This window comes from Oncorhynchus kisutch, linkage group LG11, assembly GCF_002021735.2.
Source record: "Oncorhynchus kisutch isolate 150728-3 linkage group LG11, Okis_V2, whole genome shotgun sequence".
Taxonomy (NCBI): domain Eukaryota; kingdom Metazoa; phylum Chordata; class Actinopteri; order Salmoniformes; family Salmonidae; genus Oncorhynchus; species Oncorhynchus kisutch.
The window spans coordinates 52,422,756-52,488,037 of record NC_034184.2 but is presented as its reverse complement, the minus strand read 5'-3'; the positions used below and the strand labels follow the sequence as shown (position 1 = coordinate 52,488,037).

General features: G+C 39.4%; 1 protein-coding gene across 1 annotated transcript; it reads left to right on the top strand.

Moving 5' to 3' along the window:
- The first annotated feature begins 29,805 nt into the window (after positions 1–29,805).
- Positions 29,806–61,619, top strand: LOC109899557 (zinc finger CCCH domain-containing protein 15). Its single transcript, XM_031835939.1, has 10 exons — positions 29,806–30,010; positions 30,649–30,744; positions 44,306–44,411; positions 51,104–51,256; positions 51,355–51,455; positions 52,617–52,799; positions 53,078–53,224; positions 53,352–53,453; positions 53,616–53,748; positions 61,178–61,619. Exons 1-10 carry the CDS (start codon positions 29,933–29,935, stop codon positions 61,348–61,350), a joined length of 1,272 nt encoding a protein of 423 aa, XP_031691799.1. The 5' UTR covers positions 29,806–29,932; the 3' UTR covers positions 61,351–61,619.
- The last annotated feature ends 3,663 nt before the right edge of the window (positions 61,620–65,282 follow it).

Genomic DNA, 65,282 nt, shown 5'->3' with positions numbered 1-65,282 from the left:
GGACAGTTTCAGCAAGTTTGCAACATTGAAATTGCAGAAATAAGCACTTTTCCATAAACAGCTCTAAATCATGTTTGATGCACTCTGGATATCCAATTTTTGCTGTGCTGTGTCTAGTTTGAGATGAAATGAACGCCGTGGACAGTTTTCAGCAAGTTGACAACATTGAAATGCAGAAATAAGCACTTTTCCATAAACAAGCTCTAAATCATGTTTGAAGCACTCTGATAAAAAAATGTTTTTGTGTTATGTTTATTCGAGATGTTTATGAAAACACTGTAGACTGTTTTCAGCAAGTTACAACATTGAAAACAGAAGAGAAGCACTTTTCCATAAACAAGCTCTAAATCATGTTTGATGCACTCTGGATATCCAATTTTGCTGTGCTGTGTCTAGTTGAGATGAAATGAACGCCGTGGACAGTTTTCAGCAAGTTGCAACATTGAAATGCAGAAATAAGCACTTTTCCATAAACAAGCTCTAAATCATGTTTGAAGCACTCTGGATAAAAAAATGTTTTTGTTATGTTTATTCGAGATGTTATGAAAACACTGTAGACTGTTTTCAGCAAGTTACAACATTGAAATGCAGAAATAAGCACTTTTCCATAAACAAGCTCTAAATCATGTTTGATGCACTCTGGATGTCCAATTTTTGCTGTGCTGTGTCTAGGTTGAGATGAAATGAACGCCGTGGACAGTTTTCAGCAAGTTGCAACATTGAAATGCAGAAATAAGCACTTTTCCATAAACAAGCTCTAAATCATGTTTGAAGCACTCTGGATAAAAAAATGTTTTGTTATGTTTATTCGAGATGTTATGAAAACACTGTAGACTGTTTTCAGCAAGTTACAACATTGAAATGCAGAAATAAGCACTTTTCCATAAACAAGCTCTAAATCATGTTTGATGCACTCTGGATGTCCAATTTTTGCTGTGCTGTGTCTAGGTTGAGATGAAATGAACGCCGTGGACAGTTTTCAGCAAGTTGCAACATTGAAATGCAGAAATAAGCACTTTTCCATAACAAGCTCTAAATCATGTTTGGATGCACTCTGGATATCCAATTTTTTGCTGTTCTGTGTCTAGGTTGAGATGAATGAACACCGTGGACAGTTTTCAAGCAAGTTGCAACATTGAAATGCAGAAATAAGCACTTTTCCAATAAACAAGCTCTAAATCATGTTTGATGCACTCTGGATATTCCAATTTTTGCTGTGCTGTGTCTAGGTTGAGATGAAATGAACGCCGTGGACAGTTTTCAGCAAGTTGCAACATTGAAATGCAGAAATAAGCACTTTTCCATAAACAAGCTCTAAATCATGTTTGAAGCACTCTGGATAAAAAATGTTTTTGTTATGTTTATTCGAGATGTTATGAAAACACTGTAGACTGTTTTCAGCAAGTTACAACATTGAAATGCAGAAATAAGCACTTTTCCATAAACAAGCTCTAAATCATGTTTGATGCACTCGGATATCCAATTTTGCTGTGCTGTGTCTAGGTTGAGATGAAATGAACGCCGTGGACAGTTTTCAGCAAGTTGCAACATTGAAATGCAGAAATAAGCACTTTTCCATAAACAAGCTCTAAATCATGTTTGAAGCACTCTGGATAAAAAAATGTTTTTGTTATGTTTATTCGAGATGTTATGAAAACACTGTAGACTGTTTTCAGCAAGTTACAACATTGAAATGCAGAAATAAGCACTTTTCCATAAACAAGCTCTAAATCATGTTTGATGCACTCTGGATATCCAATTTTTGCTGTGCTGTGTCTAGGTTGAGATGAAATGAACGCCGTGGACAGTTTTCAGCAAGTTGCAACATTGAAATGCAGAAATAAGCACTTTTCCATAAACAAGCTCTAAATCATGTTTGAAGCACTCTGGATAAAAAAATGTTTTTGTTATGTTTATTCGAGATGTTATGAAAACACTGTAGACTGTTTTCAGCAAGTTACAACATTGAAATGCAGAAATAAGCACTTTTCCATAAACAAGCTCTAAATCATGTTTGATGCACTCTGGATATCCAATTTTTGCTGTGCTGTGTCTAGGTTGAGATGAAATGAACGCCGTGGACAGTTTTCAGCAAGTTGCAACATTGAAATGCAGAAATAAGCACTTTTCCATAAACAAGCTCTAATCATGTTTGAAGCACTCTGGCTAAAAAAATGTTTTTGTTATGTTTATTCGAGATGTTATGAAAACACTGTAGACTGTTTCAGCAAGTTACAACATTGAAATGCAGAAATAAGCACTTTTCCATAAACAAGCTCTAAATCATGTTTGAAGCACTCTGGATATCCAATTTTTGCTGTGCTGTGTCTAGGTTGAGATGAAATGAACTCCGTGACAGTTTTCAGCAAGTTGCAACTTTGAAATGCAGAAATAAGCACTTTTCCATAAAACAAGCTCTAAATCATGTTTGATGCACTCAGGATATCCAATTTTTGCTGTGGCTGTGTCTAGTTGAGATGAAATGAACGCCGTGGACAGTTTTCAGCAAGTTGCAACATTGAAATGCAGAAATAAGCACTTTTCCATAAACAAGCTCTAAATCATGTTTGAAGCACTCTGGATAAAAAAATGTTTTTGTTATGTTTATTCGAGATGTTATGAAAACACTGTAGACTGTTTTCAGCAAGTTACAACATTGAAATGCAGAAATAAGCACTTTTCCATAAACAGCGCTTAAATCATGTTTGATGCACTCTGGATATCCAATTTTTGCTGTGCTGTGTCTAGGTTGAGATGAAATGAACTCCCAATGGACAGTTTTCTAAGCAAGTTGCAACTTGAAATGCAGAAATAAGCACTTGTTCCAGAAACAAGCCTCTAAATCATGTTTGATGCACTCAGGATATCCAATTTTTGCTGTGCTGTGTTCTAGGTTGAGATGAAATGAACGCCGTGGACAGTTTTCAGCAAGTTGCAACATTGAAATGCAGAAATAAGCACTTTTCCATAAACAAGCTCTAAATCATGTTTGAAGCACTCTGGAAAAAAAAATGTTTTTGTTATGTTTATTCGAGATGTTATGAAAACACTGTAGACTGTTTTCAGCAAGTTACAACATTGAAATGCAGAAATAAGCACTTTTCCATAAACAAGCTCTAAATCATGTTTGAAGCACTCTGGATAAAAAAATGTTTTTGTTATGTTTATTCGAGATGTTATGAAAACACTGTAGACTGTTTTCAGCAAGTTACAACATTGAAATGCAGAAATAAGCACTTTTCCATAAACAAGCTCTAAATCATGTTTGAAGCACTCTGGATATCCAATTTTTTGCTGTGCTGTGTCTAGGTTGAGATGAAATGAACGCCGTGGACAGTTTTCAGCAAGTTGCAACATTGAAATGCAGAAATAAGCACTTTTCCATAAACAAGCTCTAAATCATGTTTGAAGCACTCTGGATAAAAAAAATGTTTTTGTTATGTTTATTCGAGATGTTATGAAAACACTGTAGACTGTTTTCAGCAAGTTACAACATTGAAATGCAGAAATAAGCACTTTTCCATAAACAAGCTCTAAATCATGTTTGATGCACTCTGGATATCCAATTTTTACTGTGCTGTGTCTAGGTTGAGATGAAATGAACGCCGTGGACAGTTTTCAGCAAGTTGCAACATTGAAATGCAGAAATAAGCACTTTTCCATAAACAAGCTCTAAATCATGTTTGATGCACTCTGGATATCCAATTTTTGCTGTGCTGTGTCTAGGTTGAGATGAAATGAACGCCGTGGACAGTTTTCAGCAAGTTGCAACATCGAAATGCAGAAATAAGCACTTTTCCATAAACAAGCTCTAAATCATGTTTGAAGCACTCTGGATAAAAAAAATGTTTTTGTTATGTTTATTCGAGATGTTATGAAAACACTGTAGACTGTTTTCAGCAAGTTACAACATTGAAATGCAGAAATAAGCACTTTTCCATAAACAAGTTCTAAATCATGTTTGAAGCACTCTGGATAAAAAAAATGTTTTTGTTATGTTTATTCGAGATGTTATGAAAACACTGTTTTCAGCAAGTTACAACATTGAAATGCAGAAATAAGCACTTTTCCATAAACAAGCTCTAAATCATGTTTGATGCACTCTGGATATCCAATTTTTACTGTGCTGTGTCTAGGTTGAGATGAAATGAACGCCGTGGACAGTTTTCAGCAAGTTGCAACATTGAAATGCAGAAATAAGCACTTTTCCATAAACAAGCTCTAAATCATGTTTGAAGCACTCTGGATAAAAAAAATGTTTTTGTTATGTTTATTCGAGATGTTATGAAAACACTGTAGACTGTTTTCAGCAAGTTACAACATTGAAATGCAGAAATAAGCACTTTTCCATAAACAAGCTCTAAATCATGTTTGAAGCACTCTGGATATCCAATTTTTGCTGTGCTGTGTCTAGGTTGAGATGAAATGAACTCCGTGGACAGTTTTCAGCAAGTTGCAACTTGAAATGCAGAAATAAGCACTTTTCCATAAACAAGCTCTAAATCATGTTTGAAGCACTCTGGATAAAAAAAATGTTTTTGTTATGTTTATTCGAGATGTTATGAAAACACTGTTTTCAGCAAGTTACAACATTGAAATGCAGAAATAAGCACTTTTCCATAAACAAGCTCTAAATCATGTTTGATGCACTCTGGATATCCAATTTTTACTGTGCTGTGTCTAGGTTGAGATGAAATGAACGCCGTGGACAGTTTTCAGCAAGTTGCAACATTGAAATGCAGAAATAAGCACTTTTCCATAAACAAGCTCTAAATCATGTTTGAAGCACTCTGGATAAAAAAAATGTTTTTGTTATGTTTATTCGAGATGTTATGAAAACACTGTAGACTGTTTTCAGCAAGTTACAACATTGAAATGCAGAAATAAGCACTTTTCCATAAACAAGCTCTAAATCATGTTTGAAGCACTCTGGATATCCAATTTTTGCTGTGCTGTGTCTAGGTTGAGATGAAATGAACTCCGTGGACAGTTTTCAGCAAGTTGCAACTTGAAATGCAGAAATAAGCACTTTTCCATAAACAAGCTCTAAATCATGTTTGATGCACTCAGGATATCCAATTTTTGCTGTGCTGTGTCTAGGTTGAGATGAAATGAACGCCGTGGACAGTTTTCAGCAAGTTGCAACATTGAAATGCAGAAATAAGCACTTTTCCATAAACAAGCTCTAAATCATGTTTGAAGCACTCTGGATAAAAACATGTTTTTGTTATGTTTATTCGAGATGTTATGAAACACTGTAGACTGTTTTCAGCAAGTTACAACATTGAAATGCAGAAATAAGCACTTTTCCATTAACAAGCTCTAATCATGTTTTGATGCACTCTGGATATCCAATTTTTGCTGTGCTGTGTCTAGGTTGAGATGAAATGAACTCCGTGGACAGTTTTCAGCAAGTTTGCAACTTGAAATGCAGAATAAGCACTTTTCCATAAACAAGCTCTAAATCATGTTGATGCACTCAGGATATCCAATTTTTGCTGTGCTGTGTCTAGGTGAGATGAAATGAACGCCGTGGACAGTTTTCAGCAAGTTGCAACATTGAAATGCAGAAATAAGCACTTTTCCATAAACAAGCTCTAAATCATGTTTGAAGCACTCTGGAAAAAAATATGTTTTTTTAACTGTGCTGGTGGATCCTAGGTTGAGATGAAATGAAGCGCCGTGACGACAGTTTCAGCAAGTGTGCAACATTGAAATGGCAGAAAGGAAGCACTTTTCCATAAACGAAGCGTCCCCCTAAATGCATGTTGTGATGCACTCTGGATATCCAATTTTTGCTGGTGCTGTGTCTAGGTTGAGATTAGAAATGGGAACGCCGTGTGAACAGAGTGTTCAGCGAGTTGCAAACTTGAAATGCAGAAATAAGCACTTTTCCATAAACAAGCTCTAAAAGTCAGGTTTGAAGCACTCTGGATAAAAAAATGTTTTGGTTATGTTGATTCGAGATGTTATGAAAACACTGTAGACTGTTTTGCAGCCAGTTACAACATTGAAAATGCAGAAATAAGCACTTTCATTAACAAGCTCTAAATCATGTTGAAGCACTCTGGATATCCAATTTTTGCTGTGCTGTGTCTAGGTTGAGATGAAATGCACGCCGTGGACAGTTTTCAGCAAGTTGTAACTTGAAATGCAGAAATAGCACTTTTCCATAAACAAGCTCTAAATCATGTTTGATGCACTCAGGATATCCAATTTTTGCTGTGCTGTGTCTAGGTTGAGATGAAATGAACGCCGTGGACAGTTTTCAGCAAGTTGCAACATTGAAATGCAGAAATAAGCACTTTTCCATAAACAAGCTCTAAATCATGTTTGAAGCACTCTGGATAAAAAAATGTTTTTGTTATGTTTATTCGAGATGTTATGAAAACACTGTAGACTGTTTTCAGCAAGTTACAACATTGAAATGCAGAAATAAGCACTTTTCCATAAACAAGCTCTAAATCATGTTTGATGCACTCAGGATATCCAATTTTTGCTGTGCTGTGTCTAGGTTGAGATGAAATGAACGCCGTGGACAGTTTTCAGCAAGTTGCAACATTGAAATGCAGAAATAAGCACTTTTCCATAAACAAGCTCTAAATCATGTTTGAAGCACTCTGGAAAAAAAAAATGTTTTGTTATGTTTATTCGAGATGTTATGAAAACACTGTAGACTGTTTTCAGCAAGTTACAACATTGAAATGCAGAAATAAGCACTTTTCCATAAACAAGCTCTAAATCATGTTTGATGCACTCTGGATATCCAATTTTTACTGTGCTGTGTCTAGGTTGAGATGAAATGAACGCCGTGGACAGTTTTCAGCAAGTTGCAACATTGAAATGCAGAAATAAGCACTTTTCCATAAACAAGCTCTAAATCATGTTTGATGCACTCTGGATATCCAATTTTTGCTGTGCTGTGTCTAGGTTGAGATGAAATGAACGCCGTGGACAGTTTTCAGCAAGTTGCAACATTGAAATGCAGAAATAAGCACTTTTCCATAAACAAGCTCTAAATCATGTTTGAAGCACTCTGGATAAAAAAATGTTTTTGTTATGTTTATTCGAGATGTTATGAAAACACTGTAGACTGTTTTCAGCAAGTTACAACATTGAAATGCAGAAATAAGCACTTTTCCATTAACAAGCTCTAAATCATGTTTGAAGCACTCTGGATATCCAATTTTTGCTGTGCTGTGTCTAGGTTGAGATGAAATGAACGCCGTGGACAGTTTTCAGCAAGTTGTAACTTGAAATGCAGAAATAAGCACTTTTCCATAAACAAGCTCTAAATCATGTTTGATGCACTCAGGATATCCAATTTTTGCTGTGCTGTGTCTAGGTTGAGATGAAATGAATGCCGTGGACAGTTTTCAGCAAGTTGCAACATTGAAATGCAGAAATAAGCACTTTTCCATAAACAAGCTCTAAATCATGTTTGAAGCACTCTGGATAAAAAAATGTTTTTGTTATGTTTATTCGAGATGTTATGAAAACACTGTAGACTGTTTTCAGCAAGTTACAACATTGAAATGCAGAAATAAGCACTTTTCCATAAACAAGCTCTAAATCATGTTTGAAGCACTCTGGATATCCAATTTTTGCTGTGCTGTGTCTAGGTTGAGATGAAATGAACACCGTGGACAGTTTTCAGCAAGTTGCAACATTGAAATGCAGAAATAAACAGTTTTCAAAAAACAAGCTCTAAATCATGTTTGATACCCTCTAGATGTACAATGTCTGCTGTGCTGTCTATTTGAGATTAAATGAAAACTGTAAGACAGTTTTCAGCAAGTTGCAACATTGAAATGCAGAAAGAAACACTTTTCAACAAACAAGCTCTAAATCATGTTTGATGCACTCTTAGATGTACAATTTTTGCTGTGCTGTCTATTTGAGATGAAATGAACACTGTAGACAGTTTTCATCAAGTTGCAACATTGAAATGCAGAAATAAACACTTTTCAACAAACAAGCTCTAAATCATGTTTGATGCACTCTAGATGTACACTTTTTGCTGTGCTGTCTATTTGAGATGAAATGAACGCTGTAGACAGTTTTCAGCAAGTTGCAACATTGAAAAGCAGAAAAAAACCCTTTTCCATAAACAAGCTCTAAATCATGTTTGATGCACTCTAGATGTACCATTTGTTGCTGTGCTGTCTATTTGAGATGAAATGAACACTGTAGACAGTTTTCAGCAAGTTGCAACATTGAAATGCAGAAAGAAACACTTTTCAACAACAAGCTCTAAATCATGTTTGAAGCACTCTGGATAAAAAAATGTTTTTGTTATGTTTATTCGAGATGTTATGAAAACACTGTAGACTGTTTTCAGCAAGTTACAACATTGAAATGCAGAAATAAGCACTTTTCCATAAACAAGCTCTAAAATCATGTTTGAAGCACTCTGGATATCCAATTTTTGCTGTGCTGTGTCTAGGTTGAGATGAAATGAACACCGTGGACAGTTTTCAGCAAGTTGCAACATTGAAATGCAGAAATAAACAGTTTTCAACAAACAAGCTCTAAATCATGTTTGATACCCTCTAGATGTACAATGTCTGCTGTGCTGTCTATTTGAGATTAAATGAAAACTGTAAGACAGTTTTCAGCAAGTTGCAACATTGAAATGCAGAAAGAAACACTTTTCAACAAACAAGCTCTAAATCATGTTTGATGCACTCTTAGATGTACAATTTTTGCTGTGCTGTCTATTTGAGATGAAATGAACACTGTAGACAGTTTTCATCAAGTTGCAACATTGAAATGCAGAAATAAACACTTTTCAACAAACAAGCTCTAAATCATGTTTGATGCACTCTAGATGTACAATTTTTGCTGTGCTGTCTATTTGAGATGAAATGAACACTGTAGACAGTTTTCATCAAGTTGCAACATTGAAATGCAGAAATAAACACTTTTCAACAAACAAGCTCTAAATCATGTTTGATACACACTAGATGTACAATGTTTGCTGTGCTGTCTATTTGAGATGAAATGAACACTGTAGACAGTTTTCAGCAAGTTGCAACATTGAAATGCAGAAAGAAACACTTTTCAACAAACAAGCTCTAAATCATGTTTGATACACACTAGATGTACAATTTTTGCTGTGCTGTCTATTTGAGATGAAACGAACACTGTAAGACAGTTTTCAGCAAGTTGCAACATTGAAATGCAGAAATAAACACTTTTCAACAAACAAGCTCTAAATCATGTTTGATGCACTCTAGATGTACACTTTTTGCTGTGCTGTCTATTTGAGATGAAATGAACGCTGTAGACAGTTTTCAGCAAGTTGCAACATTGAAAAGCAGAAAAAAACACTTTTCCATAAACAAGCTCTAAATCATGTTTGATGCACTCTAGATGTACCATTTGTTGCTGTGCTGTCTATTTGAGATGAAATGAACACTGTAGACAGTTTTCAGCAAGTTGCAACATTGAAATGCAGAAAGAAACACTTTTCAACAAACAAGCTCTAAATCATGTTTGATGCACTCTTAGATGTACAATTTTGCTGTGCTGTCTATTTGAGATGAAATGAACACTGTAGACAGTTTTCATCAAGTTGCAACATTGAAATGCAGAAATAAACACTTTTCAACAAACAAGCTTAAATCATGTTTGATGCACTCTAGATGTACAATTTTGCTGTGCTGTCCTATTTGAGATGAAATGAACACTGTAGACAGTTTTCAGCAAGTTGCATCATTGAAATGCAGAAATAAACACTTTTCCATAAACAAGCTCTAAATCATGTTTGATGCACTCTAGGTGTACAATGTTTGCTGTGCTGTCTATTTGAGATGAAATGAACACTGTAAGACAGTTTTCAGCAAGTTGCAACATTGAAATGCAGAAAGAAACACTTTTCAACAAACAAGCTCTAAATCCTGTTTGATGCACTCTAGGTGTACACTTTTTGCTGTGCTGTCTATTTGAGATGAAATGAACACCGTAGACAGTTTTCATCAAGTTGCAACATTGAAATGCAGAAATAAACAGTTTTCAACAAACAAGCTCTAAATCATGTTTGATACCCTCTAGATGTACAATGTCTGCTGTGCTGTCTATTTGAGATTAAATGAACACTGTAAGACAGTTTTCAGCAAGTTGCAACATTGAAATGCAGAAAGAAACACTTTTCAACAAACAAGCTCTAAATCATGTTTGATGCACTCTTAGATGTACAATTTTTGCTGTGCTGTCTATTTGAGATGAAATGAACACTGTAGACAGTTTTCATCAAGTTGCAACATTGAAATGCAGAAATAAACACTTTTCAACAAACAAGCTCTAAATCATGTTTGATGCACTCTAGATGTACAATTTTTGCTGTGCTGTCTATTTGAGATGAAATGAACACTGTAGACAGTTTTCATCAAGTTGCAACATTGAAATGCAGAAATAAACACTTTTCAACAAACAAGCTCTAAATCATGTTTGATACACACTAGATGTACAATGTTTGCTGTGCTGTCTATTTGAGATGAAATGAACACTGTAGACAGTTTTCAGCAAGTTGCAACATTGAAATGCAGAAAGAAACACTTTTCAACAAACAAGCTCTAAATCATGTTTGATACACACTAGATGTACAATTTTTGCTGTGCTGTCTATTTGAGATGAAATGAACACTGTAAGACAGTTTTCAGCAAGTTGCAACATTGAAATGCAGAAATAAACACTTTTCAACAAACAAGCTCTAAATCATGTTTGATGCACTCTAGATGTACACTTTTTGCTGTGCTGTCTATTTGAGATGAAATGAACGCTGTAGACAGTTTTCAGCAAGTTGCAACATTGAAAAGCAGAAAAAACCCTTTTCCATAAACAAGCTCTAAATCATGTTTGATGCACTCTAGATGTACAATTTGTTGCTGTGCTGTCTATTTGAGATGAAATGAACACTGTAGACAGTTTTCAGCAAGTTGCAACATTGAAATGCAGAAAGAAACACTTTTCAACAAACAAGCTCTAAATCATGTTTGATGCACTCTTAGATGTACAATTTTTGCTGTGCTGTCTATTTGAGATGAAATGAACACTGTAAGACAGTTTTCAGCAAGTTGCAACATTGAAATGCAGAAATAAACACTTTTCAACAAACAAGCTCTAAATCATGTTTGATACACTCTAGATGTACAATGTTTGCTGTGCTGTCTATTTGAGATGAAATGAACACTGTAGACAGTTTTCAGCAAGTTGCATCATTGAAATGCAGAAATAAACACTTTTCCATAAACAAGCTCTAAATCATGTTTGATGCACTCTAGGTGTACAATGTTTGCTGTGCTGTCTATTTGAGATGAAATGAACACCGTAGACAGTTTTCATCAAGTTGCAACATTGAAATGCAGAAATAAACACTTTTCAACAAACAAGCTCTAAATCATGTTTGATGCACTCTTAGATGTACAATTTTTGCTGTGCTGTCTATTTGAGATGAAATGAACACTGTAGACAGTTTTCATCAAGTTGCAACATTGAAATGCAGAAAGAAACACTTTTCAACAAACAAGCTCTAAATCATGTTTGATGCACTCTTAGATGTACAATTTTTGCTGTGCTGTCTATTTGAGATGAAATGAACACTGTAAGACAGTTTTCAGCAAGTTGCAACATTGAAATGCAGAAATAAACACTTTTCAACAAACAAGCTCTAAATCATGTTTGATACACTCTAGATGTACAATGTTTGCTGTGCTGTCTATTTGAGATGAAATGAACACTGTAGACAGTTTTCAGCAAGTTGCAACATTGAAATGCAGAAATACACACTTTTCAACAAACAAGCTCTAAATCATGTTTGATACACTCTAGATGTACAATGTTTGCTATGCTGTCTATTTGAGATGAAATGAACACTATAAGACAGTTTTCAGCAAGTTGCAACATTGAAATGCAGAAATAAACACTTTTCAACAAACAAGCTCTAAATCATGTTTGATACCCTCTAGATGTACAATGTCTGCTGTGCTGTCTATTTGAGATTAAATGAACACTGTAAGACAGTTTTCAGCAAGTTGCAACATTGAAATGCAGAAAGAAACACTTTTCAACAAACAAGCTCTAAATCATGTTTGATACACACTAGATGTACAATGTTTGCTGTGCTGTCTATTTGAGATGAAATGAACACTGTAGACAGTTTTCAGCAAGTTGCAACATTGAAATGCAGAAAGAAACACTTTTCAACAAACAAGCTCTAAATCATGTTTGATACACACTAGATGTACAATTTTTGCTGTGCTGTCTATTTGAGATGAAATGAACACTGTAAGACAGTTTTCAGCAAGTTGCAACATTGAAATGCAGAAATAAACACTTTTCAACAAACAAGCTCTAAATCATGTTTGATGCACTCTAGATGTACACTTTTTGCTGTGCTGTCTATTTGAGATGAAATGAACGCTGTAGACAGTTTTCAGCAAGTTGCAACATTGAAAAGCAGAAAAAAACACTTTTCCATAAACAAGCTCTAAATCATGTTTGATGCACTCTAGATGTACAATTTGTTGCTGTGCTGTCTATTTGAGATGAAATGAACACTGTAGACAGTTTTCAGCAAGTTGCAACATTGAAATGCAGAAAGAAACACTTTTCAACAAACAAGCTCTAAATCATGTTTGATGCACTCTTAGATGTACAATTTTTGCTGTGCTGTCTATTTGAGATGAAATGAACACTGTAAGACAGTTTTCAGCAAGTTGCAACATTGAAATGCAGAAATAAACACTTTTCAACAAACAAGCTCTAAATCATGTTTGATACACTCTAGATGTACAATGTTTGCTGTGCTGTCTATTTGAGATGAAATGAACACTGTAGACAGTTTTCAGCAAGTTGCAACATTGAAATGCAGAAATACACACTTTTCAACAAACAAGCTCTAAATCATGTTTGATACACTCTAGATGTACAATGTTTGCTGTGCTGTCTATTTGAGATGAAATGAACACTGTAAGACAGTTTTCAGCAAGTTGCAACATTGAAATGCAGAAATAAACACTTTTCAACAAACAAGCTCTAAATCATGTTTGATACACTCTAGATGTACAATGTTTGCTGTGCTGTCTATTTGAGATGAAATGAACACTGTAGACAGTTTTCAGCAAGTTGCATCATTGAAATGCAGAAATAAACACTTTTCAACAAACAAGCTCTAAATCATGTTTGATGCACTCTAGATGTACAATGTTTGCTGTGCTGTCTATTTGAGATGAAATGAACACTGTAGACAGTTTTCATCAAGTTGCAACATTGAAATGCAGAAATAAACACTTTTCAACAAACAAGCTCTAAATCATGTTTGATGCACTCTAGATGTACATTTTTTGCTGTGCTGTCTATTTGAGATGAAATGAACACTGTAGACAATTTTCAGCAAGTTGCAACATTGAAAAGCAGAAAGAAACACTTTTCAACAAACAAGCTCCAAATCATGTTTGATGCACTCTTAGATGTACACTTTTTGCTGTGCTGTCTATTTGAGATGAAATGAACGCTGTAGACAGTTTTCAGCAAGTTGCAACATTGAAAAGCATAAAAAAACACTTTTCCATAAACAAGCTCTAAATCATGTTTGATGCACTCTAGATGTACAATTTGTTGCTGTGCTGTCTATTTGAGATGAAATGAACACTGTAGACAGGTTTCAGCAAGTTGCAACATTGAAATGCAGAAAGAAACACTTTTCAACAAACAAGCTCCAAATCATGTTTGATGCACTCTTAGATGTACAATTTTTGCTGTGCTGTCTATTTGAGATGAAATGAACACTGTAAGACAGTTTTCAGCAAGTTGCAACATTGAAATGCAGAAATAAACACTTTTCAACAAACAAGCTCTAAATCATGTTTGATACACTCTAGATGTACAATGTTTGCTGTGCTGTCTATTTGAGATGAAATGAACACTGTAGACAGTTTTCAGCAAGTTGCAACATTGAAATGCAGAAATACACACTTTTCAACAAACAAGCTCTAAATCATGTTTGATGCACTCTGGGTGTACAATGTTTGCTGTGCTGTCTATTTGAGATGAAATGAACACTGTAGACAGTTTTCAGCAAGTTGCAACATTGAAATGCAGAAATACACACTTTTCAACAAACAAGCTCTAAATCATGTTTGATACACTCTAGATGTACAATGTTTGCTGTGCTGTCTATTTGAGATGAAATGAACACTGTAAGACAGTTTTCAGCAAGTTGCAACATTGAAATGCAGAAATAAACACTTTTCAACCAACAATCTCTAAATCATGTTTGATACACTCTAGATGTACAATGTTTGCTGTGCTGTCTATTTGAGATGAAATGAACACTGTAGACAGTTTTCAGCAAGTTGCATCATTGAAATGCAGAAATAAACACTTTTCCATAAACAAGCTCTAAATCATGTTTGATGCACTCTAGGTGTACAATGTTTGCTGTGCTGTCTATTTGAGATGAAATGAACACTGTAAGACAGTTTTCAGCAAGTTGCAACATTGAAATGCAGAAAGAAACACTTTTCAACAAACAAGCTCTAAATCATGTTTGATGCACTCTTAGATGTACAATTTTTGCTGTGCTGTCTATTTGAGATGAAATGAACGCTGTAGACAGTTTTCAGCAAGTTGCAACATTGAAAAGCAGAAAAAAACACTTTTCCATAAACAAGCTCTAAATCATGTTTGATGCACTCTAGATGTACAATTTGTTGCTGTGCTGTCTATTTGAGATGAAATGAACACTGTAGACAGTTTTCAGCAAGTTGCAACATTGAAAAGCAGAAAGAAACACTTTTCAACAAACAAGCTCCAAATCATGTTTGATGCACTCTTAGATGTACACTTTTTGCTGTGCTGTCTATTTGAGATGAAATGAATGCTGTAGACAGTTTTCAGCAAGTTGCAACATTGAAAAGCAGAAAAAAACACTTTTCCATAAACAAGCTCTAAATCATGTTTGATGCACTCTAGATGTACAATTTGTTGCTGTGCTGTCTATTTGAGATGAAATGAACACTGTAGACAGGTTTCAGCAAGTTGCAACATTGAAATGCAGAAAGAAACACTTTTCAACAAACAAGCTCCAAATCATGTTTGATGCACTCTTAGATGTACAATTTTTGCTGTTCTGTCTATTTGAGATGAAATGAACACTGTAAGACAGTTTTCAGCAAGTTGCAACATTGAAATGCAGAAATAAACACTTTTCAACAAACAAGCTCTAAATCATGTTTGATACACTCTAGATGTACAATGTTTGCTGTGCTGTCTATTTGAGATGAAATGAACACTGTAGACAGTTTTCAGCAAGTTGCAACATTGAAATGCAGAAATACACACTTTTCAATAAACAAGCTCTAAATCATGTTTGATGCACTCTGGGTGTACAATGTTTGCTGTGCTGTCTATTTGAGATGAAATGAACACTGTAGACAGTTTTCAGCAAGTTGCAACATTGAAATGCAGAAATACACACTTTTCAACAAACAAGCTCTAAATCATGTTTGATACACTCTAGATGTACAATGTTTGCTGTGCTGTCTATTTGAGATGAAATGAACACTGTAGACAGTTTTCAGCAAGTTGCAACATTGAAATGCAGAAATACACACTTTTCAACAAACAAGCTCTAAATCATGTTTGATACACTCTAGATGTACAATGTTTGCTGTGCTGTCTATTTGAGATGAAATGAACACTGTAAGACAGTTTTCAGCAAGTTGCAACATTGAAATGCAGAAATAAACACTTTTCAACAAACAAGCTCTAAATCATGTTTGATACACTCTAGATGTACAATGTTTGCTGTGCTGTCTATTTGAGATGAAATGAACACTGTAGACAGTTTTCAGCAAGTTGCATCATTGAAATGCAGAAATAAACACTTTTCCATAAACAAGCTCTAAATCATGTTTGATGCACTCTAGGTGTACAATGTTTGCTGTGCTGTCTATTTGAGATGAAATGAACACTGTAGACAGTTTTCAGCAAGTTGCAACATTGAAAAGCAGAAAAAAACACTTTTCCATAAACAAGCTCTAAATCATGTTTGATGCACTCTAGATGTACAATTTGTTGCTGTGCTGTCTATTTGAGATGAAATGAACACTGTAGACAGTTTTCAGCAAGTTGCAACATTGAAATGCAGAAAGAAACACTTTTCAACAAACAAGCTCTAAATCATGTTTGATGCACTCTTAGATGTACAATTTTTGCTGTGCTGTCTATTTGAGATGAAATGAACGCTGTAGACAGTTTTCAGCAAGTTGCAACATTGAAAAGCAGAAAAAAACACTTTTCCATAAACAAGCTCTAAATCATGTTTGATGCACTCTAGATGTACAATTTGTTGCTGTGCTGTCTATTTGAGATGAAATGAACACTGTAGACAGTTTTCAGCAAGTTGCAACATTGAAAAGCAGAAAGAAACACTTTTCAACAAACAAGCTCCAAATCATGTTTGATGCACTCTTAGATGTACACTTTTTGCTGTGCTGTCTATTTGAGATGAAATGAACGCTGTAGACAGTTTTCAGCAAGTTGCAACATTGAAAAGCAGAAAAAAACACTTTTCCATAAACAAGCTCTAAATCATGTTTGATGCACTCTAGATGTACAATTTGTTGCTGTGCTGTCTATTTGAGATGAAATGAACACTGTAGACAGGTTTCAGCAAGTTGCAACATTGAAAAGCAGAAAAAAACACTTTTCCATAAACAAGCTCTAAATCATGTTTGATGCACTCTAGATGTACAATTTGTTGCTGTGCTGTCTATTTGAGATGAAATGAACACTGTAGACAGTTTTCAGCAAGTTGCAACATTGAAAAGCAGAAAGAAACACTTTTCAACAAACAAGCTCCAAATCATGTTTGATGCACTCTTAGATGTACACTTTTTGCTGTGCTGTCTATTTGAGATGAAATGAACGCTGTAGACAGTTTTCAGCAAGTTGCAACATTGAAAAGCAGAAAAAAACACTTTTCCATAAACAAGCTCTAAATCATGTTTGATACACTCTAGATGTACAATGTTTGCTGTGCTGTCTATTTGAGATGAAATGAACACTGTAGACAGTTTTCAGCAAGTTGCAACATTGAAATGCAGAAATACACACTTTTCAACAAACAAGCTCTAAATCATGTTTGATACACTCTAGATGTACAATGTTTGCTGTGCTGTCTATTTGAGATGAAATGAACACTGTAAGACAGTTTTCAGCAAGTTGCAACATTGAAATGCAGAAATAAACACTTTTCAACAAACAAGCTCTAAATCATGTTTGATACACTCTAGATGTACAATGTTTGCTGTGCTGTCTATTTGAGATGAAATGAACACTGTAGACAGTTTTCAGCAAGTTGCATCATTGAAATGCAGAAATAAACACTTTTCCATAAACAAGCTCTAAATCATGTTTGATGCACTCTAGGTGTACAATGTTTGCTGTGCTGTCTATTTGAGATGAAATGAACACTGTAAGACAGTTTTCAGCAAGTTGCAACATTGAAATGCAGAAAGAAACACTTTTCAACAAACAAGCTCTAAATCATGTTTGATGCACTCTTAGATGTACAATTTTTGCTGTGCTGTCTATTTGAGATGAAATGAACGCTGTAGACAGTTTTCAGCAAGTTGCAACATTGAAAAGCAGAAAAAAACACTTTTCCATAAACAAGCTCTAAATCATGTTTGATGCACTCTAGATGTACAATTTGTTGCTGTGCTGTCTATTTGAGATGAAATGAACACTGTAGACAGTTTTCAGCAAGTTGCAACATTGAAATGCAGAAAGAAACACTTTTCAACAAACAAGCTCTAAATCATGTTTGATGCACTCTTAGATGTACAATTTTTGCTGTGCTGTCTATTTGAGATGAAATGAACGCTGTAGACAGTTTTCAGCAAGTTGCAACATTGAAAAGCAGAAAAAAACACTTTTCCATAAACAAGCTCTAAATCATGTTTGATGCACTCTAGATGTACAATTTGTTGCTGTGCTGTCTATTTGAGATGAAATGAACACTGTAGACAGTTTTCAGCAAGTTGCAACATTGAAAAGCAGAAAGAAACACTTTTCAACAAACAAGCTCCAAATCATGTTTGATGCACTCTTAGATGTACACTTTTTGCTGTGCTGTCTATTTGAGATGAAATGAACGCTGTAGACAGTTTTCAGCAAGTTGCAACATTGAAAAGCAGAAAAAAACACTTTTCCATAAACAAGCTCTAAATCATGTTTGATGCACTCTAGATGTACAATTTGTTGCTGTGCTGTCTATTTGAGATGAAATGAACACTGTAGACAGGTTTCAGCAAGTTGCAACATTGAAAAGCAGAAAAAAACACTTTTCCATAAACAAGCTCTAAATCATGTTTGATGCACTCTAGATGTACAATTTGTTGCTGTGCTGTCTATTTGAGATGAAATGAACGCTGTAGACAGTTTTCAGCAAGTTGCAACATTGAAAAGCAGAAAAAAACACTTTTCCATAAACAAGCTCTAAATCATGTTTGATGCACTCTAGATGTACAATTTGTTGCTGTGCTGTCTATTTGAGATGAAATGAACACTGTAGACAGGTTTCAGCAAGTTGCAACATTGAAATGCAGAAAGAAACACTTTTCAACAAACAAGCTCCAAATCATGTTTGATGCACTCTTAGATGTACAATTTTTGCTGTTCTGTCTATTTGAGATGAAATGAACACTGTAAGACAGTTTTCAGCAAGTTGCAACATTGAAATGCAGAAATACACACTTTTCAACAAACAAGCTCTAAATCATGTTTGATACACTCTAGATGTACAATGTTTGCTGTGCTGTCTATTTGAGATGAAATGAACACTGTAGACAGTTTTCAGCAAGTTGCAACATTGAAATGCAGAAATACACACTTTTCAACAAACAAGCTCTAAATCATGTTTGATACACTCTAGATGTACAATGTTTGCTGTGCTGTCTATTTGAGATGAAATGAACACTGTAAGACAGTTTTCAGCAAGTTGCAACATTGAAATGCAGAAATAAACACTTTTCAACAAACAAGCTCTAAATCATGTTTGATACACTCTAGATGTACAATGTTTGCTGTGCTGTCTATTTGAGATGAAATGAACACTGTAGACAGTTTTCAGCAAGTTGCATCATTGAAATGCAGAAATAAACACTTTTCCATAAACAAGCTCTAAATCATGTTTGATGCACTCTAGGTGTACAATGTTTGCTGTGCTGTCTATTTGAGATGAAATGAACACTGTAAGACAGTTTTCAGCAAGTTGCAACATTGAAATGCAGAAAGAAACACTTTTCAACAAACAAGCTCTAAATCATGTTTGATGCACTCTTAGATGTACAATTTTTGCTGTGCTGTCTATTTGAGATGAAATGAACGCTGTAGACAGTTTTCAGCAAGTTGCAACATTGAAAAGCAGAAAAAAACACTTTTCCATAAACAAGCTCTAAATCATGTTTGATGCACTCTAGATGTACAATTTGTTGCTGTGCTGTCTATTTGAGATGAAATGAACACTGTAGACAGTTTTCAGCAAGTTGCAACATTGAAATGCAGAAAGAAACACTTTTCAACAAACAAGCTCTAAATCATGTTTGATGCACTCTTAGATGTACAATTTTTGCTGTGCTGTCTATTTGAGATGAAATGAACACTGTAAGACAGTTTTCAGCAAGTTGCAACATTGAAATGCAGAAATAAACACTTTTCAACAAACAAGCTCTAAATCATGTTTGATACACTCTAGATGTACAATGTTTGCTGTGCTGTCTATTTGAGATGAAATGAACACTGTAGACAGTTTTCAGCAAGTTGCAACATTGAAATGCAGAAATACACACTTTTCAACAAACAAGCTCTAAATCATGTTTGATACACTCTAGATGTACAATGTTTGCTGTGCTGTCTATTTGAGATGAAATGAACACTGTAAGACAGTTTTCAGCAAGTTGCAACATTGAAATGCAGAAATAAACACTTTTCAACAAACAAGCTCTAAATCATGTTTGATGCACTCTAGATGTACAATGTTTGCTGTGCTGTCTATTTGAGATGAAATGAACACTGTAAGACAGTTTTCAGCAAGTTGCAACATTGAAATGCAGAAAGAAACACTTTTCAACAAACAAGCTCTAAATCATGTTTGATGCACTCTTAGATGTACAATTTTTGCTGTGCTGTCTATTTGAGATGAAATGAATGCTGTAGACAGTTTTCAGCAAGTTGCAACATTGAAAAGCAGAAAAAAACACTTTTCCATAAACAAGCTCTAAATCATGTTTGATGCACTCTAGATGTACAATTTGTTGCTGTGCTGTCTATTTGAGATGAAATGAACACTGTAGACAGTTTTCAGCAAGTTGCAACATTGAAATGCAGAAAGAAACACTTTTCAACAAACAAGCTCTAAATCATGTTTGATGCACTCTTAGATGTACAATTTTTGCTGTGCTGTCTATTTGAGATGAAATGAACACTGTAAGACAGTTTTCAGCAAGTTGCAACATTGAAATGCAGAAATAAACACTTTTCAACAAACAAGCTCTAAATCATGTTTGATACACTCTAGATGTACAATTTGTTGCTGTGCTGTCTATTTGAGATGAAATGAACACTGTAGACAGTTTTCAGCAAGTTGCAACATTGAAATGCAGAAAGAAACACTTTTCAACAAACAAGCTCTAAATCATGTTTGATGCACTCTTAGATGTACAATTTTTGCTGTGCTGTCTATTTGAGATGAAATGAACACTGTAAGACAGTTTTCAGCAAGTTGCAACATTGAAATGCAGAAATAAACACTTTTCAACAAACAAGCTCTAAATCATGTTTGATACACTCTAGATGTACAATGTTTGCTGTGCTGTCTATTTGAGATGAAATGAACACTGTAGACAGTTTTCAGCAAGTTGCAACATTGAAATGCAGAAATACACACTTTTCAACAAACAAGCTCTAAATCATGTTTGATACACTCTAGATGTACAATGTTTGCTGTGCTGTCTATTTGAGATGAAATGAACACTGTAGACAGTTTTCAGCAAGTTGCATCATTGAAATGCAGAAATAAACACTTTTCCATAAACAAGCTCTAAATCATGTTTGATGCACTCTAGGTGTACAATGTTTGCTGTGCTGTCTATTTGAGATGAAATGAACACTGTAAGACAGTTTTCAGCAAGTTGCAACATTGAAATGCAGAAAGAAACACTTTTCAACAAACAAGCTCTAAATCATGTTTGATGCACTCTAGATGTACAATGTTTGCTGTGCTGTCTATTTGAGATGAAATGAACACTGTAGACAGTTTTCATCAAGTTGCAACATTGAAATGCAGAAATAAACACTTTTCAACAAACAAGCTCTAAATCATGTTTGATGCACTCTAGATGTACATTTTTTGCTGTGCTGTCTATTTGAGATGAAATGAACACTGTAGACAATTTTCAGCAAGTTGCAACATTGAAAAGCAGAAAGAAACACTTTTCAACAAACAAGCTCCAAATCATGTTTGATGCACTCTTAGATGTACACTTTTTGCTGTGCTGTCTATTTGAGATGAAATGAACGCTGTAGACAGTTTTCAGCAAGTTGCAACATTGAAAAGCAGAAAAAAACACTTTTCCATAAACAAGCTCTAAATCATGTTTGATGCACTCTAGATGTACAATTTGTTGCTGTGCTGTCTATTTGAGATGAAATGAACACTGTAGACAGTTTTCAGCAAGTTGCAACATTGAAATGCAGAAAGAAACACTTTTCAACAAACAAGCTCTAAATCATGTTTGATGCACTCTTAGATGTACAATTTTTGCTGTGCTGTCTATTTGAGATGAAATGAACACTGTAAGACAGTTTTCAGCAAGTTGCAACATTGAAATGCAGAAATAAACACTTTTCAACAAACAAGCTCTAAATCATGTTTGATACACTTTAGATGTACAATGTTTGCTGTGCTGTCTATTTGAGATGAAATGAACACTGTAGACAGTTTTCAGCAAGTTGCAACATTGAAATGCAGAAATACACACTTTTCAACAAACAAGCTCTAAATCATGTTTGATGCACTCTAGATGTACAATTTTTGCTGTGCTGTCTATTTGAGATGAAATGAACACTGTAGACAGTTTTCAGCAAGTTGCAACATTGAAATGCAGAAATAAACACTTTTCAACAAACAAGCTCTAAATCATGTTTGATACACTCTAGATGTACAATTCTTGCTGTGCTGTCTATTTGAGATGAAATGAACACTGTTGACAGTTTTCAGCAAGTTGCAACATTGAAATGCAGAAAGAAACACTTTTCAACAAACAAGCTCTAAATCATGTTTGATACACACTAGATGTACAATGTCTGCTGTGCTGTCTATTTGAGATTAAATGAACACTGTAAGACAGTTTTCAGCAAGTTGCAACATTGAAATGCAGAAATAAACACTTTTCAACAAACAAGCTCTAAATCATGTTTGATACACTCTAGATGTACAATGTTTGCTGTGCTGTCTATTTGAGATGAAATGAACACTGTAGACAATTTTCAGCAAGTTGCAACATTGAAAAGCAGAAAGAAACAATTTTCAACAAACAAGCTCCAAATCATGTTTGATGCACTCTTAGATGTACACTTTTTGCTGTGCTGTCTATTTGAGATGAAATGAACGCTGTAGACAGTTTTCAGCAAGTTGCAACATTGAAAAGCAGAAAAAAACACTTTTCCATAAACAAGCTCTAAATCATGTTTGATGTACTCTAGATGTACAATTTGTTGCTGTGCTGTCTATTTGAGATGTAATGAACACTGTAGACAGTTTTCAGCAAGTTGCAACATTGAAATGCAGAAAGAAACACTTTTCAACAAACAAGCTCTAAATCATGTTTGATGCACTCTTAGATGTACAATTTTTGCTGTGCTGTCTATTTGAGATGAAATGAACACTGTAAGACAGTTTTCAGCAAGTTGCAACATTGAAATGCAGAAATACACACTTTTCAACAAACAAGCTCTAAATCATGTTTGATGCACTCTGGGTGTACAATGTTTGCTGTGCTGTCTATTTGAGATGAAATGAACACTGTAGACAGTTTTCATCAAGTTGCAACATTGAAATGCAGAAATACACACTTTTCAACAAACAAGCTCTAAATCATGTTTGATGCACTCTGGGTGTACAATGTTTGCTGTGCTGTCTATTTGAGATGAAATGAACACTGTAGACAGTTTTCAGCAAGTTGCAACATTGAAATGCAGAAATAAACACTTTTCAACAAACAAGCTCCAAATCATGTTTGATGCACTCTTAGATGTACAATTTTTGCTGTGCTGTCTATTTGAGATGAAATGAACACTGTAGACAGTTTTCAGCAAGTTGCAACATTGAAATGCAGAAAGAAACACTTTTCCATAAACAAGCTCTAAATCATGTTTGATGCACTCTAGATGTACAATTTTTGCTGTGCTGTCTATTTGAGATGAAATGAACACTGTAGACAGTTTTCATCAAGTTGCAACATTGAAATGCAGAAATAAACACTTTTCAACAAACAAGCTCTAAATCATGTTTGATACACACTAGATGTACAATGTTTGCTGTGCTGTCTATTTGAGATGAAATGAACACTGTAGACAGTTTTCAGCAAGTTGCAACATTGAAATGCAGAAATAAACACTTTCAACAAACAAGCTCTAAAAATCATGTTTGATGCACTCTTAGATGTACAATTTTTGCTGTGCTGTCTATTTGAGATGAAATGAACACTGTAAGACAGTTTTCAGCAAGTTGCAACATTGAAATGCAGAAATAAACACTTTTCAACAAGCAAGCTCTAAATCATGTTTGATACACTCTAGATGTACAATGTTTGCTGTGCTGTCTATTTGAGATGAAATGAACACTGTAGACAGTTTTCAGCAAGTTGCAACATTGAAATGCAGAAAGAAACACTTTTCCATAAACAAGCTCTAAATCATGTTTGATGCACTCTAGATGTACAATGTTTGCTGTGCTGTCTATTTGAGATGAAATGAACACTGTAAGACAGTTTTCAGCAAGTTGCAACATTGAAATGCAGAAATACACACTTTTCAACAAACAAGCTCTAAATCATGTTTGATGCACTCTGGGTGTACAATGTTTGCTGTGCTGTCTATTTGAGATGAAATGAACACTGTAGACAGTTTTCATCAAGTTGCAACATTGAAATGCAGAAATAAACACTTTTCAACAAACAAGCTCTAAATCATGTTTGATGCACTCTAAATGTAAAATTTTTGCTGTGCTGTCTATTTGAGATGAAATGAACACTGTAGACAGTTTTCAGCAAGTTGCAACATTGAAATGCAGAAATAAACACTTTTCAACAAACAAGCTCTAAATCATGTTTGATGCACTCTGGATGTGTCACACCCTGACCATAGTTTGCTTTGTATGTTTCTCTGTTTTGTTTGGTCAGGGTGTGATCTTAGTGGGCATTCTATGTTACATGTCTAGTTTGTCTATTTCTATGTTTGGCCTGATATGGTTCTCAATCAGAGGCAGGTGTTAGTCATTGTCTCTGATTGGGAACCATATTTCGGTAGCCTGTTTGGTGTTGGGTTTTGTGGGTGATTGTTCCTGTCTCTGTGTTAGCATCAGATAGGGCTGTTTTAGGGTTTCACGGTTCTTGTTAGTCTGTTCATGTATAGTTTTCTTCATTAAAGAACCATGAATAGAAACCACGCTGCATTTTGGTCCGCCTCTCCTTCAAGTCAAGAATACCGTTACAGAATCACCCACCACAGCAGGACCAAGCGACGTGGTAACCTGCAACAGCAACAGCGGCGCAAAGAGGAATGGACATTAGACGATGTATTGGATGGCAAGGGTTGCTTCACATGGGAGGAGATCCTGGCGAGAAAAGATCGCCTTCCATGGGAACAGGTGGAGGCAGCTAGGAGAGCAGAGGCAGCCGGAGAGAGGAACCGGCGATATGAGGGAACAAATCAAATCAAATCAAATGTATTTGTCACATACACATGGTTAGCAGATGTTAATGCGAGTGTAGCGAAATGCTTGTGCTTCTAGTTCCGACAATGCAGTAATAACTAACAAGTAATCTAACTAACAATTCCAAAAAAAACTACTGTCTTATACACAATGTAAGGGGATAAAGAATATGTACATAAGGATATATGAATGAGTGATGGTACAGAGCAGCATAGGCAAGATACAGTAGATGATATCGAGTACAGTATATACATATGAGATGAGTATGTAAACCAAGTGGCATAGTTAAAGTGGCTAGTGATACATGTATTACATAAGGATGCAGTCGATGATATAGAGTACAGTATCTACGTATGCATATGAGATGAATAATGTAGGGTAAGTAACATTATATAAGGTAGCATTGTTTAAAGTGGCTAGTGATATATTTACATCATTTCCCATCAATTCCCATGATTAAAGTGGCTGGAGTAGAGTCAGTGGCATTGACAGTGTGTTGGCAGTAGCCACTCAATGTTAGTGGTGGCTGTTTAACAGTCTGATGGCCTTGAGATAGAAGCTGTTTTTCAGTCTCTCGGTCCCAGCTTTGATGCACCTGTACTGACCTCGCCTTCTGGATGACAGCGGGGTGAACAGGCAGTGGCTCGGGTGGTTGATGTCCTTGATGATCTTTATGGCCTTCCTGTAGCATCGGGTGGTGTAGGTGTCCTGGAGGGCAGGTAGTTTGCCCCCGGTGATGCGTTGTGCAGACCTCACTACCCTCTGGAGAGCCTTACGGTTGAGGGTGGTGCAGTTGCCATACCAGGCGGTGATACAGCCGCCAGGATGCTCTCGATTGTGCATCTGTAGAAGTTTGTGAGTGCTTTTGGTGACAAGCCGAATTTCTTCAGCCTCCTGAGGTTGAAGAGGCGCTGCTGCGCCTTCCTCACGATGCTGTCTGTGTGAGTGGACCAATTCAGTTTGTCTGTGATGTGTATGCCGAGGAACTTAAAACTTGCTACCCTCTCCACTACTGTTCCATCGATGTGGATGGGGGGGTGTTCCCTCTGCTGTTTCCTGAAGTCCACAATCATCTCCTTAGTTTTGTTGACGTTGAGTGTGAGGTTATTTTCCTGACACCACACTCCGAGGGCCCTCACCTCCTCCCTGTAGGCCGTCTCGTCGTTGTTGGTAATCAAGCCTACCACTGTTGTGTCGTCCGCAAACTTGATGATTGAGTTGGAGGCGTGCGTGGCCACGCAGTCGTGGGTGAACAGGGAGTACAGGAGAGGGCTCAGAACGCACCCTTGTGGGGCCCCAGTGTTGAGGATCAGCGGGGAGGAGATGTTGTTGCCTACCCTCACCACCTGGGGGCGGCCCCCCAGGAAGTCCAGTACCCAGTTGCACAGGGCGGGGTCGAGACCCAGGGTCTCGAGCTTGATGACGAGCTTGGAGGGTACTATGGTGTTGAATGCCGAGCTGTAGTCGATGAACAGCATTCTCACATAGGTATTCCTCTTGTCCAGATGGGTTAGGGCAGTGTGCAGTGTGGTTGAGATTGCATCGTCTGTGGACCTATTTGGGCGGTAAGCAAATTGGAGTGGGTCAAGGGTGTCAGGTAGGGTGGAGGTGATATGGTCCTTGACTAGTCTCTCAAAGCACTTCATGATGACGGATGTGAGTGCTACGGGGCGGTAGTCGTTTAGCTCAGTTACCTTAGCTTTCTTGGGAACAGGAACAATGGTGGCCCTCTTGAAGCATGTGGGAACAGCAGACTGGTATAGGGATTGGTTGAATACGTCCGTAAACACACCGGCCAGCTGGTCTGCGCATGCTCTGAGGGCGCGGCTGGGGATGCCGTCTGGGCCTGCAGCCTTGCGAGGGTTAACACGTTTAAATGTCTTACTCACTTCGGCTGCAGTGAAGGAGAGACCGCATGTTTTCGTTGCAGGCCGTGTCAGTGGCACTGTATTGTCCTCAAAGCGGGCAAGAAAGTTGTTTAGTCTGCCTGGGAGCAAGACATCCTGGTCCGTGACTGGGCTGGGTTTCTTCCTGTAGTCCGTGATTGACTGTAGACCCTGCCACATGCCTCTTGTGTCTGAGCCGTTGAATTGAGATTCTACTTTGTCTCTGTACTGGCGCTTAGCTTGTTTGATAGCCTTGCGGAGGGAATAGCTGCACTGTTTGTATTCAGTCATGTTACCAGACACCTTGCCCTGATTAAAAGCAGTGGTTCGCGCCTTCAGTTCCACACGAATGCTGCCATCAATCCACGGTTTCTGGTTGTGGAATGTTTTAATCGTTGCTATGGGAACGACATCTTCAACGCACGTTCTAATGAACTCGCACACCGAATCAGCGTATTCGTCAATGTTGTTGGCTGACGCAATACGAAACATCTCCCAGTCCACGTGATGGAAGCAGTCTTGGAGTGTGGAGTCAGCTTGGTCGGACCAGCGTTGGACAGACCTCAGCGTGGGAGCTTCTTGTTTTAGTTTCTGTCTGTAGGCAGGGATCAACAAAATGGAGTCGTGGTCAGCTTTTCCGAAAGGGGGGCGGGGCAGGGCCTTATATGCGTCGCGGCTGGCAAGGAAGCCCGAGAGGCACCCCCAAACATTTCTTGGATGGGGGCACACAGGAGGTGTGGCGAAGCCAGGTAAGAGACCTGAGCCAACTTCTTGTGCTTACCGGAGGGCGAGAGAGACCGGGCAGGCACCGTGTTATGCGGTGGAGCACACGGTGACCCCAGTGCGGGTGCATAGCCCGGTGCGGTACATTCCAGCTCCGCGTATCGGCCGGGCTAGAGTGGGTATCGAGCCAAGTGCCATGAAGCCGGCTCTATGCATCTGGTCTCCAGTGCGTCTCCTTGGGCCGGCTTAAATGGCACCAGCCTTGCGCACGGTGTCCCCGGTTCGCCTGCATAGCCCAGTGCGGGCTATTCCACCTCGCCGCACTGGCAGGGCGACCGGGACCATTCAACCGGGTAAGGTTGGGCAGGCTCGGTGCTCAAGAGCTCCAGTGCGCCTACCACCTCCACGCACCAGCCCTCCGGTGGCAGCTCCCCGCACCAGGCTTCCTGGGCGTGTCCTCGGCCCAGTACCACCAGTGCCAGCACCACGCATCAGGCCTACAGTGCGCCTCGCCTGTCCAGCGCTGCCGGAGCCTTCCTCCTCTCCGGCGCTGCTAGAGCCTTCCTCCTCTCCAGCGCTGCCAGAGCTTCCCGTCTGCCCAGCGCTGCCAGAGCTTCTCGTCTGCCCAGCGCCATCTGAGCTTCCCGTCTGCCCAGCGCCATCTGAGCTTCCCGTCTGCCCAGCGCCATCTGAGCTTCCCGTCTGCCCAGCGCCATCTGAGCTACCCGTCTGCCCAGCGCCATCTGAGCTACCCGTCTGCCCAGCGCCATCTGAGCTACCCGTCTGCCCAGCGCCGCCTGAGCCACCCGTCTGCCCAGCGCCGCCAGTCTGCCCAGCCGCCACCAGTCAGCCAGGGGCCGCCAGTCAGCCAGGGGCCGCCAGTCAGCCAGTGGACGCCAGTCAGCCAGGGGCCACCAGTCAGCCAGGGGCCGCCAGAGCCCCTCTGTCCCGAGCTGCCAGAGCTTCCGCCCCTCTGTGCCGAGCTGCCCCTCTGTCCCGAGCTGCCAGAGCTTCCGCCCCTCTGTCCCGAGCTGCCCCTCTGTCCCGAGCTGCCAGAGCTTCCGCCCCTCTGTCCTGAGCGGCCCCTCTGTCCTGAGCGGCCCCTCTGTCCCGAGCGGCCCCTCTGTCCCGAGCGGCCCCTCTGTCCCGAGCGGCCCCTCTGTCCCGAGCTGCCCCTCTGTCCAGTGGGGTCATTTAGAAGGGTTGCCGTGGTTAGGAGGCCACGGAAGCGGACAAGGTGGCGAACTAAGACTATGGTGAAGTGGGGGCCACGTCCAGCACCAGAGCCGCCACCGCGGACAGATGCCCACCCAGACCCTCCCCAATAGGTTCAGGTTTTGCGGCCGGAGTCCGCACCTTGGGGGGGGGGGTACTGTCACACCCTGACCATAGTTTGCTTTGTATGTTTCTATGTTTTGTTTGGTCAGGGTGTGATCTGAGTGGGCATTCTATGTTACATGTCTAGTTTGTCTATTTCTATGTTTGGCCTGATATGGTTATCAGAGGCAGATGTTAGTCATTGTCTCTGATTGGGAACGATATTTAGGTAGCCTGTTTGGTGTTGGGTTTTGTGGGTGATTGTTCCTGTCTCTGTGTTTGCACCAGATAGGGCTGTTTTAGGGTTTCACGGTTCTTGTTAGTCTGTTCATGTATAGTTTTCTTCATTAAAGAACCATGAATAGAAACCACGCTGCCTTTTGGTCCGCCTCTCCTTCAAGTCAAGAAAACCGTTACAGGATGTAAAAAAATGTGTTCTGTTTTATTCGAGATGATATAAACACTGAACAGTTTTCATCAAGTTGCAACATTGAAATGCAGAAATAAACCCTTTTCCATAAACAAGGTCTAAATCATGTTTGATGCAATCTGTATATGTAAATAAACCGTTTTTCATAATATTGGTTGAGGGATTTCTCCACTAGTTACCACAGCGACATAGTCATAACTGCTAAACGCCACCTATTTCCACAATTTCTCTTCTTAAAATCTGATTTTAAAGTGAACCCTAATCTTAACCACACTGCTAACATTGTGCCAAACCTTATATTCAGATTTATTTCATGAATTTGCACAGTATAGCCACGATTTTGAATGTGTTTGTGGTTGAATGTGTTTGACGTAAAACGATGGTCAAGACTCTCCAGCACAGTAGGTGTCGGTAATGTACCATTAATGTTGGATGCCAACCGCACCAAAAAAATACCTACGAAGAAGAAAATGAACACTGACGTCATTTAGCGTCACTGAGTGGCCTGTTAGTACTTTATGTAGCGGTGGCTATGGTGATAGAATATTTCTAAATATAGTTACATCATTCACAATGCCTCCGAAGAAACCAGCGCAAGCTGCCACGGGTAGTAAAAAAACACAAGAAAAGAAGAAGGAAAAGATAATTGAGGTGAAATCCATTTCGCGCACCATAGTCAAATTAAATGGGATAATGCTAAGCTAGTTTGCTAGCTACAAGAGTAATTGGTAGCTAGCTAAATTACAGTAACGTCCAAAGGTTATTTTGTGAAGCTAGCTAGTGAGTTAGACAGAACGTTAGATGCTAGCTAGTTATACCACGGATTGTTGAACGCACTTTCCAAACCGTTATATTTGCTTGTTACCAAACTGACAAACGTAGCGTTCTTATGCTAAACCCTTTTTAAGAACGTGGTAGCTACTGGTATCTAACTTGTGCTTGCATGTTGTAGCTAGTTAGCTGCAGACAGTAGCTAGCAAAGGTTACAAACTTATTTATTCGAATTAATGTTAGCTAGGTTGTGTGATCGTCTGTCCACGGCTTGAACGAACTGCTTAATTAACGTTAGTAGTTGTAACACAGATGGCTAGCTAGTTATCATGTCTAATCTTTGTTGGTACAGTAGGTTAGCTAGTTAGTCAGCTACTATAACTACTTAGATAGCTAGCGCCAGAAACCGTATTATTTTGTCGTTCAGAGGTTTCTTCTTGGTAGCCTGCCAACTAACAACGTTTAACGTTATGTCCTTATTAAATTGTTGATATTCCATTTGTTTATCTTTTATGTAGGACAAGACATTTGGGTTGAAGAACAAGAAGGGTGGAAAACAACAGAAATTTATCAAGAATGTCTCTCAGCAAGTCAAGCAAGTTCCTGGTAGTAAGGTAAGCAGGACCAATCAGGCCTACACTCTTGTTGTTTCTCAGTGAATGACCACTGGCTTGACTTGTAATTTCAACAGAGATGTTTGACTTTAGAGCATCATCAACCTATAGCCATAAGAACCAGGCTTTTGTACTCGTGTCTTCTCTCTGGTCAGAATGTACCCCATTCATAGACATTAATTGCTTTAGGGCCTATTGATAATAGTATCATCTGACCGGGGGAGTTTTGTTAAGATCCCTGGCGCTTGCTGTTAACATTAACATGCATCGCTTCTGGTACTGTTTTGGAAACATAAGGAACGTTTCTTCCATATCATTAAAGAAAATTAAACAAAATGTTAAATATCTACACACTTTATATGGTTAGTGTTCCCACACGGCCATATCTCCATGTTACGGCGCTTGTTTATGGAAGACAGGCTGCGGTCCAAACACTGAAAAGACACACCGTTGTCCACTTATGCTTTATACATTATGCCCCATCGCCATCTTGGAGGGCGGTCCAAATGATTAGCCAAGCAAGGGAAGTTTGCAACGTAAGCCCCTCAGCCCTCATTTTTAGTCGGCTTTGCGAGTGTACAATTATGTTCCCCCCGGGGCCTGAAACTCCCCATTTTTCAAATCGCGAAGATTGTACATCCGCTTAGAAAAGTCAGCGAAAACGTAAAAACAACAATGGAGAAGTCAACATACAAGTGTAAGTAAAAACGAATGCATACAAGTTAGAAATTGTGCTACTAATGCACATGACGGCACAAACACGTCTCGTAAATATGTTTTTGTTATCTTTTTGATTTTTTTTAAATAAAACATTTTCCTTCAGACGTTCTAGCTAATGTTGTTTAGCTAATTAATTTTCTAGCAAGCATACAGTAGGCATATAATAATTATATATTTAATTTAAGTAGGATTGCACTCATAATTGACTGTAGGACATATAAAGCACCCACAAGCTACCGGCGGCTGAAAACACAATCATCACGGGATGAACGAGTGACACATTTTTGGCCAAGGAAGGTCCATTTAAAAATCATTCCTTCCCCCCCTTGCCCTGCAAGTGTACACAAGTCAGACGTCATACTACGTCATCAGAAGTGTACACTTAATTTGAGGGCTGAGGGGATAGGATGTGTCTTTTAAGTGTTTGGACCGCAGATACAGAAGCGACCACCTGTGCTAATTAGCTATCTATAGCGTGCTCCAAACACTTGTGTGTAAGCGTAACTCGGGAAGTGTAGTTTTGCCGGATGGAGCCACCCAAAACTGTATGGATCTGTGCAACACTGCTGCAGTAAGTGTATTTTTTATTTGAATGATTCTTTCTCGCTAAGGGCCATATGTTTCGAAAACTGTATTTCAACCGACAATTATTTATGTTTCTAAACTTTAAAACAGTCAGGGTTGTAGGTCACATGAGCCAGTCTTTGGCGAAGCTAATCGCTGAAATCTGTTAAAGTCCCCTAGAGTTTTTGAGAGCTGGTCGGAAACAGTGTGCTATGCCAGAATGTGGACAGCTAAAGCAACCTGTTTGATTTTACAACACTCGAGGTAGCTACTACTCACCCCAACGCTAAGCGTTGCATTTTCTTGGGATCCAATGGGCTGCTATAGCATTTGCTGGCCTAGCAGGCTGACGAAAAAGGCAGTTTAATAAAAAACTATCAGTATTTCAATCTTATCAATTAAACATTTTATCATTTTGGGAACATTTTAAGAGTACAGTGACATATTCCATCATTGGATTGAGGTACATTTTCCCAGCCATATACCGTGCCGGGCTCCACGCTGTCCACATTATGGCATTGCTCTGTTCCAACTAGAGAATACATTTTACGAAAGTCAGGTTCTTATGGCTACATCAATCTATAGATGTTTTCTCGCTAATTTACTTTGAATTGACACACATCTAGCCTAATTTTTGCCTGGATCTAGTGTCTTATTTCGGCATGTGGACTTCCCACACTAGTTGCTAACTAGAAGACTGAACAATCCCTTTACAAGTCAGAATGTTGAATAAACTTCAGTTGAACTTACTCTGCTGGTTGTCTACTGAGTTTGTCCTTGTGCTGTTGGAAATTTGAGACAAAACATCCACAGAAAAGTATTAAAGACATGCTCCGGAACTTTGGCGAGTAATTATTGTTTAAACCTCCGACTTTAGGCTGGATGTGTTAATGTGCAGTTCATACATGCATGATCTATAAGCAGAATTTCTGTCTTACCTCAACTAGCCACGCAATGCCTAGTCTGAAACACACTTTTCTGTAAGCCGGGCAGCGCCGTTTTCCCCCACCTAGGCCAGCCCCCTAGTAATTCGAGCTTCAGTCATCACAGTCTTGAGTGATAGCTAGCAAGATGCACACAGCAGAGCAATTATGGGATACACATAAACTCAGCATAAAAATAAACGTCCTTTTTTCAGGACCCTGTCTTTAAAAAAGAATTCGTAAAAATCCAAATAACTTCAGATCATCATTCCACTAGCGGAACCCTCCCGCAACAGCCAGTGAACGTGCGGGGCGCCAAATTCAAAACAACAAAAATCTCATTAAAGTTCCTCAAGCATACAAGTATTTTACACCATTTTAAAGATACAATTCTTGTTAATCCAGCCACAGTGTCTGATTTCAAAAAGGATTTACAGTGAAAGCACCACAAACGATTGTTAGGTCACCACCAAGCCACAGAAAAACACATCCATTTTTCCTGCCAAAGAGAGGAGTCACAAAAAGCAAAAATAGAGAATTTATCACTAACCTTTGATCTTCATCAGATGACACTCATAGGACTTCATGTTACACAATACATGTATGTTTTGTTTGATAAAGAAAGGAGAAAGCAAACCATGCAATAATCTGAGTATAGCCTTTACACAACAAAGCAGCCAACAAGATATTATTGGGTAGTCAACATTACTCAGAAATAGCATTTTAAATATTCACTTACCTGTGATGATCTTCATCATAATGCACTCCCAGGAATCCCAGTTCCACCATAAATGTTTGATTTGTTCGATAATGTCCATCAGTTATGTCCAAAGATCTTCTTTTGTTTGGGCGTTTGGTGAAAAATCCAAAAGCGTGTTCAGGTCGCGCCGTTCGAAAAGTTCCATTACAGCCTGTAGGAACATGCCAAACTAAGTATGGAATCAATCTTTTGGATGTTTTTAACATAAAATGTAATTAATGTTCCAACCGGACAATTCCTTTGTCTGTACAAATGAAGTGGAACGTAACTACCTTTCATGTGAGCGCTCCAGACTGAGGCTGTGACATTCTGCCAGACCACTCACTCAAAGAGCTATTATGAGCCCCTCCTTTAGAGTAGAATCCTCAAAACAGTTTCTAAATACTGTTGACATCTAGTGGAAGCCATAGGAAATGAAACATAACTAATATCCCACTGTATCTTCAATGGGGGCTGAGTTGAAAAACTACAAACCTCAGATTTCCCACTTCCTGGTTGGATTTTTTTCTCAGGTTTTTGCCTGCCATATGAGTTCTGTTATACTCACTCATTCAAAAAGTTTTAGAAACTGTGTTTTCTATCCAAATTGACTAATTATATGCATATTCTAGCTTTTACGGCTGAGTAGCAGGCAGCTTAATTTGGGCACGTTTTTCATCCAAGCTACCCAATACTGCCCCCTACCCCAAAGAAGTTAAACACTTTCCTATTGCTTGTTCAATGAACCATAAACAATTAATGATCATGCACCTGTGGAACGGTCGTTAAGACACTAACAGCTTACAGATGGTAGGCAATTAAAACTTAGGACACTAGACGCCTTTCTACTGACACTGGAAAAACACAAAATTAAGATGCCCAGGGTTGCTGGTCATCTGTGTGAATGTGCTTTGGGCATGCTGCAAGGAGGCATGAGGACTGCAGATGTGGCCAGGGCAATAAATTGCAATGACCTTGCTGTGAGACGTCTAAGACAGCGCTACAGGGAGACAGGACGGACTGCTGATCGTCCTCACAGTGGCAGACCACGTGTATCAACATCTGCACAGGATCGGTACATCCTAACATTACACCTGCGGGACAGGTACAGGATGGCAACAACAACTGCCCGAGTTACACCAGGAACGCACAATCCCTCCATCGGTGCTCAGACTGTCCGCAATAGGCTGAGAGGCTGGACTGAGGGCTTGTAGGCCTGTTGTAGGCAGGTCCTCACCAGACATCACCGGGTTGTGCACAAACCCGCCGCCGCTGGACCAGACAGGACTGGCAAAACGTGCTCTTTACTGATGAGTTGAGGTTTTGTCTCACCAGGGGTGATGGTCAGATTCACGTTTATCGTCGAAGAAATGGGCGTTACACCGAGGCCTGTTCTCTGGAGTGGGATCGATTTGGAGGTGGAGGGTCCGTCATGGTCTGGGGTGGTGAGTCACATCATCATTGGACTGAGCTTGTTGTCATTGCAGGCAATCTCAACGCTGTGCGTTACAGGGAAGACATCCTCCTCCCTCATGTGGTACCCTTCCTGCGGGATCACCACCCTGACATGACCCTCCAGCATGACAACGCACCAGACATACTGCTCGTTCTGAGCGTGATTTCCTGCAAGACAGGAATGTCAGTGTTCTGCCATTGCCAGCGAGGAGCCTGTCTCAATCCCATTGAGCACGTCTGGGACCTGTTGGAAATTAATTTCATAATTTCTGTTAATGTAATTTATTTAGGCATAGTTTTTAAAATATTTTATAAATCAAATAAAAATCAGCATATCAGCCTGGATCCGAATGTCACTTTAGCGTGTTTGTGCGCATCACTTGCATATGTGCGAGACGAGTGGGTCATTGCTCAAGGAGAGCGAGACAGTCGGACATTGCAGAAGCAGGCCTAACCTATAAAATACGTTAAAGAACAGACTAATAACTAGTAGCAAATTCAAACATATCTTGTACCCTCTAGGTAACTTTTTTTTTTGCCATTATTAGCATGTATTCATGTTTTTGTCATGTCCCCAAAAACTTTCCTCCGCCGACACACATGAATATGGCCATTCACAGTTGATTTACATTTAACGATTCATATGATTCATTTAAACGATTCTTTGACAAATCAAATTATTGTATAATTTGGTTCAATCGTGGTGAATCAAAATAATAATTGGAACTGCGAACAGTAATTTCAGGAAAAAACAATACCTTTTGCAAAGTAAATAGTTCTAAGGCAGCTAAGATAAATGATTAAACTAGAAAAATGGATTTCCTACATTTGTGGGCTTGCTTCAGATGAATCAAATATTTGTAACCTACCATAGCCATTTGATCTTTGATATATTGAATGAGATCATTATTTCAAGAGAAACTGTTTGGTTGTAATGTTGCAATGTTTTACATCAAGGATGGTCAAATCGATTATTGGTCACTTACATGTGTTTAGAAGATGTTATTGCGGGTGTAGTGAAATGCTTTTTTCTCTAGCTCCAACAGTGCAGTAATATCTAACAATTTCACAATACACACATCTAAGTAAAGGAATTAAGACAAAAAAATATTTGAATGAGCAATGTCAGCGTGGCAAAGACTAGGATACAGTACAATAGAATAAAGTACCATATATACATATGAGATGGTAATGCAATATATGTAAACATTAGTGGCCAGTGATTTCAAGTCGTCTGTATATAGGGCAGCAGCCTCCGTGCTGGTGATTGCTATTTAAGTCTGATGGCCTTGAGATAGAAGCTGTTTTTCAGTCTCTCAGTCCCAGCTTTGATGCACCTGTACTGACCTCGCCTTCTGGATGATAGCGGGGTGAACACGCAGTGGCTTGGGTGTTTGTCCTTGATGATCTTTTTGGCCTTCCTGTGACATCGGGTGCTGTAGGTGTCCTGGAGGGCAGGTAGTTTGCCCCCAGTGATGCGTTGGGCAGACAGCACCGCCCTCTGGAGCGCCTTACGGTTGTGGGTGGTGCAGTTGCCAGACCACGTGTATCAACATCTGCACAGGATCGGTACATCCTAACATTACACCTGCGGGACAGGTACAGGCGGTGGTACAGCCCAACAGGATGCTCACAATTGTGCGTCTGTAAAAGTTTTAGGGTTTTAGGTGCAAAGCCAAATTTCTTCAGCCTCCTGGGGTTGAAGAGGCACTATTCCGCCTTCTTCACAACTGTCTGTGTGGGTGGCCCATTTCAGTTTGTCAGTGATGTGTATGCTTAGGAGCTTGAAGCTTTCCACCTTCTCCACTGCAGTCCCGTTGATGTGGATAGGGGGGTGTTCTCTCTGCTATTTCCTGAAGTCACGATCATCTCTTTTGTTGTGTTGACGTTGAGTGAGGTTATTTTCCTGGCCCCACACACCCAGGGCCCTCACCACCTCCCTGTAGGCTGTCTCGTCATTGTTGGTAATCAGGCCGACTACTGTTGTCATCTGAAACTTGATTGAGTTGGAGGCGTGCGTGGTGTTAGTGTTTCTTACTGGAGAGGGAATGCAAATCAACGGCGCTGGACAGAGTGGAATCAGGTGTATCAAAAAGGCTGTTTATTGGTCAAAGATATCTTGTTTTACATCGTGCACGGATCTAGTTCATATAACCCGAAGAGGGGTCAGGTGAAAAAGAGGCCTTATACAAAGGTTACATTCATTTTTATACATAAAATAAAGTAGGTGGAGTCTTGTCGTTTTGGTCTTCTGACTGGTCACAAAGGGTTGGAGGCGGACCCGCTCTAGCCAGAGTAGAAGCCCCCATTGGTGCACAGCAGTCTTCTGTTCTGGTCACCCGACCATTAGCAGGGGAGAAGAGTTGTTTATTCTAGGAGATGTTTGTGTCAGGGGTTCGTGAGGTAGAGGGCAGTTTACTATAGCTGGGTGTATGTGTTCATGCGATGGAATGTCTTTGTTTCCTGAGGGTCGGGAGACAACAAAGCTGAGGAGATAGTGTTAGGGGGGGTAGTTTTATTGCTGGCTGTGTGAGCTAGTTCCCGTTTTAGCAGGGGTACATAGTCAGGCGGTTTGGCTTGGCGCTGTATAATGTATGAACTATGTATATGAATGTTTACATATATTTATATAACAGTGGCCATGCCAGTCATTGGTGACCAGGAAGTACAGGGGGAGGGGCTGTGCACGCACCCTTGTGGGTGCCCAGTGTTGAGGATCAGCGAAGTGGAGGTGTTGTTTCCTACCTTAGCCACCTGGAGGTGGTCCGTCAGGAAGTCCCCAGGACCCAGTTGCACAGGGTGGGGTTCAGACCCAGGGCCTCAAGCTTAATGATGAGCTTGTTGGGTACTATGGTGTTGAATGCTGAGCTATAGTCAATGAACAGCATTCTTACATAAGTATTCCTCTTATTCAGATGGGCTAGGGCAGTGTGCAGTGCGACGGCGATTGCATTGTCTGGATCTATCGGGGCGGTAAGCAAATTGAAGTGGGTTTAGGCTGTCAGGTAAGGTCGACTTGATCCTTGACTAGTCTCTCAAAGCACTTCATGATGACAGGAGTGAGTGCTCCAGGAGATCCAATGGATGTGTATGCTTTTATTCTAGTCCCCCTCTAACAAATATTTTAGAAATAAGCTGCTATGCTGGACCTTGATATACTGGCTCTGTGTTTGATCAAAAGCCCAGTAGCTCTTCAGACTGAGGGTTGACCACATGTTTTATACTGTTGCCTGAAAGCTATTCTACTTTGGGGGGGTGTTAACTTCTTATGGCTGAGATCCCGTTACCGGGAGCGATATAACAACAACCAGTGATAGTACAGTGCGCCATATTCAAAAGAACAGAAATCTCATAATAAAAATTCCTCAAACATACATGTATCTTATATTGTTTTCAAGGTAGTCTTGTTGTTCATCCCACCTCAGTGTCCAATTTCAAATAGGATTTACGAGGAAAGCACCACAAATGATTGTTAGGTCACCAACAACTCACTAAAATACACAGCCAATTTTACCAGCCAAAGAGAGAGAGAGAGAAAAAACACATATTGAGATAAAATGAATCACTAACCTTTGATAATTTTCATCAGATGACACTCATAGGACTTCATGTTACACAATACATCCATGTTTTGTTTGATAAAGTTCATATTTATATCAGAAAATCTGAGTTCACATTGGCGTATTAGATTCACTAGTTCCAAAAACATCCAGTGATTTTGCATAGCCACATCATTCAACAGAAATACTCATCATAAACGCATGCAATAATCTGAGACGGCGCTTAAAAGTAAAAACGCCACAGCCGCAAAGATGGCGTCAACATAAACAAGAAATTACATGATAAATATTCCCTTACCTTTTGATGATCTACATCAGAAAGCACTCCAGGAATCCCAGGTCCACAATAAATGTTTTAATTGGTTTTGTTCGAAAAGATCTGTTATTTATGTCCAAATACCGTCTTTTGTTAGCGCGTTTTAGCGTTATATATTCAAAAAGTGATATTACCGGTTGAAGAAACATTTCAAACTAAGTACAGAATCAATCATTAGGATGTTTTTAAAATATAGCTTCAACAAAAGTTCCAACCGGCTGTTGAAGGAATTTAATTCCTCTGTTTTAATTCCCAATTAAAATTAAACACTGTCAATTCATAAGAATTTGTAAGACCCTTATTTTATAGGAATGGACAGAGCCCGGTCTTACAAGTCAAGTAACTGAGAGAGAGTACTGAGTACATACACATTTTACCACAGGTTATAAACTGAAAATTACGTCAGCGTTTTCTAAATGTTCCGTCTCTTCTTGACACTGGTAGAAAGGCTCTATAGCTCTCAAGCCTTCCCTCCTCGCCTAGAGCCAAGGTCAGTCAGTGTAGATAAGCATTCTAGACAGTCTGGATTCATAGTTCATTAATTTGTACCAAGGAACAGGCCGTCATTGTTCTAAACTCTTGACTACATTCACTACATTATATTCAATACTGGGAGCAAGAGAGAAAATTCATACATGTACAGTAGCATAATAGTATTCTGATTAGTACATCCTGATTTAAATGTATACATAATTAGTCATTATAGATAAAAATTCCCTTAACACCGGCGTACTCCTTGTCTTCGTTAGCAATAGGAACGCAAGTGACTACCATGAGGAATAAACATGATCAGAAAATGGCTGACTGCCACCTGACAGATTCTGCTATCATTCATTCCCACAACATCATAGAAGTCTCATTCTAATTTCTATTGATGGTTGACATCTAGTGGAACCCCTAGGCAGTGCAACATCATTCATATCTCAAGGGGATTTCATTGGGGACTCTGGTGAATACATACAAAGCTCAGATTTCTGACTTCCTGTTTTGATTTCAACTCAGGATTTTGCCTGCCAATATGAGTTATGTTATACTCACAGACATCATTCAAACAGTTTTAGAGTTTTAGAGTTTTCTATCCAATACTAATAAGAAAATGCATATATTAGAAACTGAGACTGAGGAGCAGGCCATTTTACTTTTGTCACCTTTTTCATCCAAGCTACTCAACTTTTTATGGTTGGGGGACAGTATTGAGTGCCTTGCACCATGACAGAAGATGGCGGGCGCCAGAGAGCAGCTTTCGAGTCTACCACTTTAAGCATACATGCATAAAGGATATTTGGTTAAAAGTCATGAATTTCATCTGTCAAAATGCGTACGAACCCTGATACAAAAGTACTGAAGAATCTCTTTAAACTGGCATCAAACCTCATGACTCTGTGCCTAGCTCTCGTGATTGAGTTTTTTAATTCCCTGAGGCATGCACATACGACATAAATACATGCACCCGATGCATGCGTACTGCCAGATAGGAATTTCAACAGCAGAACAAGCATTTTAAAAAGTCTGTTTGATAATACTTTCCTGTGGATATTTTGTGAAATTTCAAATGGCATAGGACCAACCAAGTGGACAATTGGCAGAGTAAGGGAACACCCCCCTGAAATGGACAAAAATGAATGGGAAGTAATTGGCACTGGACAAACCATATACACGGTGTCCAATACCACTCAATTCGGTGTCGTTTCGTTCAAAGTTGATTGCAAATGCCATATGCAAATGCAACACAAGTCAACATCCAAAAGCAACATAAAAAACCTAGCAACCCCTTAAAGTGCTTTCTGGACCGTTTTTTTGAAATTCTTTAGATTTCTTTTTCAATTACACATGTGTAAGAACTGTATGAATACTTTTGTCCAATTTTATTATCATAATTTAAAAAATACATTAATAACTTGTGCATAAGGCATATGTTTTGTCCATTTGCAATATGATTTCATAGGAAGTCAAAAATAGCAGAAATTTTGAAAACTTCACACACCCTTAAAGTGCTTTCTGGACCGTTTTTCAAAATTCTTTCGCTTTTTGTCAATTAATCATGTGTAAGAACTGTAGAATATACTTTTGTCAACTTTTATTTTTTTTACTTGTGCATATGTTTTGTCCATTTGTAATATGATTTCATAGGAAGTCAAAAGTCACTTTTTTTGGGCCAAATGCCATAAATGTCCAAATGCAATATGAAAGATTTGAAAATGGCTGGGCAGTGAGTGATTCTGGTTCCTCTCAATCGCTCGTTAGGGTTGATTTCAGAATGTCACTTTGGTGATGGTACCTCACTGTTTAAACATATTGCAAATGGACAAGAGTCACCAGCAAGTCACCGTCCATCAGCCAATTAGATATCATTCTGACACCAAACCCACTTTTTCCAACTCGTTTAGTAGCCAACTATCACATACTTCAGAGCTGGCCCAAAATTCACAAGCCTTCTGTTCAAACCATAATAAAAACGTAAAACACGTAGTTACGTACTAGCTGCGGTTCCAGTCCTGACATTATGTGAGGCGACCCCGAATCCCAAGTTTTGGCTCGATAGGTCATTTGGTGCCCGAGCAAGACCCTAATTGATGCTGAAAATCCACTTTTTTTCCATGCCTTGCTATGGGGTCCTTGAATGAGCAATCGGACAGGAACGTTGGGGTCCGTCTATATGGGCCAAGGCGGTCGTAATGCACCTAGTCTTGCGACTCTGGGACATTTCTAAATGTCGTCATTTTCGTGATGCAAAAATGAATTGAAGTTATTGCAAATGTACTGCAAAAGGCTGTTTCTTGGTCCGAGAACCTTCTAGAGCCACATAACTCACCACGCACTATCGACCTGAGGTCTAGAACAGGTTTCTAAAGTTTCGGAACTCTAGGTCTGACGGTTCCAACAAGGTTAACTAATACAGGCAGTGTATGTCTCTATGCACCCCAATGTGTCCTTCCTTCCAAGCTGTGTGTGTGTGTGTGATTTCGTTTTTCTTTGAAATTTTATGGGGAAAATGACTGATTTACAGTTCATGGGGGTTGCCTAATCTCACATGAAGTTTTGGAAAGATCTGACTTTTTTAAACCTTCGAAACAGCCCCTGTGACACCAATTATGGCACTTCCGGTTGGCACAGGAAGTAAACACTGGGGTATGCCTTTACAGAATCCTGAGTTTTAAGTGTGTACGTTAAGAACTGACTGATTTACACAGGGTTGAATGCACTATTTATCACAAACTGCTGGTTGGGTATGGAAAAACAAGTTTAGGGTGATTTTAACCACTTCCGGTTGCTTCAGGAAGCTTAGAATCGACACAGGTACTTTTCTCATGGTCGCTGCGCTTCGACCGAGCGAGCTACGGTCAAGCGGAATATCTCGTTGAACTCGGCACGGCCAAGAGATTATGGTAATGCCATTGCCTGCTCTCTGTCTTTAAGCACCGCACTTTGTCACTCCATACTTGCTGTGTGTGTGTGAGAGAGCTTTTCTTTGACCTCTGTTGGGAGAAATTACTGATTTACAGTTCATGAGGGTTGCCTAATCACACATATGAAGTTTTATATCGGACCTTTTTAACCCTTCGAAACAGCACCTATGACACCCTTTTAAGGCACTTCCGGTTGACACAGGAAGCTATAAGTAAACACATGTCTTGATTGAGGTAGCCTCTTACAGAATCCTGAGTTTTAAGTCTTTAAGTTAAGAATTGACTGATCTACAGTGACTGAATGCAGTGTTATGTGTTTCAAAACACTTTTAGGGTGAATTTAATAACTTCCGGTTGCTCCAGGAAGCTTAGAATCAACACAGGTAGACCTCATAGTGTCCTGATGGACTGTCATCGAAGACAGGTTCATAAGGCATTCATAACCCACATAGGCTTCAGGTTGACTTTAGAGGAGCAGGCAATGTATTCCTATGGGGAGAGATGTCATTGTAATCTGTGAGATCAAAAAACCCTGTTTTAAGGGTTAATGCCACGTGGTCAAGGTTAGGCCTGCACAGATCGGAAGGACCTCAGGAACGTACCTGAGGTCGAATTGTGCTTCTCACCCTAACGGTTCTCTCACTGTCACCCAAAAGCAAATGACATTTTAGGGCCACGTTTCATTTTGGGCCTACTTTTTTTCAAGGTCGCTGCACTCAGAGCGAGCTACGGTCAAGCGGGGCATCTCGTTGAACTCTGCACGGCCTAGAGAATATGGAAATGCCATTGCAGGCTCTGTGTGTCTTTAAGCACCGCACTTTGTCACTCCATCCTTGCTGTGTGTGTGAGTGAGTGAGAGCTTTTCTTTGACATCTGTTGGGAGAAATGACTGACTTACAGTTCATGGGGGTTGCCTAATCACACATATGAAGTTTTGAAAATAAACTTTTTAACCCTTGGAAACAGCACCTATGACACCATTTTAAGGCACTTCCGGTTTACACAGGAAGCTGAAAGTGAACACATATCCTCCTTAGGGTAGGCAATTATAGAATTTTGAGTTTTAAGTCTTTATGTTAAGAACTGACTTATTCACGGAGTGTTTAGTGAGTGTGTTATTTCAGAAAATCACAGAAATCTCGCAGAGCCCCGAAGCACACTTTAAAAAGATTCCTATGAACACGCTGCAACTGGATCTGTAACTGTTTAAAAAAAAAAAACTATTTTTGAACATTACCAATTTGACATTGTATGATTTCTCTTAAATGACAATAGATAAATGGCTGGTTCTTTTTTTTATTGACACCGGAGGCTCCTTGACTTTCACGTGAAGCGGAATTATTTCTCTATTTTCATTTTGGACCTTTAATCCCAGAAAAATGTCCATAATTCAAAAACCGTTTGGAGATAAGGCCACGTCGTGATTCGTGATGTTTTGTACATTTGCAATATGATTCCATTCGCCCTCTTGTGGGATTTATCGGGACAGCGGAAAAATGACAAATTTGTTTATTTTATAGCAACGGAAACCGAATGTCAGAGTTCATTTGATGACTGCCCGGTAGATATTGCCCTGCCGCACGGCCCGACGCCTTCCGCAAATTTTACAAATGTTTTCGGACGTCTAGTAAGGGACCGTACATTTGCAATATGGACTTTCTCACGAACCATATGGCGAATGTCAAAATGTTCCTGTAAGTCCTAATGACAGTTCATTCAATGTTCTTGCTACACAAGGTAAAATAAGGCACCTTCTGGAAAATGTAAATGGATATAAATCCGGCCTAATCTCAAGCTATTGCTTGCTATTAGGTCAGGAGGTCGGCAAACCTGGATCCTGTTGTGGACTTGTGACTAACTAGATCCTGTTTTTCTAGGCTGCTGCTGAAGGGGACAAGAACAAAAAGGGTGACAAGAAGAAAGAGTTAGATGAGCTGAACGAGCTTTTCAAGCCAGTGGTGGCTGCTCAGAAAGTCGCTAAAGGTGAGGATGGAAATGTCTTCTATATTCAGCTACAAAGTTTCTTCTAGTACAGTTGAAGTCGGAAGTTTACATACACTTAGGTTGGAGTCATCCACTCATTTTTCAACCACTCCTAAAATGTCTTAATAACAAACTAAAGTTTTGGCAAGTCGGTTAGGACGTCTACTTCATATGGCACAAGTCATCTTTCCAACAATTGTTTACAGACCAGATTATTTCACTTATAATTCATTGTCACAATTCCAGTGGGTCAGAAGTTTACATACACTAAGTGACTGTGCCTTTTAACAGCTTGGAAAATTCCAGAAAATTCCATCATGGCTTTAGAAGCTTCTGATAGGCTAATTGACATAATTTTGAGTCAATTGGAGATGTACCTGTGGATGTATTTCAAGGCCTACCTTCAAACTCAGTGCCTCTTTGCTTGACATCATGGGAAAATCAAAAGAAATCAGCCAAGACCCCAGAAAAAAAAATTGTAGACCTTCACAAGTTTGGTTCATCCTTGGGGGCAATTTCCAAATGCCTGAAGGTACCACGTTCATCTGTACAAACAATAGTACGCAGGTATAAACATGGGACCACGCAGCCTCATACCACTCAGGAAGGTGACGCGTTTTGTCTCTTAGAGATGAACGTATTTTGCTGCGAAAATTTCAAATCAATCCCAGAACAACAGCAAAGGACCTTGTGAAGATGCTGGAGGAAACCGGTACAAAAGTATCTATATCCACAGTAAAACGAGTCCTATATCGTCATGACCTGAAATGCCGCTCAGCAAGGAAGAAGCCACTGCTCCAAAACCGACATAAAAAAGCCAGACTACGGTTTGCAACTGCACATGGGGACAACGATCGTACTTTTTGGAGAAATTTCCTCTGGTCTGATGAAACAAAAATATAACTTTTTGGCCATAATGATCATTGTTATGTTTGGATGAAAAAGCGGGAGACTTGCATGTTGAAGAACACCATCCCAACTGTGAAGCACAGGTGTGGCAGCATCATGTTGTGGGGGTGCTTTGCTGCAGGAGGGACTAATGCACTTCACAAAATAGAAGGAAAATTACGTGGATATATTAAAGCAACATCTCAAGACATCAGTCAGGAAGTTTAAGCTTGGCCGCAAATGGATCTTCCAAATGGACAATGACCCCAAGCATACTTCTAAAGTTGTGGCAAAATGGCTTAACTTCTTAGGGATGAGACGGGCTGAAATCCTGTTAACGGGATCGATTTGACAACAGCCAGTGAAAGTGCAGGGTGCCAAATTCAAACAGAAATCTCCTAATTAAAATTCCTCAAACATACAAGTATTATACGCCATTTTAAAGAAACTTGTTAATCTCACCACAGTGTCCGATAAAAAAATAAAGCCTTTATGACAAAAGCATACCATGCGATTGTTAGGCCAGCACCTAGTCACAGAAAAACACAGCCATTTTTCCAGCCAAACGGAGGAGTCACAAAAAGCAGAGATAAAATGAATCACTAACCTTTGACGATCTTCATCAGATGACACTCATAGGACTTCATGTTACACAATACATGTATGTTTTGTTCGATAAAGTTCATATTTATATCCAAAAATCTCAGTTTACATTGGCGTGTTATGTTCAGTAATGTTTTGCTTCCAAAACATCTGGTGATTTTGCAGAGAGCCACATCAATATACAGAAATACTCACCATAAATGTTAATGAAACTACAAGTGTTATACATGGAATTAAAGATATACTTCTCCTTAATGCAACCGCTGTGTCAGATTTCAAAAAAGCTTTACGGAAAAGGCACACCATGCAATAATCTGAGTACAGCGCTCAGGAACCAAAACAAGCCATACAAGCCATACCCACCATGTTGGAGTCAACAGAAGTCAGAAATAGCATTATAAATATTAACTTACCTTTTATCATCATCAGATTGCACTGCCAGGAATCTCAGTTCCACCAATGTTTTTAAAAAAAAATAATTAAGTCAATTTATGTGCAAATACCTCCTTTTTGTTCGCGTTTAGTTCACAAATCCAAATTCATGAGGCGCAGGCACTTCGTCCAGACAGTCAAAGTTAGATTACAGTTTGTAGAAACATGTCAAACAATATATAGAATCAATCTTTGGATGTTTTATGTTAAAATCTTCAATAATATTTCAACCAGACAATTCCTTTGTCTTTTGAAATGAAAAGGAATGCAGCTCATGGCATTCTGCCAGACCCCTTAGTCAAACAGCTCCTTTTCACTCCACCTTCACAGTAGAAGCCTGAAACAAGGTTCTAAAGACTTTTGACATCTAGTGGAAACCGTAGGAAGTGCAATCGGATCAAATTTACACTCTTGGATAGGCAACGACTTGAATACCTACAAACCTCAGATTTCCCACTTCCTGGTTGGATTTTTTTTCTTGGGTTTTTGCCTGCCATATGAGTTCTGTTATACTCGCATACATCATTCAAACAGTTTTAGAAACTTCAGAGTGTTTTCTATCTAAATCTACTAATACTATGCATATCCTAGCTTCTGGGCCTAAGAGGCAGGCAGTTCACTCTGGGCACCTTATTCATCCAAGCTACTCAATACTGCCCCCCATCCATAAGAAGTTAAGGACAACCAAGTCAAGGCCACTCTAATACCATCACAAATCCCTGACTTCAATCCCATAGAAAATCTTTGGGCAGAACTGAAAATGCGTGTGCGAGCAAGGAGATCAACAAACTCCGTTACACCAGCTCTGTCAGGAGGAATGAGCCAAAATTCACCCAGCTTTCTGTGGGATGCTTGTGTGTTTGAAATGTTTAACCAAAGTTAAACAATTTAAAGGCAATGCTTCCAAATACTAATTGAGTGTATGTGTAACTTCTGACCCACTGGGAATGTGATGGACTAAATAAAAGCTGAAATAAATAATTATCTTTACTATTATTCTGACATTTCACATTAAATAGTGGTGATCCTAACTGACCGAAGATAGGGAATTTTTACAAGGATTAAATGTAAGGAATTGTGAGGTGAATTTAAGTGTATTTGGCTAAGGTGTATGTAAACTTCCGACTTCAACTGTACATTGATTCAGAAAATGCCCTGTTTAATCTAAAAGGACCTTTTGCGACCTTACCCTATTGAATGCTTAGGAAACTCATATTGTCAGGATTAATCACTGATTAGGCGTATGCATACTACCCACCACTAATGTTTGTCAATAATTAGAACAGGGCAAAGGTGCAAAAAGGTATTATGCTATAAACTGAGCATTTTCAGACAATCTTTGTGCACCAGGCAAACTACTGTGTATCCTCAGTCTCGAAAAGCCAACCGGTGTGCATAGTTGCATCATTGCTGTCTTGTGTCGGAGATACTATAAGAGATGTTAAAATTCCAAATAGAAAACTTGGAACATTATTCATTCCATTAGTTCAGTTTTCTCTGGAGGGTTATATCAGGTTTCAATTAACCCAATTTGCAATGTTCGCTCTAAGTTGTCTCTGTAAAGAAAAGTTTATTGCAACGTATGAGGGCTCTGTAAAAGAGCTGTCTCAAATTACAAGTTTAACACTAACATGTAAAAGCATTTGTAACAGCGTTAACAAATTAATGTTCACTGTAATGTTAATAAAGTTCTTAAAGATTGTATTGTGTGTTTCAATTAATGAGTTTGTAATGAATGTTAATGTTTGTTGATGTACAGTACCAGTCAAAAGTTTGGAGACACCTACGCATTCAAGGGTTTTCTTTATTTTGACTAGTTTCTACATTGTAGAATACTAGTGAAGACGTCAACTGCATAACACATGGAATCATGTCGTAACCAAAATAGTGTTAAACAAATCAGAATATATTTCAAAGTAGCCACCCGTTGCTCGGATGACAGCTTTGCACACTCTTGGCATTCTTTCAACCAGCTTTATGAGGTGGCACTGGGAATGCATTTCAATTAACAGGTGTCCCTTGTTAACCTGTCTAGGACACAGGTTCAGCTAACGGAACCCCCCCCCCAACATTCCGCTGAAAGGGCAGCGCGGGAAATTCAAAAATATTTTTTAGAAATATTTAACTTTCACACATTAACAAGTCCAATACAGCAAATGAAAGAAACATCTTGTTAATCGACCCATCGTTTCTGATTTTTACAATGTTTTACAGCGAAAACACAACTTATATTTATGTTGGATCACCACCAAATCCAAAAAAACACACAGCCATTTTTCCCAGCCAAAGATAGTCACAAAAGCAGAATTGGAGATAATTAATCACTAACCTTTGATAATCTTCATCAGATGACACTCATATGACATTATGTTACACTCTACATTTATGTTTTGTTCGATAATATGCATATTTATATCCACAAATCTCGGTTTACATTGGTGCCATGTTCAGAAATGCCTCCAAAATATCCGGAGTAATTACAGAGAGCCACGTCATATATCAGAAATACTCATAAACTTTGACGAAAGATACATGTTTTACATATAATTAAAGATACACTGGTTGTTAATGCAACCGCTGTGTCAGATTTGTAAAAAAACGTTATGAAAAAGATGGCGCTCAGAAGGAAATATATTTCTCCGCCATGTTGGAGTCAACAGAGATACGAAATTGCATCATAAATATTCCCTTACCTTTGATCTTTCATCAGAATGCAGTGCAAGGAATCCTAATCGTTGCAATAAATCGTTGTTTTGTTCCATAATGTCCATTACTAGTGTCCAATAAGCTACTTTTGCTAGCACGTGTCCAAAAGCTGGCGCTGGTCCAGGCGAACTCGGACGAAAACTTCAAAAAGTTATATTCCAGGTCGAATAAACTGGTCAAACTAAGTAGAGAATCAATCTTCAGGATGCTATTATCATATATATCCAATAACATTCCAACCGGAGCATTCGTTTTTTTTGGAACGCAAGGCGATATAATGACTACTGCGCGTAACCAGGAACTGGCATTCTGCCAGACCAGTGACTCAAAATAGCGGCCATCCGGTCCCACATCACACTAGAGGCTTCATTCCATGTTCTACTGACTGTTGACATCTAGTGGAATGCGTGGGAAGTGCGAACAGATCCATATCTTATTTGGATGTGAATAGGCGATGAGTTAAATCAACCAGCCCCAGAATTTCCACTTCCTGTTTGGAAGTTTGCCTACCCTATGAGTTCTGTTATGCTCACAGACATAATTCAAACCGTTTTAGAAACTTCTGAGTGTTTTCTATCCAATAGTAATAATAATATACATATATCAGCATCTGGGACAGAGTAGGAGGCAGTTCACTATGATCACGCAATTCATCCAAAGTGAAAATGCTGCCCCCTATCTTTAAGAGGTTAAATGTGAATTTGTAGAATTTATTTTCTCTGTAATGCATTTCAGCCAATCTGTTGTTGTGACAAGGTAGGGGTGGTATACAGAAGATAGCCCTATTTGGCAAAATACCAAGTCCATATTATGGCAAGAACAGCTCAAATAAGCAAAGAGAAACGACAGTCCATTACTTTAAGGCATGAAGGTCCGTCAATCGGGAAAATGTAAGTGCAGTCGGGAAAAACCATCAAACGCTATGATTAAACTGGCTCTGATGAGGATCGCCACAGGAAAGGAATACCCAGAGTTACCTCTGCTGCAGAGGATAAGTTCGTTAGAGTTACCAGCCTCTGAAATTGCAGCCCAAATAAATGCTTCACAGAGTTCAAGTAACAGACACATCTCAACATCAACTGTTCAGAGGAAGCTGTGTGAATCAGGCCTTTATGGTTGAATTGCTGCAAAGAAACCACTATTAAAGGACACCAATGAGAAGAAACTGCTTGCTTTGTCCAAGAAACACGGGCAATGGACATTAGACCAGTAGAAGTCTGTCCTTTGGGCTGCTGAGTCCAGATTTTTGGTTCCAACCCCCATGTCTTTGATGCGCAGAGTAGGTGAACGGATGATCTCCGCATGTGTGGTTCTCACCATGAAGTGTGTGCGCTTTGCTGGTGACACTGATTTATTTAGAATTCAAGGCACACTTAACCAGCATGGCTACCGCAGCATTCTGCTGCGATACGCCATCCCATCTGGTATGCGCTTAGTGGGACTATAATTTGCTTTTCAACAGGACAATGACGCAACACATCTCCAGGTTTAAGGGCTATTTGACCAAGAAAGAGAGGGATAGAGTGCTGCATCAGATGACCTGGCAACCCACCATCACACGACCTCAACCCAATTGAGATGGTTTGGACCGCAGAGTGAAGGAAAAGCAGCCTACAAGTTCTCAGCATGTGGGAACTCCTTCAAGACTGTTGGAAAAGCATTCCAGGTGAAGCTGATTAAGAGCATGCCAAGAGTGCAAAGCTGTCAAGGCGGCTGCTTTGAAGAATCTAAAGTTTATAAAATATAATTTGATTTAACACTTTTTTATTTTTAGTTACTACATGATTCCATGTGTTCATAGTTTTGATGTCTTTTCTGTTCTACACAGTAGAAAATAGTAAAAGTAAAGCAAAACCCAAACTTTTGACTGGTACTGTACATAATTTAAATCATTACCCATTATTGCCCTCTGTTGGGTTACAATAACAAAAGAGAATTAGAAAAACATTTGTAATTATACTATTCAATCCACCCATCTGGCAACAGTGGCAGGAAAGACCCTGAGGTAATGAGCGCGAGAAGAAACATACAGTACGTGTTACATTTTCCTCTTAATTCTGCAGGGGTAGACCCAAAGTCAGTTCTCTGTGCCTTCTTCAAGCAAGGCCAATGCACCAAAGGAGACAAGTGCAAGTTCTCCCACGATTTGACACTCGAGAGGAAGTGTGAAAAACGGAGCCTCTACGTTGACAAGAGAGATGACGAGCTTGAGAAAGGTTAGTGTCTTCTAATCATTAGTGTTGTCAGCAGTGAATAAACAGCTGATATCTTTGCTGGGTTTTGTAGAGCTGACTATTTATCCTGTTTTGTATAGACACCATGGATAATTGGGATGAGAAGAAGTTGGAGGAGGTTGTGAACCAGAAGCACGGAGAAGCTGAAAAGAAAAAAGCTCAAAGCTCAAAAACTCAAATTGTATGTTTTGGCACATCACTCTAAAAGCTAAGATTCATCACTACTATACAGTGCATTCAGCAAATGTTCAGACCTCTTCCCTTTTTCCACATTTTATGTTACAGCCTTATTCTAAAATGGATTTAAAAAAACAAAAAAAACAAATCCTCAATCTACATTCAATACCCCATAATATCAAAGCGAATACTGTTTTTTCAATTTAACATAGGTTTTCAGACTCTTTGCCCTGAGACTTGAAATGGAGCTTGGGTGCATCCGGTTTCCATGGATCATCCTTAACATGATTCTACAACTTGATTGGAGTCCACCTGTGGTTAATGTAATTGATTGGATATGATTTGGAAAGGCACACACCTGTCTAAGGTCCCACAGTTGACGATGCATGTCAGAGCAAAAACCAAGTCATGAGGTCGAAGGAATTGTGAGAGAAACATGAGAAACAAGATTCTCTTGTCTGATGAAACCAGATTGAACTCTTTTGGCCTGAATGTCAAGCATAAAATCTGGAGGATACGTGGCACCATCCCTACGGTGAAGCGCGGGGGTGGCAGCACCAATCTGTCGGGATGTTTGTCAGCGGCAGGGACTGGGAGACTAGTCAGGATCGAGGCAAAGATGAACGGAGCAAAGTACAGAGAGGTCCTTGATGAAAACCTGCTCCAGAGTGCTCAGGACCTCTGACTGGGCTGAAGGTTCACCTTCCAACAAGACATCAACCCTAAGCACACAGCCAAGACGAGTGGCCTCAGGACACGTCTGAATAACCTTGAGTGGCCCAGCCAGAGTCCGGATTTGAACCCGATCGAACATCTCCGGTGAGACTTGAAGCTGTGCGGCGATGCTCCCCATCCAACCTGAGATGATTATCTGCAGTGAAGAATAGGACAAGTTCCCCAAATACAGGCATGCAAAGCTTGTAGCGTCATACCCAAGAAGACTAGAGGCTGTAATCGCTGCCGAAGGTGCTTCAACAAAGTACTGAGTAAAGGGTCTGAATACTTATGTAAATGTGATTTTTCAATCAATTTTCAATTTGTGTATAGATTGAGTTTTTAAAATATATTTTTTAATAAGGCTGTAACGTAACAAAATGTGGAAAAAGTCAAGGGGTCTGAACTTTCTGAATGCAATAGACTTATTTCTGCTTTTATCGTCTTGTAGGTTTGCAAGCATTTCCTTGATGCCATTGAAAACAACAAATATGGTTGGTTTTGGGTATGTCCTAGTGGAGCTGACACTTGTATGTACCGCCATGCATTGCCTGCTGGGTTTGTGCTCAAGAAAGACCAGAAGAAGGATGAAAAGGAAGATGAAATCTCAATGGAAGAGTTGATAGAGAATGAGGTAGATTTGACCACTTTCACTAAAATTCATGTTCCTACTTGAGATTTGCCTTATTATTATTTAGCCCATATTACTCTTCAAGCCACAATGTTTGTTTCAATCGGCAGCCCTGCTACTTTATCCACTCTGAAATACATAAAGAGCTATGGGATGCCAGGACTGGCTGTCAACTCTGTTAATGTTTGAGATCACTCAGTGACTAACATATAAAAAAAAATCTAACTTCAATAACAGTGCTGAGATTAAGAAATGTTACAAAAAAAATGACTGTCTGTCAGCGATCTGCCCTAGGACCAAATGTCACCAGGATAACTCTGGAGACCTTCTTGGCCTGGAAAAAGAGGAAAAGGCAAGAAAAAGTGGCCAAGGCAGAGCAAGACATGGAGAAAAAGAAGGCTGATTTCAAAGCTGGCAGGTCCTTTGGGGTGAGCTTTGATTTTGTTTTCTATCAGAGGATGTTGCTAAAGCTCGAAATAATCATGTATTTTGATCACATCTTACAGATAAGTGGAAAACATTTTAATACTAACACGAGTTGTTTTTGTTGTGTAGGTAAGCGGCCGTCAAGTATTTGAGTTCTGTCCTGATCTGGCTGATGATGACGATGAGGAGGCTGATGACATAAAATATGTTGAGGACAATGATGACGTTGAGGTAAGCCTGATAAACACATTTTTCAATAGGTATGCATCTCTGGGGATACTCAGGAAATCTTTACTGAAGTACCCTAAAGTGTGTAGGTGCTACACCATATTTAAATATCATGAAGTGATACATATGTATGACATTGATACAGGGCACCCCCCCCCCCCACAGGTTGAATATGTTCACGAGTTCCAGGATGTTGATCTAGCCAGGTTTGTTCCAAAGGAAGTTGACAACACCGGAATAACTGTTGCTGCAGTCGACAGATTTACAGCCAAATCAAAGCCAACAAAGGAAACGAATGGTGAGTGTTTGAAATTATTCTGCCAATAAAATTAATGGAAGCCACATCATCCTTGATCTCTTTTTTTCAAAGCATTTATTTCTATCCCAATGTGTTTTCCATAACATGCCTGTCTTTAAACCTCTTTCGATCACACAATTGGCCCTCAGCCTTTAAAGGGGCAATCCGAGAGACTTGTTTCTGTAAACAGCTGATAAACTCAAATTCGCAGACATACCTAATGATATAACGACTGACCATCCTTTTGGTCAAAATTATAGTTTTAAAGGGACAATCTGAAGTTGGTACATCCACTTTTGGATTTATAAATGAATGATATGTACCCATTGACTTCTGAAGAATAATACTTATATGCCTTATGAGCATAGTTCAACTATCGTACCCTGTCAGAATCCAAAATATAAGCTTGTCTTACTCCAATGTTTGTAAACAAAGTAACACATGGTTAAAACCAGGGATTGGAACAGATTTTTTTTTTCTCTCCCCAATCATTTCATTTTGAACAGAAGCCACAAAATAGACCAGCAAAAGAAAGTTCTGAATCGGTTCAACCCCCAAAAAAGTAACTGTTTTATATAGTCTCTTAAGTATTTTTCCCATTTTTTTTCATTTTAGCTTTAAATTAACTTTAAATAAATATAAAATTACTTCACCAATCAGTGCGGATTGAGTAGGCAAGCTAGTTTACATTGATATTATTATATCATTTTCACCTTTATTTAACCTTTTGGGGATAGGGGGCAGCATTTTCACTTCTGGATGAATAGCGTGCCCAGAGTGAACTGCCTCTACTCTGTCCCAGATGCTAATATATGCATATTATTATTAGTATTGGATCGAAAACACTCTGAAGTTTCTAAAACCGTTTGAATGATGTCTGTGAGTATAACAGCACATATGGCAGGTGAAAACCTGAGAAAAATCCAACCAGGAAGTGGGACATCTGAGGTTTGTAGTTTTTCAAAGCTTGGCTGACCGAATACACATTGAGATATGGATGAGGTTGCACTTCCTAGGGCTTCCACTAGATGTCAACCGTCTTTAGAAACTGGTTTGAGGATTCTACTATAAAGGAGGGGCTCATGAGACCTCTGAGTCAGTGGTCTGGCAGAGAGCTTTGGTCTCATGACGCGCGCTCCCGACAGAGTCACCTCTCGTTCCAGTGCTTTTCTTCAGACATAGGAATTCTCTGGTTGGAACATCATTTATGTTTTATGTTAACATCCTAACGATTGATTCCATACATCGTTTGACATGTTTCTAAAGGACTATAACGGAACTTTTCGAGTTTTTGTCTGGATGAAGTGCTCGCACCTCATGAAGATGGATTACTGGGCTGAACACGATACCAACAAGTGGCTATTTGGACATACAGTGGGGCAAAAAAGTATTTAGTCAGCCACCAATTGTGCAAGTTCTCCCACTTAAAGATGAGCGAGGCCTGTAATTTTCATCATAGGTACACTTCAACTATGACAGACAAAATGAGGAAAAAAAATCCAGAAAATCACATTGTAGGATTTTTAATGTATTTATTTGCGAATTATGGTGGAAAATAAGTATTTGGTCAATAACAGAAGTTTATCTCAATACTTTGTTATATACCCTTTGTTGGCAATGACAGAGGTCACACGTTTTCTGTAAGTCTTCACAAGGTTTTCACACACTGTTGCTGGTATTTTGGCCCATTCTTCCATGCAGATCTCCTCTAGAGCAGTGATGTTGTGGGGCTGTTGCTGGGCAACATGGACATTCAACTCCCTCCAAAGATTTTCTATGGGGTTGAGATCTGGAGACTGGCTAGGCCACTCCAGGACCTTGAAATGCTTCTTACGAAGCCACTCCTTCGTTGCCCGGGCGGTGTGTTTGGGATCATTGTCATGCTGAAAGACCCAGCGACGTTTCATCTTCAATGCCCTTGCTGATGGAAGGAGGTTTTCACTCAAAATTTCACGATACATGGCCCCATTCATTCTTTCCTTTACACGGATCAGTTGTCCTGGTCCCTTTGCAGAAAAACAGGTTGCCTGGAAATTGCGGTCACCACAAAGCCACAAAAAAATATTCCAAATTAGCTCCATAATATCGACAGAAACATGGAAAACGTTGTTTAGAATCCTTCCTCAAGGTGTTTTTCTAATATCTATTCGATAATATATCCGTCGGGACAGTTCCTTTTTCTCTAGGACCGATTGGAGTAATGGCTACCTCTGCACTTTTCGCGAGAATCTCTCTCGGAGCCACCATGTGACCACTTACGCAATGTGCCTCCCCCCATACGGCTATTCTTCAACAGAAATGCGTAAAACTACGTCACAATGCGGTAGACACCTTGGGGAATACGTAGAAAGCGTAAGCTCGTTCGAGTCGTTCGAGTCATTGGAACGCAGGGCTTTCAAACCCTGGGGCACTTCCGGATTGGATTTTTCTCAGACTTTCGCCTGCAACATCATTTCTGTTATACTCACAGACTATCTTTACAATCTTTACATATTTGACAGCTTTGGATAGAAAGCACTAACGTTTCCAAAGCTGTCAATTATATTCATATTCTAGCATCTTTTCCTGACAAAATATCCCGTTTTAAAACTGGATTTTTTTTTCTACCAAAAATGAAAATACTGCCCCCTAACACCAAGAGGTTAAGAACAAATTCTTATTTTCAATGACAGCCTAGGAACAGTGGGTTAACTGCCTGTTCAGGGGCAGAACGACAGATTTGTACCTTGTCAGCTCGGGGGTTTGCAACCTTCTGGTTCCTAGTCCAACGCTCTAACCACTAGGCTACCCTGCCGCCCCAGACATCATTGATGTATACAGAGAAAAGAGTCGGCCTGAGAATTGAACCCTGCGGCACCCCCATTGAGACTATAAACTATCAAAATAAAGTTGCGCACTCCATGTGCAGTCTTCCAGCAATTTAATGGGTATTTACCAGTGTTTCAGCATCACTGTGCCTTCTTCAGGTTAATGTAATGAATACTTGAACCAGGTTATGTAGAACCACAGTGCAGTTAGTGTAACCAATGACAGTAGTGAGGGGTGTGTCATAATGATTAAGTCAATTACAATTAATTAGTCAAACTGTTTTTAAAAAAAGTATATGGCATATAAAATATATTATGCTATTATCATATAGAAACATAATGGAATATTGTACATCATATTAGTATCCACATACATTATTGTTTTATTCAATTTCACATAATTTCGTATTTCATTTTTATTACATGTAATCTTTTGGTTCAACCTTAATATATAATAAACATCAACAGGGGGAACGGAACATATTAGGTGTGCGCTAATAAGCTGTAAAAATAATAACTCCCATAGAGACTGCCAGAGGTCTGGACAACAGGCCCTCCGATTTGACACACTGAACTCTGTCTGAGAAGTAGTTGGTGAACCAGGCGAGACATTTGAGTCATTTGAGAATCCAAGGCTGTTGAGTCTGCCGATAAGAATGTGGTGATTGACAGAGTCGAAAGCCTTGGCCAGGTCAATGAATACAGCTTCACAGTAATGTCTCTCGTCGATGGTGGTTATATTGTTTAAGACCTTGAGCGTGGCTGAGGCGCACCCATGAAGGCCTGCTTACTGAAGTGTTTTAGGGAGCGTTTGACAGTGATGGGGGTGATTGGGGGTGATTGTTTGACCGCGGACCCATTACAGACATCAGTTAATTCACATATGGTGTCCAGGACACAGTTGGGGGCTGAGGGGGGGTGTATAACAAGCGGCAAACGTGAGAGACTTATTTCTGGAAAGGTGGGTTTTTAAAAGCAAAAGCTTGAACTGTTTGGGTACAGACCTGGATAGCATGACATACCTCTGCAGGCTGTCGCTGCAGTAGATTGCAACTCCATCCCCTTTGGCAGTTCTATCTTGGTGGAATATGTTGTAGTTGGGGATGGAAATGTCAGAATTTTTGGTTGCCTTCCTAAGCCAGGATTCATACATGACTAGGACATCAGGTTTAGCAGAGTGTGCTAAAGCAGTGTATAAAACAAACTTAGGGAGGAGGCTTCTGATGTTAACCTCTTGATTCTAGCCATCCGGGATCGTGAATACCGCCTCAAGCTCATTACCATAACGCAACGTTAACTATTCATGAAAATCGCAAATGAAATGATATAAATATGCTAGCTCTCAAGCTTATCCTTTTGTTAACAACACTGTCATCTCAGATTTTCAAAATATGCTTTTCAACCATAGCAAAACAAGCATTTGTAACAGTATTGATAGCTAGCATAGCATTTAGTGTTAGCATTGAGCGGGCAACATTTTCACAAAAACAAGAAAAGCATTCAAATAAAATAATTTACCTTTGAAGAACTTTGGATGTTTTCAATGAGGAGACTCTCAGTTAGATAGCAAATGTTCAGTTTGTCCAAAAAGATTCTTTGTGTAGGAGAAATCGCTCTGTTTTGTACATCATGTTTGGCTACCAAAAAAACCCGAAAATTCAGTCATCAAAACGCCGAACTTTAGAACTTTTAGAATCAATCCTCAAGGTGTTTTTCACATATCTCTTCGATGGTATATCGTTCGTGGAAGTCTCCTCTCTCCCCTCAATCACATGGATCAATGCATGCAGCTTGGGGATTACGCACCAATTTAGACAAAGGACACCGGGCGGACCCCTGGTAAATGTAGTCTCTTATGGCCAATCTTCCAATGATATGCCTACAAATACGTCACAATGCTGCAGACACCTTGGGGAAACGGCAGAAAGTGTAGGCTCGTTCATGGCACATTCACAGCCATATAAGGAGACAATTCTGCTCATTTCCTTTTTGAAGTTTCATCTTGGTTTCGCCTGTAGCATGAGTTCTGTGGCACTCACAGATAATATCTTTGCCGTTTTGGAAATGTCAGAGTGTTTTCTTTCCAAAGCTGTCAATTATATGCATAGTCGAGCATCTTTTCGTGACAAAATATTGCGCTTAAAACGGGCAATTTTTTTTTTATCCATAAATTAAGAGCGCCCCCTATATCCAAGAAGTTAACATGCATGAAACTAAGGCTTTTGCGGTTACAGAAGTCAACAAATGATAGCGCCAGGGGAATAGGAGTGGAACTAGAGGCAACAGGGCCTGGATGAACCTTTACATCACCAGAGTAATAGAGGAGGAGTAGGATAAGGGTACGACTCAAGGCTATAAGAACTGGTCGTCTAGTGCATCGCATGCGTGATGAACAGACAAGTGTTGCCTATGGCAGAAGAAGTGTGAAGCCTGAAGAGCAGGCTTGAAGCACTAGGCATCTTGTTATGACATGCATTATCTCAATTGGGTCCACAGAATTCTACCTAGGAGGAGCAGCTTCTATGAAGGCACTTGTGTGTGCAGAGCATCACCAGAATTAAAAACATGTTTAACCTTTTTTTTTGTAATGAATAAATCCTATGTGAAACGTGATAACTAGGCCTATAGTAATCCTTAACTTCTTATGACTGAAATCCCGTTAACGGGATCGATTTGACAACAGCCAGTGGAAGTGCAGGGCGCCAAATCCAAACAACAAAAATATCATAATTAAAATTCCTCAAACATACCATAATACACATAATACACATACCATAATACACCATTTTAAAGATACATTTTTTGTTACCACAGTGTCAGATTTCAAAAAGGCTTTACGACGAAAGCATACCATGCGATTGTTAGGTCAGCGCCTAGTCAGAAAAACACAGCCATTTTTCCAGCCAAAGAGAGGAGTCACAAAAAGCAGAAATAGAGAAAATTAATCATTAAACTTTGATCTTCATCAGATGACACTCACAGGACTTCATGTTACACAATACACAATAATGTTTTGTTCGATAAAGTTCATATTTATATCCCAAAATCTCAGTTTACATTGGTGCGTTATGTTCAGTAATGTTTTGCTTACAAAACATCCGGTGATTTTGCAGAGAGCCACATCAATTTACAGAAATACTCACCATAAATGTTGATGAAAATACACGTGTTATACCAGGAATCCCAGTTCCAAAATAAATGTTTGTTTTGTTCGATAAAGTCCATAATTTATGTCCAAATACATCCTTTTTGTTCGCGTTTAGTTCACAAATCCAAATTCATGAGGCGCAGGCACTTAGTCCAGACGAAATGCAAAAAAGGGTATATTACAGTTTGTAGAAACATGTCAAACGGTATATAGAATCAATCTTTAGGATGTTTTTAACATAACTCTTCAATAATGTTTCAACCGGACAATTCCTTTGTCTTTCGAAATGAAAAGGAGCATGATTTAGCTCATGGCATTCTGCCAGACCTCTTAGTCAAACTGCTCTTATTCATTCTCCCTTCATAGTAGAAGCCTGAAACAAGGTTCTAAAGACTGTTGACATCTAGTGGAAGCCTTAGGAAGTGCAATCAGATCAAATTTACACTATCTTGGATAGGCAACGACTTGAATACCTACAAACCTCAGATTTCCCACTTCCTGGTTGGATTTCTTCTTAGGTTTTTGCCTGCCATATGAGTTCTGTTATACTCAGACACCATTCAAACAGTTTTAGAAACTTCAGAGTGTTTTCTATCCAAATCTACTAATAATATGCGTATCTTAGCTTCTGGGCCTGAGCAGCAGGCAGTTTACTCTGGGCACCTTATTCATCCAAGCCACTCAATACTGCCCCCCAGCCATAAGAAGTCAGGTAACATTCAAAAAGTGAATCCATTCTTTTGCTAATGAAAACATCTCCGATCTTATCACTGTTTTAACATCAGTACAGTACCCTATACTTGGGAAGGGCAGGGAGCCTGCACACACACTGACATAAATAAATAAATGCCTGGAACGAAAAATAATGTTAACTTATTTCCATGCTTTTAAAATAACCGTTCTGTTCCCGCAACAATATGGATCACTTTCGTTCCCGGTTACATTTCTGTTCCTTGAAAAATGTTTTCGGTTCTGTTCCCTGAACCGGTTCCAAACCCTGGTTTAAACTATAATTTTGATATCATGGATGGTCAGTCCTTGCATCCATAGCGCTGTATGAATTTGAGTGAATTCCAGCCCAATCCCATAGCTTTTTACCGAAATGGACAGGGAGAACGCTTCGTTTTCAACTGAGGATTTCCCCTTTAATCTATACAGTGTTTGTAAGCAATGTAGTTGTAAACAATTGAGTAAAACAAGCTTATATTTTGGGTTCTGATGGGGTATGACAGTTGAACTAACTGTCATACCCCACCATGAGGAATTTCTAAGTTATATTCTTCAGGAATCAATGGCTATATTAAAAGTCCAAAAAGATCAATTCTAATCCCAGGTGCCCCTTGCACAAAGTTGAATGACTCCCTTGCCACATCACCTGCCATTACAATTCCGTTCATGGGTCACAGCACAGATGCTGATGCCTTTGACTGAGGAGATGTGATGTTCTGAACCTGTGCCTTGCACCATCTCCCAGATGACCAGCTGAACGGTGCTTGCGGAGGTGTGGAGGAGAACGGGCACGATGGGGAAGACGAGACTCTTGACGACAAGGAAGCAGAGCCCGTGCCTGTGGACGAGAACCTTTTCACCGGCGAGGACCTGGACGAACTGGATGAGGAACTCAACACACTGGACCTGGATGACTGACAATGATGACTTCTAGTAGAACAGTGCCTCATGGACTATGAATAAGAGATGTCTAAAACAGATTCACAATAAAACATCCTGATGCTCACATCTTGTTGCTGCTGCTGTTTCTTTTCCCCCTCAGTGGTCCTGTTTGCGAAAAGTGAAAAGGATTTGAGAGGGGGTACATCTTGAATCGGGTTCATGTGAAATCACCAGTTCTTTCTGGCTGTCCTGAATCCTGTATATTGATTTTGGGTTCTATCTAATAAACATCCTCCTGACTTGTATTATTAGACCATACCATGACACATTGTGCAACTCCTTTTGAGCAGGTACAACAGGGACGTAGGGTTGTAGTGTAAAAAACTGATTGAATAGCAGAGTAAGAGCAATTCCATATTCATGCAATTATTTTACACTTTTGGGATCTACATATATTGAGTTTTACAGAATAAAGACCCATGACGTATAGACCATGAGGAATACATCCTGGGCCCGGTTTCCTGACAGCGATGGAATTTAAGGCTTATGAGTGTTTTTAACGATGCGTCTTTCCTACAAAGACCGACAATGTTACATGCATTTGCCAAACACCACGCAAAGAGAATGTTCGCTAAGTGTGTCGATATTGATAGGAGCGAAAGAAAGGCAAACATTGCTCTCGGGTCAGCTTTTTCCATTCATCTTACCTTAACATTAGAATTATTCCACAATACTGACAATTAATCAGAAAGATCTCACCAAGGAATGCAAATATTGAGGCAGCTTATTCTAATGCTTACCCTATAATACACTAAATAAAGATTTGGCACTTTGCACACAAAATATTGAGGCATTTACAGACATCCTACAATTAGCAAAATAGAACATGGTTGGATGAACATGACATTTATAAAGTATTCTGACCCCTTGACTTTTTCCACATTCCATTACGTTACAGCCTTATTCTAAAATGGATTACATAGTTTTTTCCCTCAATGACAGCATAAACTTTTTGTTTTATTTTAGCAAATGTATTTAACTTATGCCATTTATATAAGTATTCAGACCCTTTACCACTTTGTTGAAGCACCTTTTGCAACGATACAGCCTCGAGTCTTGAGTATGACGCGACAAGCTTGGCACACCTGTATTTGGGGAGTTTCTCCCATTCTCTGAAGATCCTCTCAAGCTGTCAGGTTGGATGTAGAGTGTCGCTGCACGGGTATTTCCGGTCTCCAGAGATGTTCGATCGGGTTCAAGTCCGGCCTCTGGCTGGGCCACTCAAGGACATTTGAGATTTGTCCCGAAGCCACTCCGTCCTTCACCCCAGTCTGAGGTCCTGAGTGCTCTGGAACAGATTTTCATCAATGGTCTCTGTACTTTGCTCTGTTCATCTTCAACCCATTCTTGACTAGTCTCCAAGGCCCTGCCACTGAAAAACATCCCCACCGCATGATGCTACCACCACCATGCTTTATCTTGTTAAGCCTATGGTTTCCCCTACAGGAATACACCCCCCTTTCAGCTGAAACGGTGGCGCAGGGAATGCAAAAATATTTGTAGAAAATATTTAACCTCCACACATTAACAAGTCCAATACCTCAAATGAAAGATAAACACCTTGTTCATCTACCCAGCGTGTAAGATTTTTAAAATGTTTTACGGCGAAAACACAGCATATATTTATGTTAGACCACCACCAAAACAAAGAAAAAACGTAGCCATTTTGTACCACAAAAGATAAAATGACAAAAGCAGGATTTAAAAAAAAATCATTCACTAACCTCTTGAAAATCTTCATCAGATGAGTCATATGACATGTTACACAGTACATTTATGTTTTGTTCGATAATATTGCATTTTATATCCATAAATCTCGGTTTACATTTACGCCATGTTCAGAAAATTCTCCAAAATGTCCGGAGGAATTATAGAAAGCTACGCCAGATAACAGAAATACTCATCATAAACTTTGACTAAAGATACATGTTCTACATATAATTAAAAAGATACACTGGTTCTTAATGCAACCGCTCTGTCACTTTTTTAACGTTACGGAAAAAGCCTAACATTGCAATAATCTGAGACGGCGCACAGACGTAACAATATTTCTCCTATGTTGGAGTCAACAGAAATACAAAATTACAACATAAATATTCCCTTACCTTTCATCTTCCATCAGAATGTAGTGCAAGGAGTCCTAGTTCAACAATAAATCGTTTTGTTTCATAATGTTCAATTCTAGTGTCCATGTAGCAGCATTTGCTACCACTTTCAGCTCAAATGCCCGAAAAATGACTTCTGGTCCAGGATAATTTTGCATCAAAACTTCCAAATTACATATTACAGGTCGACGAAACTGGTCAAACTAAGTGCAGAATCAATCTTCAGGATCTTATAATCATACAAATCGATTAGCATTCCAACCGGGCCATCCATGTTCATCTGGGGCTGATTGGAACAGACGAAGCACTCCAACGCATATGCGCCTTCAAGCTCCTGAATCTTTTGCGACACTTTAGCACTTTCCTTCCCATTAGGTCAAAGTTCACAGCAAATGCTCCATTACACTTTCTACTGAATGAGGACATCTAGTGGAAGACATAGGAAGTGTTTCCAGATCCATAACTTGTTGGGAAGGGAGGGGGCGATGACGTCAAAGTTGCCCCAACTTTCAGGATTTCAAAACTAGTTTGCAAGATTGCCTGCCCTGTGAGTTCTGTTATACTCACAGACATAATTCAAACGGTTTTAGAAACTTCAGAGTGTTTTCTATCCAATTTTAATTATAATATGCATCTATTAGCAATTTAGGACAGATTTTGATGCAGTTCACTATGGGCACGCAATTCATCCAAAAGGGAAATACTGCCCCCTATCTCTATCTTAGGGATGGTGCCTTGTTTCCTCCAGATGTGACGCTTGGCATTCAGGCCAAAGAGTTCAATCTTGGTTTCGTCAGACTAGATGAATGGTCTGAGAGTCTTTACGTGCCTTTTGGCAAAATCCAAGCGGGCTTTCATGTATTTTTACTGATGAGTGGCTTCCGTCTGACCACTCTACTATAAAGACCTGGTTTGGTGGAGTGCAGCAGAGATGGTTGTCCTTCTGGAAGGTTCTACCATCTCCACAGAGGACCTCTGGAGCTCTGTCAGAGTGACCATCGAGTTCTTGGTCACCCTGACCAAGGCCCTTCTCACCCAATTGCTTAGTTTGGCCGGGAGGCCAGCTCTAGGAACAGTCTTGGTGGTTCCAAACTTCTTCCATTTCAGAATGATGGAGGCCAATGTGTTTTTGGGGACATTCCCCAGATCTGTACCTCGACACAATCTTGTCTACGGACAATTCCTTCGACCTCATGGCTTGGTTTTTGCTCTGACATGCACTGTCAACTGTGGGACGTTATATAGACAGCTGTGTGCGTTTCCAAATCATGTCCAATCAATTACATTTACCACAGGTCGACTCCCAAGTTGTGAAAACATCTCAAGGATGATTAATGGAAACAGGATGCATCTGAGATCAATTTCTAAAAATCTGTTTTCATTATGGGGTATTGTCTGTAGATTGAGGATTATAAAACAATTTCCCCACAGGATGAAGCCAACCCTCTCCGCCCTTCTGACGCGGAACGCCTTGACAAAGTCGTCAATAATTTACCGACCTTTGACCCCTTCCCGGGTCAGCCAAGAGACACTGAGACGTTCCTAGCTGACATAGAGGACGCATTGGATGGCTACCCGAACACTACGGGGTCTGACAGGGTTTACCTGTTGAAGCGAACGTCGAACAGACACGTGATGAGGTTAATTAAGAATAACAGTTACATGTAGTGGAGTTACTTTGGTAAATGTTGAATTAATATGGAAATTACAATCATTTTTTTGGGCAACATCCATATATGTCACAGCAACACATGCTAAACGATTATGCTAAACTTGTCACAGCTTTGAAATTAGAATTCAGTG

What these genes read in the sequence shown, in the direction of transcription:
- LOC109899557 (XM_031835939.1), top strand. Translation starts at nt 29,933, where the DNA reads ATGCCTCCGAAGAAACCAGCGCAAGCTGCCACGGGTAGTAAAAAAACA. An exon ending in AGAAGGAAAAGATAATTGAG is followed by an intron (nt 30,011 to 30,648) that starts GTGAAATCCATT and finishes TCTTTTATGTAG; the next exon opens with GACAAGACATTTGGGTTGAA. An exon ending in AGATGACGAGCTTGAGAAAG is followed by an intron (nt 51,257 to 51,354) that starts GTTAGTGTCTTC and finishes TGTTTTGTATAG; the next exon opens with ACACCATGGATAATTGGGAT.